At 41.6% G+C, this 72,089-nt stretch overlaps 1 protein-coding gene and 1 long non-coding RNA gene across 2 annotated transcripts in view; one reads left to right on the top strand and one right to left on the bottom strand.

Annotated features, from left to right (window-relative positions):
- Positions 1-11,261: 11,261 nt before the first annotated feature.
- On the bottom strand, positions 11,262-45,666 carry MED14 (mediator complex subunit 14). Its single transcript, XM_014876790.2, has 31 exons — positions 45,476-45,666; positions 44,137-44,163; positions 39,944-40,049; positions 39,170-39,343; positions 38,624-38,753; positions 36,813-36,941; positions 36,349-36,456; positions 35,351-35,483; positions 34,682-34,832; positions 31,989-32,100; positions 31,241-31,366; positions 30,352-30,430; positions 28,662-28,821; positions 28,087-28,281; positions 27,406-27,540; positions 26,894-26,970; positions 25,215-25,375; positions 24,792-24,938; positions 24,608-24,699; positions 23,223-23,375; positions 22,769-23,038; positions 21,392-21,547; positions 20,763-20,874; positions 20,008-20,139; positions 18,773-18,955; positions 17,873-18,108; positions 17,038-17,217; positions 16,735-16,842; positions 16,169-16,294; positions 15,362-15,551; positions 11,262-11,856 (listed from the first exon to the last, which is right to left on the bottom strand). Exons 1-31 carry the CDS (start codon positions 45,649-45,651, stop codon positions 11,783-11,785), a joined length of 4,338 nt encoding a protein of 1,445 aa, XP_014732276.1. The 5' UTR covers positions 45,652-45,666; the 3' UTR covers positions 11,262-11,782.
- Positions 45,667-68,934: 23,268 nt separating this feature from the next.
- The window catches only part of LOC148224970 (uncharacterized), a 19,329-nt gene continuing 16,174 nt past the window's right edge, over positions 68,935-72,089 (top strand). Inside the window, exons 1-2 of the long non-coding RNA XR_015801832.1 lie at positions 68,935-69,386; positions 72,079-72,089. The exon at positions 72,079-72,089 is cut by the window's right edge and continues 157 nt beyond it. This is a non-coding gene — a long non-coding RNA (uncharacterized LOC148224970). The remainder of the gene's footprint in view (positions 69,387-72,078) is intronic.

Genomic DNA, 72,089 nt, shown 5'->3' on the forward strand with positions numbered 1-72,089 from the left:
TGGTGAGGAGATAAATGCCAGATCAACCTGAGAACATCGCTCTGGAAAGCAGCCTCTGACATGTCACAACTGGAGTCATGATCTTGTCATGAGACCAGCTTCCTGTCTGGGACAGACTGTCCAGACTGCAACAGCACAAACAACCGGTCTGCAGTTTACTTCCTCCTCTGCTGCCTTGTTTTGTTTTGTTTTGTTTGCCTTTTTTGTTTTGTTTTGTTTGGGGTTTTTTTTGGTTGTTTCTTTTTTTTTGTTTTGTTTTCGTTGTTGTTTCTTTGTTTGCTTTTTTTTTTCTGTTAACCCAGAGGTCCCCAGTAATTCATCAGCACAGGAATCACCTTTATTTCTTCTTCCCACCCTGTGTTCGGCCACTTTCACACCACAGACCAGAGTCTTTAAAAATTCCACAGCTGCTGAAATATTCAGATTGGTGGAAGTGGTGAAACAAGTCCTACTTGCCATCATTTCCAGCACTGTGTAGGAGTAATTGGTTACTGTAGCTTGAATTAACTATTTGGCAGAGGAGAAACATATCTAAAAAGCGGAAGTCTCTAAATACTGACAAATTCCTTTACTAATTTCCCAGTAACAAGCAGCTTAATCTTAGCTGGAAAATAAACACATTGACATTCTTAACTCCATTTTTTTTCTCTTCAAGCTCTTCCTCGCTGTTCTCTGATAAAATTTGGTTTTAGTCATGTTTCTGTTTTTCAAAGCATTTTAGCCTCTGCACTCCAATCCTTCAGAAAGTCCTTTATAATCTGCATCTCTTGCAAGGGTTGGACTAGCACAAATGGACAAAACTATTCTGATGGAATTAAGTATTCCTACATAGGACATTATTCCTCAGGACATCCCTCACTCAGGAAGACTCGTGAATGAATTCTCCAGGGCTGACTTGTTCCTGCACAGCTCAGGTGATCCTCATTCATCAGCTTTCAGCTGCCCTCTGCCATTCCCTGAGCTAGGCTGAGCCTGCATTGGCAACATGGGACACCCTAGCAAAAATTTGGGATGGGATGGAGGAAGTTACTTCTATTTTTTTAATTTTTTTTTTTTTTAATTTGAATCTCTGTGCAATTCAGCTGAGGAGAAAAATTTGGAAAAGCAAAGAGAAGCAGAGTAAGTCTTTGCTCTCTTTCCTTAAAAAATGAAGGTATGGAAAGCACTGAAGGAAAACAACGATGCAGGAAGGATATTCTGGCTCCCTCTCAGTTGCAGGGAGATGCCCCAGCACCAGGGCTGGAAGAGAGGCCACGGGGAAGGAGGGAAGCAGCAGCCAGGGGCTGTTCCTCTCTCCAGCCCTCTGCAGGACACTGGGCACCTCTGGGCCAGTCCCTGCTGCTCTCCTCCCTCTGCTCCTCATCAACTTGAAGATCAGTTTTTGAAAGAGCTGTGGCTGTGTGTTGTTGTTGTTCTTTGTGCCAAAGGAAGAAGCCAGGTGCTTCCAAAATCACAACTTAAGAGCAGCTGCCTGACTCTGGTCCTAACTCTGCCCAAAGGGACTGAAACGAAAGAGGAAAAGGGCATTTTTTTTCTCACAAATATCACCTCATGCTCACAGCCTTCTCTGGCTGACTTAATCTCTGTAGTGCAAGACAAAGCCCAGAGCAGTGAGGATATCCAGGAGCCTCCCTCCCTGGGGACACAGGGAGGACTTGGGAATTTAGACAAAAGCCTGTATTTAAGACAGAGCCTGCCAAGTTTATAAACGGCATTTTACAGCACATTTTCCTGTAATGGATCTTCTGAGTTTGGAGACACAGGAGGGCACTGCAAGTCCTACATTTCTTATGGAATGCAAAACAGAATCCCTTGTTTTATTTTTCTTTTTACAGCTCTACAAGCAGTGGCTCCTCCTGCACTGCACACAGTGAGTCTCGTGTCTCCCTCCTAAATCCCTTTGGCCATGAGGAAGAAGAAACTCTCATTTCTGAGGAACACTGCAGTTCACTGAGGTCTCCAGTCCCCCGGGGAGGAGGGAAGAGCTGCAGCAGTGCCCCTGCAGGGCCATGACTGTGCTGAGCTCAGCTCTGGCACTGCTGCCCACAAACACCCTGCACAATGTGGGGCTGTACAGTGCTGGGTGTTGTGAAAGGAAAGAGAACTCTTGGGAAATACTTTGGTCAGGGTCATCTCTGGGACTTTCTGCTGATGTCTGTAGTCCTAAAGTTAAAAGGATGGAGGAGAGCTGCGTGCTCCACCCAACTGCCCCAAAAACTTTAATCTGCCCACAAGCCGAGTAAATCTGCACAAAACCCACACAGCTGATGGGTCACCTCGGGCCTCAGCAAACTGTCTGCAGTCACTACCTCACCATGAATGCCACTGGGGTTTGAAATAAATGATAAAACAGGGAATAAGCCTCTTCCAGGGTGCCCAGGATGTGGTATTTGCATGCTGCAAACAACAGTGTATTTGAATAAAAGGTTGATTCCTTCAACATTATCCCTGAAAATCTTCAGAAATCTTTCCCTGTTTGAGCAGCTGACTCTTGGGTAAGAGTTGCACATGGATGGTACCATGCTGTGCCAAGCTGTGCAGAAAGCAAGAGGCAGGAGGTGTGTAGGCAAACTCTGGGTTTTTTTAAGCCACCCATCTGCAACAAAACAAAGCAGAAAAACAAATGCAAAAGTGTGTCAAGAAAAGCAACTTACAAACCTGATTCCAAGTCTGTTTTCAAATCTAAAATGAATTCAAGTTAACTATGAATTCATCCAACTATGGATGGATCTGAGCACCTAGAGCACAGAAAAGAATTAATTTATTAATTAATCTCTGTCTGTGAGATACCATTAAAGGAAAGGCACTATCCAGCTTAACAATAGCTTCCAAGGAAAATTCCAGCCTACAGAAATCATAAAGAACTTATTGTTTCCAAGCATCCAGAGCTACCCTGAACGTGCATATTACACCCGTACATTCATCGTGGAGCTTTGTGAAATGGAGAGACTGTGAGAGGGACAGGACCCAGTGTGGGCCCTGGGGACAAGCATCCCTGACTGACTCTCACCCAAATGCTTCCACACCCACCCTGAGCCAATTCAGTTTGCAGAGATCTCACTGGATCAGTCCCACGTGGAACCAGGGATCTTCCTGTCCTGCAGCTTCTGCACAGTAAGCCCGAGTCCCCTACCTGGCCCACTTTATCTCACAGAGGAAAACACATTCAAATAGAGACCACCCTTTGGAGACTCCTGCCAAGCAGAAAATATCACAGTGGGACCACTGTGGGTGCCAAGAGTCACCTGGCAACAGCCAAGGTCTATTTGGGCTCCCAGCTGACTCCTGCCTGGCTGCTCTGTGAGGGTGGAGAACAAAGGATGATTCTCCACAGCAGCAGCTGCTGGGATGGTGCTGCTGGGAGAGCCCCTCAGCAGCTTCTGGTGTGATGTCCTGACACCTTAACTGAGAGCTGAACTGGAAAACTTGAACTCTGAGCACAGAGCAGGTGGAAAGGGTAGAGCTGGGTTCAAACAAGGGTTAGGTCTCAGCCTGGAGCTGGCAGCTCTCCTCTGGGCACTGAGGTGACAGCCAAGTGGGACTGAGTTAGACACAACCAGATGCTTCAGTGTGGGGGGAGGATGTCTCAGTAGTATTTGGAGTTAAGTTTCAGTTCTCACACAGTACTGTTATCAAAATAGCTATTTTCACATAGCTAAATCCCTAGGTATCAGTCAGCTTTACAGGCTGTCCAAGTAGTTAAAACATACATCCGTTTTTTCCTTTTTTTCCTTCAAGATCATTGATGGCACATGTACACAAACACCTCTTTTCTTTGCCTTGTCCTTGTCCTCCTTCAGATGGGACGACAGAGCACAGATGTAAATAAACAAGATGTATCTGTCCTGCTAGCTGATGTTTACACAGATCAACCAAAGTGTTGGCTCTCATTCCACAGCACCAGTGTGTGATAATCCCAGTGTCAGATTGTGGAGCAGCTTCTGTGGGGGCACATGCACAGTGAACAACGTGGTTTTCCAGCTGGGTGTGGAAACCATGACAGGTTCCTACAACATCTCAGCACTCCACAAGCAGAGGCCTTGTGAGTACAAGGGGGAGAGGAGAGGCTGGAGGCAGCCCTGCAGACAGGGATCACTGGGGAATCTCCAGCAGCCAGGAGGGCAGAGCCCATCCTGGGGTGCCAGATATGGCACAGGGAGGTGCCAGCAGGGATTATCCCACTGTACTCTGTGCTGGGCCCTTCTGTTTAACAAGGATGTTGAAATCCTTGAATGTGTCCAGAGGAGGGCAACAGAGCTGGTGAAAAGGCTGGAAGGAATGTCCTGTGAGGAGTGGTGGAGGGCTCTGGGCATGTCTCCTTTGGAGGAGGCTGAAAGTCAACATCATAGCTCCCTGCAGCTTCCTGAGTGTAACAGTGGTGGGAGTTTTGCACCACTTAATCAGTGGTTTGTTCAGTCTCTTTGCTCTTCACTCAGAGCCAGGATTAAAAAATACACGAAGGAAATGGATATTCTCATGTTTGGGCTTGGTTGTTTATTAAATCTTATCAAAAAGTACAGAGCATTCAGCAGCACTTCTAGCCACTTGCCAGAAGTGAGGAAAATGGAGGAAGATCCAGCTGCTACAAGGTCTCTTAAAGCTAAACAGTCCAATAGAGAATTAACACCTATATTATTTATACTTTTAACCCAGTAACTAACTTCCCATGACCCTCAGTGTGACACTGACTGACCAACGAGAAACTACTACCTGGAACTCATGAAGAAGAAGGAAGATGAACACCAAAAGAGACACCACCCAAATCCTCCATCTTGTCCCATATCTATTACTGTATTATAAAAACCTCAAATTTAAAACCCTTCACCATGTGAAATCACACGCTTCTATTTAACTACAAACCCCTGATTTTAACTTCATCACTCAGATTTGGAAGCCTTCTCCAAGGCTTCAGGCCAAAAGCAGTGTTCTCCAGGGGGTCAGTGCCAGAAAGCACAGAAAGTTCAAAAACCCCAGGTTTCTGGGATCCAACACCTGAGGAGGGGAAATGAGAGGGAGGTGTTGAGCTCTTCTCCCTGGGATCCAGGGACAGGATGCATGGGAATGGTTCAAATCTGCACCATCAGGAGACATTTAGACTGGACATCAGGAAGCATTTCTTTACTGAGAGGATGGTCAAACACTGGAACAGGCTCCCTGTGTTGGTTTGAAAGCAAAACCAGTGCAAGACTCCAAGTCAGTAATACAATTTAATAGGAAAAAAAATAAAATACATGCAATAATACAAAAGAAAAACCACTGACAGAGTCAGAATACAATCTGACACCCCGTCAGTCAGTCAGGGTGTTGGTAGCAGTCCCATTCAATGGTGGCTGCATCCTCCTGCAGTGACAGATGTGGTTCTGTTGAAGCAGTGCTCCTGTAGAAGGTGCAGTTTTCCTCCGAAGGTCCAGTGATGATGTGGAAAAGGTCCAACTTTCCTCTGGAATCCAGTGGAAAGGGCTGCTTTTGCGTCCCATACCCCAGTTTTTTATCTAGGTAGGAAAGGCTTGGCTCCTGCCCCTGGCTGGGGCATCTCCCAGTGGGGTGATGTAATCTTATCAGCCACACAATAGGACTTAATGGCCCATTAACAGAATATATCTTCTGGAGGAAGGATGGGTTGTGAAAAGATAACGATGATCATCCCCCTGATTTTATCAGATGGCACATCAGCAGAGGATATCTCCCAAGGATCACCACCCCTCCCACATTTCAACAGATGGTGATAGAATACACATTTTTGCATTGTACCCCAGGACACTTCCTGAAGAGGTGGTCGATGCCCCAAGCCTGCCAGTGTTTAAGAGGCATTTGGATTATGCCCTTAACAATGTGATTTAAGTTTTGGTCAGCACTGAAGTGATCAGGCAGTTGGACTAAAAGATCCTTGTAGGTCCCCTCCAACTGCAATAATCCTGTCCTGTCCTGTCCTGTCCTGTCCTGTCCTGTCCTGTCCTGTCCTCTCCTCTCCTCTCCTCTCCTCTCCTCTCCTCTCCTCTCCTCGGGCAGCAATGTGTGAGCTCACGTGCAGAGCAGCACCAGAGGCACCAGCACAGCTCCCAGCCCTGTGCCAGGCTGGCTCTGTCCCTGCCTTTTGGGATCGACATTGCAGGGGTCTATGCTGAAAGCACAGCAGGGCCCAGCCTGGCCTGCAGCCCCCAGCCACCCCCTCCCTCCTTCTGCTGCAAAATCAGCTCCAAAGGATAGGAGTGCTTTCCTCTGTCTCTTTCAAATGCTGTTTTACCAGCTTGCCAGCTGCTTTCAACAGTGAACTCCTCACAGAGGAAGCCTCAAAAATAAAGATGTGGAAAGGATTTTGTGCTGCAGGGTCAGCAGCACCAGGAGTGCCCTGGGCAGGCTGCTGGGGCTGGTCCTGGCCCGGGGTGTCCTGGGGCATTGCAGGTGAGGATGGGGTTCCTACACACACCAGGTGATGACAATGTGGAGATTTCGGTGTTTCCCGAGGTGGGTAGGACTCCTGGTCTGTTTTTTGATCAGCTGCAGTGACCCTGAGAGAGGTTAGACAGCCATGAGCGAGGCACATCTCCAGGTGTGGCAGAGGAGAGGGAAGGGGAACCCTTCTTACCTGAACCCCCTGAGCCCGGGGAGCTGCCTGCCCTAACACAGGGCAGGGATGTCAGCAAACCCCTTCCCACCCTGGAGCATTCACACTCTTTTTTGTAATTTCTGACAATCCCCTTCAGCAGCTGGTCTCCACGAGTCCAGGTGCAGATGTGTCTTGGGTTGCAATATGACCATGTGACCAAAAGTGTGTATTCTATCACCATCTGTTAAAACCAGGTGGGGCAGTCATCTTTATCTTTTCCACAACCCATCCTTCCTCCAGGGAGATCTCTCCTGTCAATGGGCCATTGAGTCCCAGTGCATGACTGATAAAATGACATCATCCCATTGGGAGATGCTCCAGCCAGGGGGAGGAGCCAAGCATTTCCTACCTAGATAAAAACGGAGATTTGGAACATCAGAGCAGCCTTTTTCCACTGGATTGCAGAGGAAAACTGGATCTTTCCACATCATCACTGGACCTTCAGAGGAAAACTGCACCTTCTACAGGAGCACTGCTTCAACTGAACCACATCTGTCACTGCAGGAGGATGCAGCCACCATTGAATGGGACTGCTACCAACACCCTGACTGACTGACAGGGTGTCAGGTTGTATTCTGACTCTGTCAGTGTTTTGGGTTTGCTCTTTGTAATACTGTATTTCTATTTTAATTTTTCTGGTAAAGAACTGTTATTCCTATTTCATATATTTTTGCCTGATAGCCCCTTAATTTCAAAATTATAATAATTTGGAGGGAGGAGGTTTACATTCTCCATTTCAAGGAGAGACTCCTGCCTTTCTTAGCAGACGCCTGCCTTTCAAAGCAAGACAAGGAGGAACTCCCGGTGCTCTGATGGTTGGAGGCTCATTGCTACTCCAAGGGCACATGTGGAGGTGGGGCACCACAGGAGGAGTAAAACCAGTCCTTGACAAGGACCGTGATGTGGGAGCCCTGTCCCGCAGAGCAGGGACAGATTTTCGTGAGCAGGAGCTCTCCAGCTGAATTATGATTTTAAAGAGTTAAGATTTTGGCTAAGGGTAGAAGCAATTTCCATGACCAAGATGTAAGGCAAGCAAATGGTAGGTTAATGATTACTAGATGCTTAAGCTAGAGCTAATTGCTACATTGTTTGCTGTTATGAGCTTGTGTATAGAAGAACATGGAGTAAGTGAACCATTATAAGAACAGACTGAAACTAGTAAGAACAATGGCCAGCACCTGGACTGTATATTAATTAATTATGAAGCACGGGGCCTTGAATCATGCCAGAGGGTCACTAAAACCTGACAAAGACTCTCCTGACTTCATCCTTTGAGACCACAGACCCAATTCGAGATCACGACCCAATTCAAGAGAAGAATTGCACACGCGTGAAGGACTAATAGACTAATAGCCTCATTTTAATATTGGATGGAGATGGGAGGTGCTGGGGTTATGCATATGCATTATATGTAAGATCTTGGGGAATAAATAGAGGGCAAAGAAACTTGTTTGGTGCAGTCACGCCTTTTGGAGATGACCCCCGTACCGCCCACCAGTGAATAAAACACACCACTTTCTAACTTCAATTAGTTAGAGGGTCTTTGTCCGTGATCATATCAGTTTTTAACGATTCACAGCTAAGTGAGAGGGAACAGCCCTGCTACAGGGGTTCTGCCCCAGCCCCTCCGGAGGCCCCTCTGAGCTCCTTTGCCAGGCCAGGGATTGAAGCTGCCCAGGCTGGAGCTGCCAGAGCTTCCCGCATCCGTGCTGCTCTGCACAGCCTCCACCCAGCCCTTCCCCGCTCAGCATCCCTTATCTCCCGGAGCAGTGGCCGCACGCTTCCTGCCAGACCCTCCAGCAGGGTCATTTCCCAAAGAATTGTTTAATTAATAAATTAATTACTGCTCTGGAGGGACGTGAGGAGCTGGGAGTACGCGGGAGAGCGGCACGCAGCTCAGCACCTGCTTCCCGGGCGTGCGATGCTCCCGGAGCCAAAGTTCAGCCTTAAAAACATTCCCCAAAATAATGATCCACCCGCGGAGCAGCAAACCCCCAGCGGCTGCTGGAGCACCTCCGGAAAAGCGTCGCATATTTGAAGTCAGCATGATTTAATCTAAATGGGAAAGTCTCAATTACATCGCTATTATGGGGTTACACAGAGTCACAGCTCGGTAATTACAACCTCGATGCTACATATGGTTAATACATTTCAATTACACGTTAATTTATTGAAATACATTCTTACCTTAAAAACCTCTGAAATTCTGTGGTAGATGGAAAATTTGGGCCAGGGGAACAACTATAACCACTTGAGCTGAAATGGCCAGTGTAGCACAACTTCTGAAGTGACACCTTTGACAGACTAATCACAGATCTGATTAAAATGATCCAAATATTCTCCTAGTAGTCTATTCTTCATACAGAAGATTTTGCTTTAAAATGCCTGTGAAACAGAGTAACTTTCAAGCGACAGATGAAACTGAGCACATGCCTAAAGACAAACTGCAACTCGTAAAGGAAAACAGCTTCTGTTTTTATGGAGCTTTGTTTTGTCTCAGCAGTTTATCATCAGAGCTTGTTTCCCTGCAGCCTTTGTAAACTCAGTTAAAAAAACATCTGCAGACTCAAGGGCGACCTGTGGAACACTCAAACATGGAAAGATAACAAAGAATTAAAACTTAGTTTCAAACCGAAACTCCCCAGAACCTCACCTTGATTCCGATTCTTGTCTGAGCATTTGCAGGGCTCAAAAAATCCTCTTCCCTACTTTTTATCTTGAGGAAACCTTTAACAGAATCAGTATTTGTTATCTGGAAAGCCACAAAATCTATGGCTACCATTGGGAATGGCTTTTTGGACACCTAAAACGTGTTTCAACCTGACACTGGCTAACATTTCCAAGCCAGAGATGTGGATCAGCTCAGAACTATTTTTCCTCTCTATAATTCAATGCCCTCATCCTTCTCCTACGGATGGGTTGATCAGAAACTTAAAAACCTCTAAAAATACTGAAGGATGTAGAGTCACTGCAGCCCTTTAAGCGAAATAAATGGACAAAGAAATCCACCATAAGGAAGAAATCTACAAATAGTCCCAATGCAGCAGGTGGTCACATCATCTAGCTGCCAGAAAAAGGAACTGAACACATGGAAAATGAAACTTAAAACTGAAGTTGTAAATACACATGAAAAACAAAACTTAAAACTGCAGTTGTAAATACACTATCATTGCTTTGAAAGGAACAAGTGTCTCTGGTGAGTGGGAAATGCTTCCTTTTACTAGCAATGTTTTCCTTAAGCATTTAATTATTTAGGAGAAATGTTTAAAATGTGGCATATGTTATGAGTGCTGTGTATAATATAAAACAAAATTCAACCTTCCTAACATCTGGGATTTGGGTGTCAGTGCATAACCCTCTGTCAGTAGTTATATATTTTGTTTTCTCTGCCCTATAGGGAGGCCTCTCCCCTCCTTTTATTTCCAAATGCTGAAACTCTTCCTCCACCACACTCAGCATTCCCTGCCCCTTCCCACAACAGGCACCAGGTATTGGTAACATGACAGGAAGATGATTTTAGGCATGGGAACACTCCCACCTCAAAACCAGACCAGTGACCAGCACAACAGCCAGTCTTTTTCAGACATCCTTGTGTCACCTCTCAATTTTAAAACATCAGTTCAGCTGTAAAAAGGCAGAAATATGGGCCCTTTCCAACTGAGCAGCAGCAGCATTTAAAAACTGCAGGTTTTCACTCCAGGGAATGGATTTTGTTTTTCAGAAGCAGAAGCTGTAAAACCATCTCTTATGGATGAGAGCAGCAGTGACACAGAACCCACTCTCAAACCACAGCTCCAAAGCTGAAATCTGAGACGGGCAGCAACCAAAAGGTGATTTCTAGCATCAGAAGGCTCAGAGAAAGAATCACTGTGACTGGCATAGGGGCAGTAGGAAGCCTTGAAGACAGCAGGGCAGGCTAGAATAAATTCACTAAAATGTATTTAAAATTAGTTTAAAGCATCCTTCAGCTGAGCAGGGAGCTGCCAGAGCTCTGCAAAGGCAGAGAGGCAGCACAGCTGAAAGTCACTGTTGTAGGAAGTCAGAAAACCAACTTCAACTCCAAAAAAATTTGAGAATATTGATCCAGGAGAATAAATGGTTAAAGGACCGAGTAACTCCTAAGGATGGATATTTTATTAAATTACAAGAGCCTTGAGTCATTACTGACAAAGTTATCTACAAACATCCAATTCAGGAAGTGTGAGGTTGATTTTTTGGATCAGCCTCTCAAATTTTGTGGTATGCAGGTCCAGCTTCTACCTTACCTGCCTCTACAATAAGACACGAGTCTCTTATTACAGACTCCATGACAGATGACAAAAGGTTCTTTCTTCCAGTAAGCTTTGCTTTTGGGACAGAAAAGATGTAGTTTCTGGTATAAGAAATGAAGCACCATTTTAAGTAGTTATTGGTTATTTTTACCAGGAAAATGAAACCAGGAAAATGAACAAATTGTTCTACTCTGATTTGGAACAAACTGAACCCAGACGATTATAACTAAAGAAAATTTGTTTGGGTTTTTAAGTTGGCATCACGTGTGTGTATGTGTATAACCAAGATCACATATATAGATAGTGCAGGAAGTGTGGACATAAGAGATCTGACCAGTGGCTACAGGGGGGAAGAATAAAGTTTAAGATGATACAACATCCAGTTTAAGATTTTTTAATCCAGTTTATTAAATATTGCTTTTTGGGGACATGTTTACAACAAGCCCAAATAAATTGTTTAAGGATTCAAAGCAGTCATATTAAAATACAGCTTCAATATAAAGTTTGTCACAGTTTTACAGTATTCAAAAATGACAGACCTGCCTTAAAAAAAGACTATTACACCAAAACATAAGAAAAACAGAAAAACAAACAAGTTTGGCATTTTCATAATCTTTATAGTATAAAACAGAATATTAAATCTATTACCAGCAAGCTGATACTTCAATCTATTACCTAGTCTGAAGTGTCTCCCATTAAAACACACTATACAACAGCACTATACAAAAGTCGTGGTGATACTCATGTGATGAAAGTGCATCCCTGAAAGTTTGCCAGTTTATAGTTAGCTCTTAGAAAAAAAGGTAAAATTAAAACGTCCTCTTTTAACCGAAGGCTTTATTTTAATTTTTTTTAATTTTTTTTTTGCTGTTTTGTCTCACTTTCAGCCTTCTTTTAAAAGTGTCTAGGGACGCCCCCCAGGGGGCAGCGTAAGATTAACCATCAAATCACGAACGGCTGCAAATATTGTGCATTCACCTGGAACAGGGAAAAGAGACAGGTTAGCACCGCGCCCCGGACAGCCCTTCCTCACTCTGGAGCAGGGAAAAGAGACAGGTTAACCCCACACCCCACAGCCCTTCCTCACGGAGCCCCCTGAGCCCCCAGGGCAGAGCCCAGGGTGACTCCCAAACCCCTGTGACCTCCAGGGACCTCGGGATTTGTGGGAGTTACAGCTGAAGTAGCTCCAGCTTTCCCAGCAGGACTGCTCCTGTCGGAGATGCAATTGCAAGCAGCTCTTAACTTTTAATTGCTTCTGAATGTCAGACTGAATCTATGCTAGAATTGATTGCACATGGACTGTGGTCCGATCTTTTCTGTATGTTATTAATTAAGAGCACCACATCTTACAAAGAAAATAACCCAACTTTTTAAAGTTTTATTTCTATTGATTAAGAGCAGAAACTAAACATTTTGAAAGACTCAAGTCTGAAACAGCTGGAAGATGTTTTCTGTCCTGAGCTTAGTTCTGGAAACATTTCTAATTCCAAGACTGGGAAACAGTCAAGAATCTGTTTCTTTCAACCTTGACATTTAAACTGCAAAATAAAATGCAGTGCAGGTGGACTTCTGTTTCCAACAGCTGAGATTCAATACTGAGAGGAAACACCAGCCACAGCTACCTCGAAGTTTGAAATACCATCACTTGTTGACAAAAACACACACAATCTGAATAGATTAAAGAAGTTAAAATTGACAGACGGGAAAGGGTTAAATAAGAACAACAAAAGATGAAGTAACAGGCAGCTGTGATTTTCATCTACTGTTTCCTGCTGAGAGAATACAATTAATAGCCACTGTTGTACCCTGGTCACTGTGGGCTGAAATTTTTCCTGCATATTTCAAGAAATATCTATTAGAATAGATTGAATTTTGCTGCTGAAGGAGCAACAGTGTGAGCAAAGAGATAAGAGCAGAGCCTGTTGGGATGCATTAATCTTAACTGCCAGACTAGGGATTCCCAAGATTATTTTGGGCAAGTCATTATCATATCAAAGCTACAAATCTGGGCTAAATACCATCCACTGCATCACTGAAAATCAGACACTGAAAAGTGTTTAGACGTGAAGTGCTTTAAGAATCACCACGAGTCCCTTGAGCTCCTCTCTAAGGCTCACCTCCAGAATCCATAGGGACTTTAATTTCCTTACCAGATTGATGTCCACTACATACTGTAGGTTTTGGACTTATAGTTTAAACTTATTATTCCAGGGAATTGATTTCCTCTCAGTTCATACAAGTATTTCCCCAAAGTAAAGTATTTTCTCCCATGGAGTCATAGGTAAAGTGGTCTCAGACAACACGTACTCACAATGAGCCAACATTTTACTGTTAAACACAAAAGAATGTGTTTGCCCACAGATCTGAAAAGAAAACTCTTTCAAAAGAACTTACTTTTCAGGCACTACCATTTTATTAAGAGGAAAATTAAGCTGAATACAAAATACTTCCTCACAAAGAGAGAAGGGTAAAAAAGATACAGCCAGAACAAGGCAACACTGATTCCAGGTTACAACGACAGTGCCAGTAACATCATCTGTGCACGATGGGAGGCCCTGGTCCTTCCTGACAAGCAGTGCAAAATTCCCTTAACCAAGCAGATTGCAATTAGTGCAGCAGAGAGCTAACAGGTAGACAAGTCAGAAAATCCTGGGTACAGCACAGGAGCAGCAGAAGAGAAAGGAGCATCAGACGAGGAAGGACACACATCTGGGATCTCCCATGTCCTGCTGTTTTAAGAGAAATCTCCCAGCTATCTACTTTCATCTGTTGGCTCTCCTATCACCTTTCAGTGGTGAAGAAAATAAAGTATACTTGTTCTCTTTGATCAGATATAAAAATGTATGTTTTGACAATAAGAACAGAGGAAATTGCATTTCAAGTGTTCTCAAGGAAGATCCTACTTTTGCTAGGTGATGGTGGAAATAAATAACATCATAAAGACTCATTCTTTCTTTTGGAAGTCAGAGGAAGGACTACTAGAAATTTCCTCTGCTCAGCCAGCTACATTCTCCTTTGCCTCGACAAGGTTCTGCTTGTGGCTCCAATGCTTTTCCTATGCTTTTTTTTTTCCCCTGTCTATACTTAGCTCCCTGTACTGGATTCCAAAATTGCTTCAAAACTTGCACAACAAACAAAAATTGTCCATTCTGATCTATCTAATTGTCTATTCTGATCTATCTGACCATCAGAACTCATCTCACATCTCCAGAGCAGCTTTGACAGTTACTTGCTCTGCCTGTGGTATTTTGTGGAGGGTTTACTTTAAAACACAACTCAGAGCAGTAACAAACAGCAAAGCAAGAACCTACCCTTCCCCACACCACAGGAACTCTGTGGGGAAGCACCTTCCAAAAGCAACACCTGAAGTTTAGACAACGTATTTTGAAATAAAATGCTATACAAACAGCTCTTTTCCACATACAGAACTCCTACAGGGAACTCCACATGCCCTCAAGGCTATGTTCTCTCCTATTTACCTACACTATTACTACATGTTAAACAGAAAGTGCATATTAATTTAAATCCCATCACAAGTTTCAGAAATGTATGCATATCCACACCCATTTAAGGTAAACATTGCTCATGTTTTACCAATTGAAATAATCCATCAAGCATAGTTAAAATTACTGCATAACAACGAGATGAATAATTATACAAAAGAGAAGTAAGAGTCAATCGCTGGATTCACAACTTCAATCTATTCACTGGGTTATTGGAAAAATTGTGCTCTTCATCAGAACTGAAAGTTATTGTTCTTATGAGCCATCTGTGTATTAGGACCCCAAACCACTGCTTACAGACAACATGCTGCCCAAAGAACCTGCTATTGTTCTTCCATGTTTTAAATACTAAAAAAAAAGCACGACAAACAAGAGGGAAAGCAAAGCACAACACTCTCACAGTGCACTACCTACAGACCAATGAACACTCAGAACAACCTAGCTCAAACACTGCACAGCACGTCTGGTGGACAGAACTGTATGCACCTCTGCTAGTGGACACACTGACAAAGGAGTATACAACCACTGCAATTACTTTTAAATCATTCACAGCACGTGGACAAGTTCTGATAACTATTTTAACATCCCTTTATATTCTACTGTTAAGCTGAGTAAATTCATAATTAACCATGGCAACTGACACCTGGCCATAGCATATTTCTTGTGACTCCTTCTAGGCCCATTTCTCAAAAAGGTGACTCTTACTGAGAAGCAAGAGCTGGGCCAAGAAGAGGTGGGTGCATTCTATCACTCGGGCAGAACAGCAAAACCCAGCCTGAATCATCAGTGCAACCTTCTGCTGTGTTGCCAATACTTCCTATTAAGTTACGTATTGCCTGTCACAACAGGAGTTTGTAATCACTAAAGAAGTAAGATAGAAACCAAGAAGAATTCAGACTTAAGAGAGGTTTAGTTTTACACTGGAGATTTGTCACAGATGTCTGGGTGAAGAGAATATATCTACTGGACATGTACAGTACCTGGTCGTGGTGAATTCAGTTCAGCAAACCTCTTTAGAATATTGCTAACCATCATTGGAGCAGCAACAGAAGAGTTCTGCTGCCTGGGAATGTCAGCCTGTTGCGTTGTACCCGAAGCCATATCATAAATAATTGGGACAATAATACTAACAGCTTCTTGTGGGACTGTTGTTTTCTGTGTTAGCTGAAGCTGTGGGGAAACAACCCAAAAAGGATGTTAAATTGAATGACCATGTACTTCAGTGCAACTTCTGATATAGTAAAAACACTCCAGGCCTACAGACAGCATATACTTCCACCCCCCTGTTTTCAGACATCAATTCTGTAACAGAGAAATCATCAATCAGGTGGAGACTATTGTCTTCTCAAAAGCACCCCACAGTGAGCACTGCCTCGGGCACAACACTAATGTAGATTTGTTCTGAACATCTCATCCCTGCTCTCCTCTCCCAGCACCACTAATGTGCACGTCACCCAATCCAGGTGGTTAGTGCCTCAAAGCAGAACTAAACACCCACAAGTTGAGCACTTGAAGATGCAGCCCAGAGGGAGCTGAACTTTGTATATTGTCAACATCTCTCCAAGAACACGAAACACGAGGCGTTGCTGTGCTTTAGTAGGAAGGAGAGTAGGAATATGAACTGAACTCATTACAAAAGAGATCCAAGCAAATCCAGGATTCCAAACAGCACAACGCTTTTAGCTATTACAGCTGTCAGATACAGTGGGCTTATGCTTTGCTATGAACTCGTGATGATCTCAAGAGACATGCAGGGTTAGAATTTTAAAACAGATAGCTCTACTTACGAAAAACAACATTTTGGATTTCAGCACAACAGCAGGTGTTCCTGGAGGTGCAATTGGTGGAGCGCTGGGAGGGATTGTTAAACAAAACTGCACGTTCCATTTCAGCTGACTTGCCTGGTCAGGGAACTGTTCAGAGAGAGCAGCATATAGAAAGAACAGCAAAGGTCTCATGTCAGTGACATACACAGCTATGAAACAGGGAAGCACCACAAAGTAGAATGTGCCTCTTTAGTTAAACCTGCAGATGTTGCGACATTTAGAGAAATCAGAGTAACTCTGAAAGAACTGAGCACAGTAACACAATCAGAAAGATTCAGGTCAGCCTATGCATGTGCCTGTTGTGCAGTAACACGTCTGCAGCTCCCTAAAATCATCAGTTTAAATGAGAAATTTTGAGCGTTTCCAAGAAAGCTAGCAGTAAAATGAAAACTTCTCCAATAACATTAAATAACTTATGTATAGATTTAGAGAAATTAATGTGTTTGTAGATTAAGATACAACAGCTTTTTTTCCAAAACATAATAACCAAAGTTGGGTGAACTAAATAAACAGAACAGTTGACTTACCAGCTCCAGTTTCATGATGTGTACGCAGTCCCTGAGGATGTGCGTGGGAGCCCCTAGTAACTTTGTGAAGGCTATCAGGGTGTTTGCTTTAAAAGGTGGTCCTGCAACCTAAAGAAAGACGTTACTTAGTAGTGTCTATTTAGATAATAAATATATCATTTAATATGAAACAAGCATGCACAGCTGTCAATTTTATATTTTGCAGCTATTACACATGCCAGTGAAAGTCAGCAGGACCACTCAAAACAACACCAGAGATTAAAAGCAATGCACAAAAATAACATTCTTGATTTCAGTACATACCCTTGTTTCAAAGAACTTCTCCAAAACCTGTAACTCCTCCGATTTCCACTGTCCTGTATTTTCAGGTGTTACTTTCAGCTGCAAGGTCTGGTTGGTTTTGGGATTGAGAGCAACCCTGCATTTCAGTGCCTCTGTCTTAAACATAATGACACCTGGTTCATTGGAGTTTATTAACTGTAGCTGCATAAAAAGGAGATTCACAGTCAATTAAGCATTCATTAGATGGCATGAACACACAGACACACACACTCTCTCATTCCCTCCCCAAAGCGTGGTGATCAACCCCTCTTTCCAGAAAGAAACACATGGTATTTTAATACAGGTAAAATTGCCTTGAGAATTAAGTTTAAGCCAGATTTGGCTTCTTTCTCTGTCACTGAATCCATGCCACAGAAGTGAAGAGACACATTTGTCTGTCCCAAACCCTAAAGTAACGTTTCTGACTGAGTAGTAAATATTAACTAGTAACTCACTTCTCTGGCAATCCTGTCAAGGACTGGTATCCACATTAACACTGTGGCTGTTCCAACGAACTCCCAATGGACATGCTAAACCCAAAGAACCCACAGCATCTGAAAGTCTGGTCATAGACTTGCTATCTTAACAGTTACCAAATTCCACCTGACCAAACAGGTTTTCCACATCTAATTTGTGTGGAAAAGAAGCGGAACGAAATGATTTCTCTAAATTTTGACACTTCAGATGGCAAAAATCAGAAGTACAGCACAAGTCTAACAGCAAACAGTTATTTTATTTGAAGCATTTCAGTTTGTTCCCAATTTGAGAGATACGGAGCAGACACACACCCACAGGTCCCTTCAGACTGAAACCGTACCGTTTCCTGTTGTATGATCCTCTGAAGATGCCTCCTCATAATCACTGACCCGAGGAATCGCTCAAGAGGGGAGCACAGATAGCTGCCAGCTAGTCCTGGCACAAGCCCAGGGGTAGGAGAGGGCAAGAGCAGAATATTCAAGGCACTGTGGGTGAGGATTGTAGGAATGGATGCAGCCCAAGAGCGCTGAGGTAGTTTCCGAGGTGGAGGCATGCTTGTGGGCATGACCTGGGAACCTGTGGGGACACAAGGACTTGCAGTGAGGGAAGATTTAAGCTGAAACGTAAGAGTGTTCACTTTAATTGTCACTATTCATCAATAAATCCTCTGAGCCAAAGCTCAATCTTTCTTATTTAAGAATTTAAAAATTTGCTGCCTAGTGATAGGCATCAGACAGACAAGGAATTAGTTTTGACCGGGAACCCATGCAGTCTCAGTAACATTACAATCCTCCTCCCTTTTCCTCCTTCTGCAGCATGCCAGCAGACAGCAGGTTTGCACAACAAACTCAATGGGACGTAAAGATGGCTAAATCAGTCGTGCAAGAGCAGCATTACAAATCTATGATGTGAAAAGTTAGTATTTGGGTTGGCAAATGTGCCTATCTTCACTCTGAAGATTTTTTCTTAGTCACGGAGTTCAATCGTTTCAGACAGATTTCTGCACTGCAACAAGAGCTATCATCAATCCTGCTGACATTTATGCTGTATGCTTTAGCTCACTTTTCCAATTTGTTACTGAAGATTTGAATGAGGACAGAATAGACTTAATTTCCTTAGACATTTTACTGCACAAGGACAGTAAGGACTGTTAGGCTGACACAAGAACTACCGAAAGGAACGCAACTAGAAACATGACACACGAGTGTTTCACAGTTATAACACTGACAAAGAAGCCTACTTGTTCCAGCTCGTGGGGAATGAGAGGCATCAGGGACAGGTGAATGAAGGGAAGGGTTGGCTGGTGACATTCCAGGCATCCGTGCTGCTGGTGATGGACCAGAGACCTGGGGAGATCCCGGCCAATTCCCTGCACGCTGACTGGGTGACATCATGGTGTATGGTGAGCTTGGGTCTATGGTACCTACAGATGTTACAAGACCATTATTATTTCTTTAAAAAGTAAAAAAAGCCTTTTTAATAGCGAAATCTAAAAGAGGCTTGCCAAAATCTGTAAAGCATGAAAGTACCTGCAAGTTTTTAGACTACTTTTTATAGCTATAAAAAACACAAAAGTGGGGACAGAGAATAAAAATCAAGATACAGATTTCAAGGGTTTCCAGGTTGTATGTTTAAAAAAGCAGAATTAAATGTTAAGGAAAATTGTCATGTTCAACAAGTAATAGGTTCTAAACAAAAAGGAGCTCTTGCTTCCAGACTTGAACTTCTACTGCTCCTTAGCAAACAGAAGCCTCAGGCAGGCAGCTCCTTATTTATTCAGTATCTTACAGTTATTTCTAAAAAGGTATCTCTGCTGTACAGACAGATCAGAACCTTAAACCTACTCTGTGGTACATCTCTCTCTCTCACTTTGTTCATCTCAACAGTCAAACTGATGCATGAAAATTACCATCTGAACTGTTCATTTGTTGTGACCTATAAAACAGTTTCCAATGCACTGTGATTACACAAAGGATTGTTTTGGCAGCTTTCCAAATAAACCAACCGAATTAATAAAGGAAACAACTAAAAGGCATGTTGCTCACATACAGACATGTCAAACTAGGCAGACTATGACATTTTCAAATTGCAAGTATTCGAATTTCTAACCTGTTCCAGTTATTTTTCCAGGAAATGTAAGCAGTGAAAATCCACTAACTAATCTAACAAAATAAAATGCTCATTAAAAGCTGCAGCCACTGCTCTGCTACAAGACCACACTGAATTTCCCCACATTAGTAAGCAGAAAAAAGTGACTGAGAGTCAATTTTTAACATGTTAGGAACGCCTCAACATGCCATGCAGCTACTTTTGACTACTGTTAGGAGTTAACACTCATATATATGAAAACAGCTACTTGAGCCAATTACAAACCATGAATTTTTCTCAATTTAGGTCTGCTCTGGAAGATTTAATTTCAAGAAGCAAATCTGCCCTCCTTGCCACTACATAAACACCTGCCAGTAGAGAACTCACCATGTGGGCTGGCAAAGTTAGCTGTTTGTCCCATTGTGATTCCAAGAGAGGAAGGTGAAGGAGTTGGACCAAAGGATGCTGGTGATGGTGCTCTTAAAGCTCCACTAGGCGAACTTGCAGCATGCAAATTTCCTGATCAAAGACATCAGATCACTTGACATACACATTTCCCATCTTTCTGTTCTAATTTTTTTCTATCAGCTGCTCCCTCCTTTTTAGGGAGACAGCAAACAAGATTCAAGAGAATTTTTTTTTGCACTCAATGACTTTATTTTGTACACGCATGACTGTTTATATTTCTCAGGTTGATTTACCACACAAAGAAAACTTCCCATGATATCTAGCTTGAAGAATGGCATTTCCCCTCTGCCCAGCCCTTCCCCAAATTTAAATATTTTCAGCTGTTGTTCTATAACAGCTGGGAGCAGAAAGCAGAGCTTTGGTGATGAAAAGCTTTTCGGAAGAAGCAGATACTGAAAATTAACACGTGTTTGTCTTAGGAAGTTATAAAATGTAACAATGAAACAGTCCCAAATATTACACAGCTAAAGATGACAGTTTTACTTAATGGGGTTTTTTAGCTTCAAAATGTACTTTATAAAACATGCATGGCAGGACCCTGCTTTTTTTCCTCACAGCGTAAGGTACATTCTCTTGGCTAATCTGAGGCTAAACACAGCTCAAATAACAGAAAAAAACCATGCATGCACAAAGACCTATTTTTCTAGTACAGGATCAGCTCCCAGCCATCCTACCTGGTGACTGTGTGTGCATCATGGACGGGGAGGGCGTCACTGTGTTGTGGTAAGAGGTGGGTGGTGAGGTGAGAGGATATGCTCCCGAGGCTCCTGCTTGTTTTGCAAATGGCTGAAATTGTCAATACACAACAATGAAAACTTCTGATCATTTTGTACCAAAACAAAAGTTAAGTATGTGCAGGAGAATACAAATGATGCTTGGGTCTTACAGGTTCAGTTGTTTGATTTTCTGTACTATCTTGTTCAGTGCTCACTGGTTTTTTCAGTTTCTTCTAAAGACATAATACCTCTCTCCTTTTATCTGCCACCCTGTAACAGCAAAGCCTCCTGACTCTCCCTCCCATCTTTTATCTTAAACAGTTGTTTTCTCTCCCTCAGTCCTTTGCTTCTAGGCAGCAAGTCTCATGTGACCTTCCAAAGCTGCTGTTCATATGCTATGGGCTGTTTACACTGGAATTAGAAATGGCAAAATAAATTAATACGTTTTGCCCGAAGGGGAAATCTGCAGCAGAGTGGGTTTATAGCCTCCCTTTCTATTTTGTTACTGCTAATCCCTTTAGAACATGAAGTTCTTAGAAATCTACTGTTGTGGAAGACAATAAACATTTATTTTGCCTGAAGGGTACCTGTTGTTGTGGTTGCTGTGGTGGCTGCTGGGGTTGGAGCTGTGATATCAAAGAATCCATCATGTCTCCTCCAATAGGAGAAGGTGGGTTATCATCTTCATTTACAGATCGTCTCCGTGCATCCTGATTGCTGTCAACAAACATGTTCAGGAATGTCTGTGGAAAAAGCAGTTTTGTTAGCAATATGCCCATTTAAATTTTACTATACAAACAAAGGCAGTATTTGCTAAGCTTTAACACTACCTTTATCAGTTACAGCACATAGGAGACAGGCAAGTCTCTGGAACTAAATACTAGTGGGCATTAATTAATTACAGTACAATTAGTCTGCAAAATATATCAATTAATAAACAGAAACACCTGGCTCTATCACAAGAAATATCTCCAGTAAATTGAAATACCAACATTTTTCTTCTCTCCTTAAAGATAAGGAAAAGTCTACACTTGGAAATACCTGTTTCAGAACAACTCATCAGTATCCAGAACCTACAGGGCTGTTGTATCACACCTACAACTGCCCTGTTTGGTTAAGAACATCTGTGTCACCTCCTCCACAGCATTCTCTTGTAACCCAGAGGAAGCTGCCAACTTTCTTGAATTAATTTCTCCTCTACCTTCCCATTTCCATTCCATTCCATTCCATTCTCTTACACTGGTATCTACAATCTCCTTTCCATTAGCCTTTCACTTGGCATTTGTTAAAGAGGCAGATGTTCAGGATCAGTTAAATGCAACGTCAGAGAATCAATATTCAGTTGCAACTGTCAGCAAAAAAATGTAGCAAATTAATCTGTTTCTTAAAGGGTGCCATTTTCCAGTAGTTCAGTATAACTAGCACTGGTACAAGCTGCCCTCAAGTATTCTCTCAGTGTGCAGAGATTCATTTTTCAGGAAGAGTGAATCAGCATTGCTTTTAGAAGCAAAGCCACAGGCTCCTGCCACACAGTGACAGGAAGTGTTCTAAAAGAGAAGTTTTTGTCTAGAATCATCTGACATGGAGTATTGTCCCATCTGCACTGTATGAGCACTGTACTGCCACACAACATAATTTGTGAGGAGCAGTTGCTGCTAATCCTGGAGCACACATCTAGCTGACACAAAGCTTCAGCAAGTTTCAACAAAAGGATGCCTGAATACAGATGAGAAAAAAAAAAGCCTAGCACTCGATGCTATTTTTTTAATGGAAATATTTAAATTCAAACTAATTAACAGATCTACCAATAAATCAAAATCTTCCTTCTACACTCAGAATTGTGGAAAGACCGCAGCTCTCCACAGAGAAAACCTTCACCAAGCTCTTCACCTCAGACTCACACTTCCAAGTTAGAAGCTCATTTACATTTACAACCTGCCAGAAAACACCGACAGGGTGGTCACCTTTAGCCCAGGCGCGGGGTAAAAGCCCTCCACGATTTTGCTGTTGTCGAAGAGGCTGTAGGCGCCGTCGCGAATGGCCACCACGCCGCGGCTGCGGCAGTAGATGTCGATGCAGTACATGTTCCTGAAGGCCAGCCTGATGTGCGTGGGGGACTGGGGCAGGATGGAGAAGCACTGGTAGGCAGTGTTGGTGCGTTGGGTCAGCCCCAGCATGGGCACGGTTGGGAGTTTGTTGATGGCGTTTAATGGAGCCTGAGTGTCAAACAAAACCTGGGAGACAGCAGAGATTGAGAGGTCAGGTAGCTTATCCAAAAGGAAAGGTCAGGGAAAATCAGATGTTTTCTGGCAATGAGATCCATAAACAATCATAACACCCTTGAAGAGAACAGTTTAATCAGAATTCAGCTCCCTAGTGTCATGCAATTTTCTTGAGAGAAGTTCTTTAGAATATTACCTGTAACAACTGCACCACATTTGGCGTTTTATTAAACATCTCCTGGAGCTGGTGCAGAATTGTGTTGTGACAGTTACTGCAACCTGAGTTTGGGCCAACTGTTCCCAGTGAAATGTGGAACTTCTGGAGGATGGAGTTCCACTGAATGCTGATCTGCAATGTCACAAACATAAAATGTCTTGGAAGCTAGAACAAGTAGGTTGTAATAACGAGGTTATAATAAGAGATTATAACAAGAAAGTTGGTCAGATTTAATATTTTCCCCCATTTTTCAAATCTCAAGAGATTCTTAATTCACCTTCCTCAAAAGCTGCTGAGATTGTGAAGAAAAAAAAGCCCTCTCAGCTTTAACTCACTCACTCTCAGCTTTAATACACATTTAGCTGCCTGGATTGTTGGCAACCACAGAACTGGGCACTTCTATCAGCAACTCAACCAAAAAAGAAAAAGGCATTTTTTCAGCTGAAGGTGAGAGAGAGTAAATTAAACTCAAGAGATTCATGGTATGGAAAACTGATCAGTGAGTTGCTGGAGGTGGACCGGTTTTCTTAAGTTACATTATACAAAAATAAGTACTGGATAATATGTAAGGAAGTGAAATGCAAAGTCCACACTGCTGCTCTGGTTACTTACATATAGATAATATGTATATGTGTGTATATATATATATATATATTTACACACACTTCCCAATAAAATGCACATAAAAATACTCTTAAAAATTCAGCTTAGAAAATGAACACAAAAAAGTCCCAGGAAGCAAATTGCAGTGTATCAAGCTACTTTTCATCAGTTGCATACAAAATCATATTCTTAATCTGAAATAAACATGCACTTACTTCCTCCTCTACCTTGCACTTAACACAAAGGTGTGAGCAAGAACTCAGTTATTTAAATAATTAATAAGTTGTAAATTCAAAAACAAATTCAAAGAGGAAGCTAGAGCTCTGAACATGAGAACAGCACTGCTACAAAATAATCGATGAATCTCATTGAAAGCACAGCACTACATTTAAAACTCTGTTAGAGTCCTCTCTTTTAAGGCAGAATTAGGCATTCAGCTTACACATATCCATCCATATATCCCAGTACAGCAGTAACTAGTAACACTTACATAAAGTTCTTCAGAAAAAGGCTGCCACAGCAGCTTTCATCAGAAGCACACAATTGTCCTTCCCACAATATAAAACATCTAACAGAAATTATCAAAAATCCTGAACTTCTAGCAACCCAACAAATCAGCAATGCAGCACCCTCTGTCTTTTCTACATTCATCTATATTAATTCCACTACAAAGAAAAATTGTGCAGCAAAATTCTGACAAGTCTAAGCCTACCCATTCTGTTTTCAATCATACATTTAAAGTCCATTTAGGAGTTACTCACTGAGCTCCCCTTGGTAGTTCCGTAACAAAGGATCAGTTTTCGGTAGTTGTAGATCCGAACATCTGAAAAAATGTTTAAGTGGCTGGGGATGTCTGTGAAGAGAAGAGGGAAGAGAGTTAAGAGTGAGAAAATCAAAGTCACCTGTAAACCCACCACTTCGACAAAAAGGAGGTGATTTCTGTACCTGGTAAGGATCGTGCAAACTCCAGGACACACTCGTACAGTCGAGCAATGCTGTTCCAGTCATTAAGGAACATCTCGACCACCTTGCGACCTCCAACTGGTTCAGACAACTGGTTTTCATACGTCAGGTAAACGTGACGGGTTGGTCCTGCAGTGTGAGGAGATGGGAAATACTCATCAACCCAGTGGTTCCTGAGCTGTGGTTTACAGATTGTGAGTGAACTGTGGCAAGTGACCAGGAAGTACACTGAAGTAACAAAAATGCATCAACTCAACAGTCAGAATTTTGATTAGGTACACTGTGGTTTATCAGAAATCTCAGGAGAAGACAGCTCTAAGTTACACCAAAACACTAAAACTACTGAAATAGACAATATGAACTACAAAGAAACAAAATTTACCAGTGTTCCTCTATGAAACTTGCCTTGCTCCCTGGAGGAAACGCTGTTCAGAGGGCAGTTTGCAAACACCAGCTCAGCCACCCACGTGCGATTATTTCTACCTTGTAGTCGGAAAGTGCAATCAAGAAGAGACCGGTCCAGAGCCTTCTGTGTTTCCTCGTTTACACCTTTACAGGGAGGAATTCTATACATGACAAAAACAAGATCTCCATTAGACACAGTACAGTTCCACAAGTAATAACACTACCTTCTAATATTTCCTGAAGGACTCCCAAGTCTGGACATGAAAGAATGTAGAAATCAACAGCAGAGGCAGCTGGACTGTGCAGTGAGATAGCCCGTTCCTCTTCAGGGCTGTAATAAGTGTGTCACAAAACACTCTGAGCTAAGACCAATTTTTATATGGATTCAACACCTGCAAATTACAGACTGTTAAAGCATCTGCTGAATTGTCCTTATCTCCTGGTGAACTAAGAGCTCACCAATATAAAGCTCTTATAGAGAGAAATAAGCCAAAAAAGACAAAAGCAGTAAGTTCTGTGGCAATCTGAATTCATTTGCCTTCTACAACAAGCTTGTTCTACATGCAGTGAACAACCTGGCAGCTCCCTTAGTACTCACTAATTTATTCGTATCCCAATGTGTGAATTGAGCTCAGGGGACAGACTAAATAAAGCTTAAGTAAAAAACATGCCAAAGTCTTTTTCAAATTCCTTGAGGATCTAGCCAGAAATTTCATGTTCCACCCTTAACTTCAGCTCACAACTTCTCTGCTCATATGTGAAGTTAAAAAGGCAGGGCCTGATGCATTTAGAGACTGGTGCCTTTATGTCACTGTACATTTCTGCAGCAGAAAAGGAGTTACAAAGGTTTTTCTCTTGGAGAGATCTTCGGGGTTTGTGGTTTTTTGCTTTAAACTTTATTTGCTGCAGGACCATTTAGTGACTGGTTGTGGCTGGCATTCCTCAGGGTTAACACAGAGGCAGATACTATTGGTTTCCTATAAAAAATTCAATATAACTATTTCAATAGTCTTCAATGATACAGAAGAATAGCAAATTTGCAGATGATGACAAATTGAAGACAGCACTTAACATGCTGGAGGTCAGGGCTGCCCTTCAGAGAGACTGCACATGGCTGGAAGAATAACAGGAACCTTATGAAGCTCCATGAAAACAAATAAGTCCTGCACTTGGACTTAAATAACCTATTAAATCACTGCATGATTCTCAGATATTTCCTCTACAACCCCTTTATCATGCAATTGTCTTTTCTGGGATTCCTGGCATTTTCCTCTGCAGTTTCACGTAATTGTCGAATAACATATGGAGTATGTAGGCCTCTGATCTGATCTAAAATTGAATATTCATGAATCATCATCACATCTTCCTGTAGCACTGCCTGGATTTAAGAATTGAGGATTGTCAAACTGTTTTCAGAGCCCCTCCGTTTAGGCTAATGAGAGAAAAAAATTGTAGCTGGCTCTAAGCCTGCTCTAATTTTCCCCTTTCTCTAGCACTGTTTCACATGCAAGTGCAAGACACACAGTATTAACACCCCTCCAAAAAATAAAGGAAAAATAACCCCAAAACAAAAATCCTGCCCCTGTCCTGATATTCTTATTGTTACTCTCCAAACAAGCCTTTTTTTTTCTCAAGTGTAGGTACAGTAATAAAATGAAACACAGAGAATATCCTCTTACTTTAACAAACGTATTGCATGGCTGAAGCCATCTCCTTCTACTTGTACTCCCTGATGAGGAATGTCCATATTGGATAACTATGAGGAGTGAACAAGAAAAATGTTATTCCAAGCAAAAAGTCAAGCAAAAAATTTGTAACATTTTCAAGGACTTTTTTACTTCTCCCTGAGGGTGACAGATGTTTCACATCCTCAAGCACTGGAAAGCCAAAAAAAAGTCTGTGCAAATCTGCCATAAAGTTGTCTCCCAACCTTTCCCACAAGTGCAGCTTTCAACCTCATTTTCCCTTTTCCCTCAAATTTTCAAGCTTTTTGCAGTGCTTTGTACTAAGAGAAGCAGCTCTAACAAGACTAGAGCAACACAGTGGAGAAGACTGAGTCACCCAGGCTCAGCTGGCAGGGGAACTCCAGAGTGAACACTTGACCACAAATTTGCCAAACCGTCACATCTAGACACCAGAATCAGGAGCAGGGGAGAGGAAGAAGGAAACAAAATATTTTTTTAATACTCACCTCTATCCGAAGCCCTATAAACGGCATATTTGTATCACACATGGCTACAATATGAGCTAGCACTTTATTGAAGGCACACATTTCTCCCGACCGTTTTGGTTTCTTGGGTTCTACGGAACATGGATCTCCAGATAACTAGAATTAAAATAAAGACAAATGTACTTGCACATTGAGAGCAAACACTTTGAAGAGATGTCAGAGAATTACCTCATTCATCTAAGTGTTAAATGAATCACACCCTGAGCACAAACTCCTGAACGGATCCACTTCAGGACTGAAGCAATTCAGTTAAAAAATTAAAATTAAAAACAGTACTTGTAGATCAGTAAGCCATGTCAGCCTAGGCCCAAGAAGTAACTGTTATCAGCCCCCCCAAGTCCTTCAAAATCTACACGTGGCCCAAAGTGTATCACACAGATACCAACACAATACACACCCCTCTGCACAGAGCTCTGCCTTGGCTCAGAGAGCAGTGGAGAAGGCCTGGCATGAATTGAAGGACAACTGTTACAAAACAGTTTCCCAGCATCTCCCCAGGGAAGCAGGCCAGAGAACCACTACAAGTAAGATGTCAGTCATACAAACACTGGAAACATGGCTACTAAAGCTGGAATAGATGCTCAGAACCTGTGCTGAGCTTTCATGCACTGTAACCACCCCAATGGCTGTTGGAACACGTACCTTGCGCTTGACACCACTTTTCATTTGTTTGCCACTTTTTGTGTCCAGTACCAACTCTTCAATGTTTGGTTTGAACTGCTGTAGTAAAAGTGCAGTGGCAGGGCTGTCATCTCCTTCAGCATAGCTCACAGAGAGAAAATGGTACTTGTACTCTAGTTCTGTGGGGTTGCCAGGAACATCAAACATTTCTACAACCTATATTTAAACAAAACAAATTGAAAAGATTCTGAAGCTAAGAGTAAGTCTAATTCAGTTCCTACCTTTCCTTTTCAAAGAACATACATTAGGTTTTTTGTCAATGTATTAATACTGTGGCTGGGAAAGGTATCCAAGAAGAGAAGAAAGACCAAACCTTTCAGGAAACACAGAAAATGGGGAAGGTTGGTGAATAATAAATCTGTATGTGCCTCCTTCTGTATGAGTCTGAGTGCTTAACAGTCCCACAGAAGAAGGGAGGGAAAGGAGAGAATCAAGCATTACATCAATCACATGGTTGCTAATGTTAACAGTACAACAAACTGCTTGGGATACCCCTGACACGGAGCAAAAGACAGAAGCATTTTTCAGTTACTTACAATGTAGTACTGGGGAAGGCGAGTGAGTTTGATGAACAGCTTGTGTTTGGAAAGGTTTCCCACTGGATGGCTGGCATAATTAGCTAGCTGAAGAGTTTCACTGCTCACTGTAGGCAGATGTTTTATAGACTGTTTGCAGCGCTGCTGTCCAAGCCAGAACCTTGCATGGAAAAAAAGGTATTAGTACGTTGAGACTGCTGTGTAGAGCATTAATGCCAAATTAAAAGTCAGTCATATTCTAAGCCAACATCTATCACTGCAGCACAAGTTAAATAAAGAAAAATTACATAGAAAATTTCATTACTGTATATTTTTTTATCACTATCTTTACATCTTGTCTTCATTAACAGACAGCTGTTAGTTCAAGGAGAAAAGCCCTGAAATTATTTGCTGAATATATTTTTATACACTATAACATGAAATTACAATATAAAACACAGAAGGAAAACATTTAAAAAAACATGCAGATTGCTGTTATTTGACAATCTGGAATCTTCAATTACATTTTGTGATTGAAAGGAAAATCTCTGCTCCCATATGGTGCTAAGCAATACAGTAAAATAAGTCACTGAAGGTGGGTGTCACTCTTGAGATGTATTACAAACAAACTCATTCACCTGATTAAGTTCGGAGATGGAGAGCTACATGCAAGACACCAAATTTATTTGCATGTTTGGAATTAAACTTTGTCCTGCTCCAATGGATTTTGGCTATAGTGGCAAGGCCAGAGACTAGCTAGGCTTGAACGTGGCTCAGAAATGCATGACTTGAGTATTCAGTCAAACTTCCACTGACAACAGCAGTGGAAAATGTGGGCCTCTCCATCACAACACACCACATTTATTCTCACAGATACATGTCAGATACAGCTGTCCTAAAAGACATTCTGGGGACTGCTGAGCTTCCTCAGAAACTGCAGCACTACCCAAGCCATTATCTCAAGTACATTATTTATAACAAAGGGAGGTTGATTAGTTCCTCCAGGGTGCCAGTGCTTCATGCATCATCAAGCTTCTTTTAGAAGCAGAATTCCTCAAATAGAGATTCCACCCTGCAATTAACTCAGAGCACTGGGAATTTCCAAAACGATGGAGCAGGTGGAACTCAGTTCTCATGCAGATGCAAACTGTGTTTGTATTATTTGCTACAACCTCTTATGGGAGCCAAATGTATCTTGTGCTTAAATCTCAGGGCTTTATGGAAGGAAGATTAGAGGCTTAAACCAGCAAGGGCTGAAGTGCTAGGAGATAAACAGGTATTATTTAAATCATCCTAGGCCATTTCCTTGTTTTTCCTCTGTATTGTGAGAAGTGAGATCATTATTGTTGAGAAACAAGCAGAATTCAGCTGCAGAAACAGAGTGGAATAAAGAACACAGAGGATGAAGATGAACAGAAAAAGAGATTCTCAGGAAGCTAGTGGTCTGCTACTTCAAAGTGAAAAGACTTTATGCAAAGTGTGCATATAGCAATGCATGAAGCTAATGTAAGGGAGAAAATTAAAGCAGGACTATGGAATCAATTCCAAATAAAACCAGACTTTCCTGCACTGCTTAGAGGAGATAGCAAATATTCAAGGTTACTTACAACCTTCAAAGTATAACCCCTATTGTGGTAAAACACAAAGCCATGCAAGTGTCGTCGTGATGATTCATTCCATGCAAACTAAGTGAATTGTTCAAATCACTTACTTGAGCTGCTGAAGCCAAGGAATGATTCGCTTCATATCATCATTAACAGACTTCTCTATGTCATCGAGTGTCAGTTGATCTGCAAGAACATCAGGTGGGTGAATGGCCTTAGCACCTTCAAACAAAACTTCAAACTTTCATTGAAAGCGTCTCATCTAATTCATCTTACAATTATGTAACAGCCCAGATTCGGGCTTCAAAGGGGATCTTGAAAGATCACCTGGTCCAACCTTTTGTGGGAAAGGGAACACAGATGAGATTTCTAACTGCATCTTGAACATCTCCCAGTGATGCAGACTCCACTAAAACTCTCAGGGGGTTGTTCTAAGGATTATTTGGTTTCTCTGTAAAGAATTGCTTTCTCATATTGAGATGAAACTTCTGGTGCAACTTGTATTTGTTGTCCCTTGTACCAACAGATGACCCATAATGCTTGTGAGACCACAGCAGGATGTTATTAACCAAATAAAGTAAAAGAACTTCCTTTCTTTTCTTAAGCAATGTGAAACCTGAAGTTAAGACTTGAACAGAAGTAACTCAAAATGCATAAGGTCACATAATACAATTCTCACTCAGGTCCATGTGAAATGACCCCATCCATTAACAGCACAAGCCAGGAATCACGAGTCATAAAGAACATGCACTGCATTGACCCCCAACAATAATTATTCTGTGGTCCTCCTAAAAAAATCTTAACTGAATTGTGACACTTAAGCACTAAGATCCTCTTTTCTATTCCTCAAACTCCAATACCTAGATGATGACCCAAGTGCGGGGTTCATTTGCTCAGAAAACTTTTCAGATCTGACAGAATTGTTCCTACACAATTACATCACAGTGCAGGATTCTTGCAAGATATGAAATACCTCCTGGTTTTGTGTCTACTTACCAACACCATACAGCATCAGCTGGAACATTCCAGAGTGGAGATCAACAAATACATGCAGGCACTCTGATCGACCACATGGTTCCAAAATTGGAATTACAAGAGTTGGGAGAGCCGTCTCAATGAAGGCTAAACAAAAAATGGTGTTAATAATTTCACTCAAAATCCCAGCTTGTATTAAAACTAGCCAATTATAATTTAAAAAACCGGTATGTTTTTAGAGAAACGAACTTCACTTGCACATTATTATTATAGTGTTGGCATAGAGAGGAATCTGAATATAATAATTTCTCAGTGAAAACAGTGACAAACCAATGAGAAAAGGCAGATCAAATACGAAGATTATTATTCCTCAATTATCTTTTAACTCACAGCTTCACAATTACCAATCTAAATACCAAAAGTTTCAACAGCAGTTTAAGGAAAGTCTCATCCAGAACTAGTTCAAAATAGTGAAAGATTTGCTTTCAATTCTGAACACAAACAAGTTTTATAGTAGGCGAATTTTAACCCTTCAAGCCAGACAGCAATGTTCTACCAGCTTCATTTATTACACTGCATTGAGATGTATGGGTATTTTACAATTATCAATGCAGAATAATTCAGAGCTAAGTTTTGTTAATTTGAACATATTTCCCTTAATTTTTTAAAATTTAAAATTTAATGACAACAAAAATCATCAAAAGAAAAGGAAACCATCCCTAGACACAAATGGAAATGAACTAGAAAAACGTCACCAGAAAACACATACAATTGTCATTAACATTATAGGTCTTAAGAATGGCTTTCAGCTCCTGGAGTTTTTGATGAGATCTTGCATGGACACTGTCTATTAGCAGTTTTTCTATTGATAGGTGGTCAATCTGTAAAAATGAAAAATACTTGAGTAAGCTCATATTTGATGTGTAGACTTTCTGCATTAGCACAGTGGAACAAAGGTATTTAATGAAACAATCACTTCAGAACTAATTTGCTTAGAACTGTGGTGAGCCACATTGAGTATTAACTTGAGTATCTGGAGCACTGTAAAATGCAACAAGCTACCATGAGAGGCTGTCTGTGCAGCAGGCAGTGGGAGGAGTTTTGAGCTAATTTTAGAAGAAGATGTAAAAGACATTTCACAAATTATGCTGTTTACCACTCCCTGTGCAGACCTACTTGTTCTGGATCAAGGTTGGTCCATTTTCAGCTTAGCTTTTTTTCCTCAGACATTGGTAACTAGCTTAAGCTAAAGAAAAAAGACCCCAAACACAAAATACCCCAAAGCAACACTTCATTAGGATATTGTTGCCTCTACACAAACACACATGCAGCTGTAACATGAAATCCAACAAGTTTAAGTCCTGCTAACAGGATAACAGTGCAGTAACAGACACTGAATATGGCCAACCCTACTGAACCCAGAAGCATCTAGAGGCTTGCATCTACATTCTGCTGCACTGTCAGTGCTGAAGCTCAGGCCACCACTTATATTTACTGTAACTTACTTGTACAATCTAAATTAAAGCATTTGCATTCACATTCATTCACATTCCAGTCACCTTATTTACATATTTTGCATAGGCAAAGCTCCAGACTACCACAAAAATCTCTTTTCTAGGTAACCTCACATTGCTTTGAAAACTGTTAAAGCTGAATTAAACTAAAATTTTATTCTAGCATAAGAGATAAATGCAGAAGAGGTTCATATACCACAGAATTATACTATATTCAGTGCAAGCTTTTGCATACCAGAATGACCTTCCCCAGAGAAAAACTTTCCAAGACAAGGCCTTAAAAATCAAGTTTTTATCCATCCACTACATCATTTCACCTCAGCAGCTGCAATGGGTTAATCTTCCTCACTAAGAAGTGACTACATGCTCTATAGATCCATCCAATTTTCAGTGGGTTAATGCAGAATAACTTGCTCAGTCAAACATGTTTGTTTATGCTACTGTTTTATACAGTATCTTAAACAAACAGAAACCCAGTGTGCCATCTACGTCATTACAGCCAAGATCATTATTCAAACACTACAACAGCACTGTATTTACCACACCTGATAATTTTTTTAAGCTCAGAGCAAGTCCTCATAAAGGGGGACAGCATTAACTTTGATACATCTCAAATTTACAGTGGCCTCATATCTTAACCTACAGGCTGCAGACTTAATTCAGTGAGCTCAGACTGTGTCAGCTCCAAAAGATCTTCAGCAGATGCTGTAAATAAAGAGAATTTCCTTGGATTTACACATAAATACAGCACCTTCACTGAATCAACTCTATATTCAGTAGCCGAAATATGCTAATTTAGGCTATTAAAGAAGTGAATGTAGTATATATTTACTATACTAACAGTACAATTACTACTCTACAAGTAGAGCAGAAGGCTCCCATGCTTCACTAGGTTTCCCATATCCCTCTGTAGCTGAAACCTTGGTAGTTCTTGACATTCACCATACAGACTTGACTGTCAGCACTGGTAACGTGATGGGCCAAGAGGCTGAAATACAAAGTCAGTACAGGAGGTGGAGGCTACCATCAGTAGAAAGTTCTGTGAAACTTTCTGAAACTGAAAAGTTCTGTGAAAGAACAGGCAAAAAATCTGAGCTGGGGAGCTTTTCCCTGCAGAAAAACTGTACTGAAAGTGTGAAGACTACACCATTCACTCCAATTTACTAACTCTCCTAAACCCAAACACAGAAAGAAATAATGACAAACAGGCATACTGATATATCACAGCCACATTTGCTGAGGGACTTACAGAGGATTTATTATAATACTCAGAATGCAGTTTTTCTTTTAAAATATCTTTTACCAAGATCTAGAATTATCCCCAGTGAAGCACGATCCAAGTAGGTAGTTGACTACAGTTACTCATTTTGGATCATTGCAAAATCCCACATTTAAAACACAGGAATTTGAACATTCAAATAGACCACACGATAAAACCTGGTTGATCATAATGTAAAACTAAGCTTCATGTAACACTTGTAAGAAACAAACAAACCACATGAGCTCTTCAGCACAAGATTTCCAAATCATAATGTATGATTTTCTGAAGTGGATAGCACTGCTAGGTAGCCAACTCTAGTGACAAGGGGAAACCGATTTTCAGAGGAGCTCCAAGACAGGAAAGAACTGTCTCTCTATAACGTGTTTCAAGCCAAACTCTAATAATAACTGATATGTTGCTGTTGTTCCCTCCAAGCCTCAGCATTCCATCCCACAAGTGGTATAATGCACTGTGAAGTAGGTGCAATTTTTAAGATTAAGTCAAGGCCAATAATTTGCAACAACAATTTGAGGTCCTCACGTAAACACTACACAACCTACAGTAGCTACTTACTAGAAATCTTAGAAACAGCTCTTTAAATAGAGTCAAAGTGGAACAAATTGACAGTGTAAAGCACTTGAGTTTTCAATTCACAAAATTAGATCCTTCAGCAAAGCAAACCTTTACCTTCATGGCTCTTTCCATCAGTTTGGAATCACAAGCTGGCAGTGGAGGCTCATGAGATATTTGTAAGGGTTTTGAGACATCAGTTTCATCAATTTTTATAGTGACCTTATGGACAGACGCAGTCCCTGTTTTCCTGCCAAGTACCTGTTGACTTAAAATAAATAGAATAATTAAACCATGCAACTGGAAAAACAGAAAATATGTTTTTCAGTAGCTAAACCTTGATTCTGTGTGTTCTGGCTAAAAACAACACTGTGTCAGCTGAACTGAAAAAGGCATGTGTTTTAGATGACATTTTAAAGCAGAATTGTTGATAAACTGTAACTACATGAAGAATTTTAGATGACTGCAAATTTAACACAATCATAAGTGTACTCAGATTGCTTTTTAAAATTTTATCTAGTGCAAGTCAAACAATAAACACAGTAGAACTCTGACAGAGACCTAATCAATTTTTAGGTATCTGTACATTAACGTGCAACCCTTACTTCTTTGCAAATCACACAACATGCGTAGGTACTTAATTACAAGAATTTAGAAGTATCACATCAAAAAGAAAGTACATTTCTGAAAATTATGGCTCAAGCTTGGTATATATAATTTATTTTTATTATTCCCTCCTGTTATTTCATTTATTGTTTGTTAAGAGTCCTTTTGAAATGAACTTACTTCCAAACAGAGAGGGAGAGACATTTCCCTGCATGGTACCGCTCCACTTGCACAAGGTCACCCCAGCGCTCTCGGATCAGCATTAGTGTTTGTGAATGCAAGACTTCCAGCTGAAGAGCCAGGCAGAAGGAGTCTAATGCATGGAGCTAAGAAAATATAAGATGTCCAGGAAGTCTGTACACTACATAAACCTGTTTCTGTACACAACATCACTCCTTTTGTCACCTAAGTCGCACAAGATGCTGTCTGAAAACACACTAATGTACTAATCCAGAGATAAAGACATATAAACAGCACCAAATATTTCTCAAAGGGGTTTCTTTGTGGTTTTTCTAAACTCTAAACTAGGACAGGTTGTTACACAAGAGAGTCACAGCCCTGTATTAGATTTCTAGTTGTCACCATCTTTTACTGAAAAGATGATTACTAACAAAGAAAGTTCACTCATCCTACAGTTACCACTAACCCCATCTCCCAGGGTCACTCTAAAAAACATGACTCTTTTTGCACAAAGAGCTTCCCTGAAATCCATTTAACATTGTCAAGTAATCTGCCCTTTGCAAGTGGAAAATCACTGCACATCCTGTGATGTCCTGATGATCTCCTCTCATTGTTCACACACATACAATAGAGTTAAAACACCCTCATCAACCGCACTTTACTGCAGTTCTTGGTAGCAAGAATTGCCAGCTCCCAGAACTTCCAAGACAGCTCTGTATTTCATCTCCAAAATTAGCTGCTGCTGCTGCATGGACTAACCACACAACCTGCTGCCTTGAATACTTCACCTTTGCTGATTTACTGTGTAGAATTAAATTTGACATGCAGACACCTGAGAATTACTGCTTCCAAGGCCATAATTTACTTCAAGGCCACCATAACTTCATGTCCAGACATCTCCCCCAAACTTAGCAGGGAAACCATCTTTCCTGACTTCCAGCATCTAAGAGCAAGGCTACAATAAACACCAAATTCAGAAGGCCCTTTCAGAAGGATACGCAAGCAGTTGTACATGTCCTGAAGGGGCTTTTCATCAGCAAACAGCCGGGACTGGACCAGCTGATGGATGAAGTTGATCTGCATGCTGTGAACCAAGGCTCGACCATCTTTAGCAAATGAAAAATAAGTCACATTAGCCATCAGGAAAGTAGGCATTTAAAATAATTCTGTAAATTGATAAATTAAAAATAAAAAGGGTACAACTGTACCAAGCAATTTCCATACCAGGTTTTATAAGAAAACAACATTCTTGTTTTACTCTGGAAACGGCAGCCATTTTACTACCCTGTCACTGTATAGCTTTGTTAAGGTATTAAAAGACTACAAAGCAAGGTCAAAACAGGACAAATACATACAACTTCATTCTCTTAAGTGGTGATATGCAGAAAATCCAGCACAAACAAGACTTACACAGACACAAACATCATGTCAAAAAGTGTAAAGGTTTGATTTTTTTCTTTACCACCAGTTTCCTTGTCTTCAACCAAAATTTCCAGCTTGAGAAGGCGCCAGGGGATGTCAGGGTCATCACCCATCACTGTCAAGGTGGCCTCAAACTCACCCTCAACTCGGAACTTCACACGGCCATTGGCTAAGGAAGAAAACAATGTTTTATTTCACTCAGTCTCCTAAGATGCCTAAAAAATAACAGTGTGGTAGCTCCTGGCACTTATAATGGATTACTTCCCTATCATTTCTGCTCTGTTGCTTATGTTTCCATGCAACTGTGAACATTTTACAGTCTGCAACAGACCCAATGTCAATAAGCAGCATAGAAAGATGCACAAACTGCCCTGAAGTTAACTTGTTAAATCTGATAACTTGTTAACACTTGTGCTTCTGTACTACAGAGTAACACTGAGCTGACTACCAGCCTGACAAACAAAACATCTGGCTGAAATATTCCTATTCTTTGCTACTATCAACAATGAATGCTTTCAGCAATATTCAAATGACATTCAGAACATGGATCTCAGCCCAGGCTGAAATCCAGCCCTGAAAACACATCTCGCTGCAAAGCATTTATTTAATATTAGAATATTACTCATGTGAAGAAGATAATCTTTTGCAGAATTTATATATACACAACAAGCAAAGTTTATGCATGTTACTTATCTAATTGACATGTACATCCTCACACCTGTGAACACTGCTATCTGTTTCACAAACTGGGAACAAGGACTTTAAAACTGTGTAAGCAAGGTCATAAAAAGAATGAGAGGCAGAGCAAACAAGTAAGTACAAGTCCTTACTCTGACATGCAGGTCAACCTTCTCAATCATTTAACAAACTACATTAAATACCTTTACAACTAAAGACATTTAGAAATATTCCTGCAAAAATTTGGAAGTTTCATTTTCAAGAGCAACCTAGACATGCTCTTAAAACAAACCACACTCCAAAACAGAAAATAATATTCATTGAAATGTTTAGCTAGTTGAAAACTCTCATAAACTCAGACATATTATCCATATCATTCACATATACTTCCATTAGACAAAAATATATCTAGTACTGATACTGCAAGCACTCACACAGGGACTAGAGAAAGCTAGCACTAAGATTCTTCAGAAATATCTTTGATCTAGGTCTGTGGGGAATGGTTTACAAATGGCTAACCTTGTCTTGGTTAAAAGCAGGGACTAGGTCCATTCCCCCCTATTCTCTGTGAATCTGCAATAACCAGTTCAGTTTATAGCCATCCTTCCTGTATTAAAGGTTGTCTTAATGTTTACCACTGCTTGGGCTAAATAATAACAGAGATCTCAAAATAGTTTAAGAGATCTGGTACTGTGGTGAGCCACTGAACAAAAGGCATGCATAAATATCAACAAATTCTGTGCCTGAACATGAATATCAAAACAGCTTAAAAAAGCAACATTGAGTGACTTGTTTAAACTCAAGTTCAAAGAGTTTCTGCAGAAAGACCTAACAGTTTTAACTGATTTTAAAACTAAATCAAGTAGTCCAAAGACTGTTTCACAAAACATTTGCTGAAAGAGCAAGACAATGTCTAAAACTTTTTGGCATTACCTGCACAGGATTTCTTCTTGAAAATAAATAATATTTCAGCAATTTATCAGTGCTCTCATTTTTCAAACTGGGAAAAAACCCCACATATTTTCATGTCAGAGACAGGATCCCAGTCTTAATAGATGGAGCATTCTTAATGGTCTCAATTAAGCTACCATTTAGCTTTGCTTTAGCATTAAAACAACAGTTTTGTATCACCCTGCAACGATGTATCCTTCAAAAAGTAATTCCAGCTCTTACCAACTGTAAGATTTGCCAGCTGTGGAGGGAGATCTGTAGTCACAAGTCGATGGCGAAGGATCTGATTCAGCTGATGAAGTGTGGTTTGCTTCTCACTCTTTGTTATTGGGTCAGGAGGGATTATTTTATCCTGTTACAACAAACACGAGCAAGTCTGCATATGTCAAACAGGTATAACAGATTGATAGCAGCAACTGTGGAAACCAACCAGACCAGAAGTCTGAAAATATAAATACTACAGGCCATTGCCCAGTGAAGTTTTATATCTTACACTCAGATTTGCTTTCTAGCTGATTACATTTTACCCAAGACTGACCACTGAATAAAATCACTAAATCTGGCGGAACTAAATTAATGGAGGGAATGCTTTACTGGGCGAGGGTAACTTGTTCAAACAGGAAGTACTCTGCATGAGAAACTGACACTGCAGAGACTTGGCACTAGGCCTGTATTGAGCTTCAGTTCCATCTGCACACAGACAATTAGTTTGATTACCGTGCATTTGATGCCGTACAGGGGATTCCCACACCCCCCAGGGGTATTTACCCTAATGCAGGTGGGCAGCCGAGGGTAGGATCCAGTTGTCAGAACATCAATTGCATATGGGATGGCAAAGCTGGGCAGCCGAGCATGAACCAAAGCATCTCGAGCCAGCGATGCCAGACGATCAGCAGTGTCCACAAACAGGATGGCTTGCTGATCTAAGAAACTTGATATCATCTGCAGAGGACAAGGAGTTAAAAAAAAAAAAAGGCAAATAAAAAAATGCACAAATCAATGGCCCTTTATATTCAGTTTATCCGTCACTTCCATTTCAAGTAACTGCATTTACAAAACAAAGAAAGAATGAATATTCTGGCCGCTTCTTACATTCACATGCAAGGACACTTAAAATCTACATGCCATTCCTGATGCTGTGGGGGATCTGCACAGCCTCACAGCTCTTTATCTGCTGATTGCTACTGGAATGCAACCATACTTGTTTGTAATCAGTAGGAGCTTGTTTTTCTTCAATATTCTGGACTTTATTCTTATTTATCCAAGATCACGAAGAATGTGATAATAAGAACTAACACACTCAGATCACCATCTTCCCTGTCCTGTTATCTTAACCAAAATCGTTCCTGAAACTATGTGCAGACAAGCCTTTCACTTTACACCACTGATGATATTTTGGGAACATGAACTGTTAAAAAACAAGATTATACAATTCCAAACAGGATTTTTTTTTTTAATTTCTGTAGTAAAAAGAAGTCAGGGTGCAGCAATATGCCATATCCCTCAGAGACTGTTTCATGCCAGACTGTGTCTCTAACTTACCGCACACTTTTCCACCTTCCCAGCATTATTAGCCCACTTGACCAAGGCTAACAAGCGAACAAACAGCTGACGAGTGCGACTTGCAAACTGCACTATCTCTATTTTTCTGGAAAAAAAAAAAGTACATTAAGCCAGCACTCAGATATATAATAAAGCTGTACTTTAACTGTGTGCCAATTAAAAGGAAAAAAAAGAGCTGTAATGATAACTTCTAATTGTGTTAATGCAGACATCAGTACTATGTGGCTTGTTTGATTAAGAACACGGGGAAAAACGTCTCTGTTACAAATACCTAACAACATACATGGATTCTAACAAATCATGACTGTCTGGGGAAACAAAATGCATATTCACAGGAACTAATCACTGACTGTAAGAGAAACAATTCCATAGTGAGCTCAACTAAATTATCTTTACACATTTTATAGGATTTCCCCAAGGCTTAAGATTAAGTTTAAAGTAGGCAACATACCCAAGGATTACAGGACCTGACAGTAACAATACACTTATATTCACTATAAATAAATTAATAAGTAAGATATTAAACTAAATATCAGTCTAGCATTTCTACAATATATTTACACAGTATGTTACAATATGGAAATAGGGTGGTGGTGGGGAAGACCACAAAAACCCCCTCCTTTAAATTGGCTTTCCATTCCTTGCAAAGAAATTGAGGAAAGAACTTACTGACTCTCAATATTCCTCTCACCATTTTTGTACAAGATAAGTCAAAATGAGTGCATGTCTGCATGTCTTCAGAGCTATTTTTTGTGAAAGAGAATGCAACAGGGGCCCAGGCAGATGCTCATGCTTTATTAGAGATCTACATTGCAGATGCATCAGGCAAGACACAAAGATCTACAGTGTAGATCAGTAATACCATACACTCTGAAATATCACTTCATCAACAGTTTATAGAGGTTTTCCTCCCTTTCTATGTGTTCAATTTACTAATTTCACTATGGTTTTCTACTTAGTTTGGAAAAAACTCCAAACCTAAGCTGTTTTCCTGATATGATTTTCTAAAGTAACAGAAGCGTTTGGACAAAAAAACCAATTAATTAGTGCATAAGATATTGGCCTCTACCAAACAGAAACTGCATCTCCTGATCCCAAGCTGTAAAACACAAACTCATGACACAAAAAAAGCCTGATTCTGCTGAGAGTGCTGCTGTAATGAGGTTAACTCTTTCGAGCAAGTAAAGCTTAATCTGCTTGTAGCAGATGAACATGTAAGGCCAGAAGAACAGTTAATACCATCTGGTCCTGTTTCTTCCATTACATACTGTGAACCTCATCCAAGAACTTGGGCACTAAGCCAGTAACTTCTCTGTGTTCTAGAGCACGTGTTTTGGAATGGCATTCAGCCTGATATTAAGATTTCAAGTGGTGGACAAGCTGCTATACGTGGTTACTGCTCTAACAGTAACCACACTATGAAAACAAAATGTTGAGAATTTTGAAAGATTCAGGAAAACTTTATGAGATTTGAAAGATGACTACAGTGATACTTTAGAAAGTCAGCAAACTCTCAGACAGACTCCACACAGAAGTTGCTAAAATCTAGTAGTTAGGTCAAGCATTTACGGTGAAAGCAGCATGATAGCAAGAAAAATTCAAACTGATGTTCTGTGACTGGAAATAAATTTTAAAAACAGCCCCCAAAAAGCACAATAATTTAATAATGAAAATGACTGACAAATCTAAACAGAGTATTCTGGTAATGTTCCATTAATACCACTTAAATGATGCTAGAGAAGACTTGTTACTTTGATTTGACAGAACCTTGCTTCCAGAACCACCATCATCATTCCTGAATGACAACTGCACTGGGAATCTACTTCTAATAAAACATAAAGACCTTCAAATTTGTTGCATTGTCTTTCATTATAGGTACATGACCTCATGCTGGGCTACACAAAAATAAATACTCAAGGAAGATGAAACTTCAGTAAAGGGATTATTTACAAACAAGAAACAAAAAAGTTGCTCTCTATCATTTTCAAAGCCCACAGTGGTCAAAGGTCTTGACAGCAAAAAGGCAAACACCACTGTCCTTCTTCAAGTAGGTTAAGGAGGATCTTGGGACCTATAGCTCACTTGGCCTAAGTTCAGTTAAGAAAAAATTTCACAGAACAAATCTTTCTCTAAGCTATGTCCTGATAAATACCAGGCATGAAATGAGCCTGGAAACAACCATTAGAAATTTGCCAAGGGCAACCCACTCCTGATCAACAAACTGCCTTCTACAGGACGAGCTGCTCTGTGATCAAGGGGAGATCAGAAGAAGGATTTACATTTGCAGGAAACGTGGAATACAAGCATGGGCTGAGGAAGCTGAATTTGCTCCTGCTTAAGAAGAAAAGGCTGTGGCAAGATCCTACTGACATCTTCAAGAATCTAAAGGGGAATTGTAGGGAGGATGGAACCAGACACTTTCTAGAAGTGCAGAAGGCCATGGTACAACAGCTACAAACTAAACCAGTGAGAAACCAGTTAGATGCAAGGAAAACAAAGAAACACAGTGATGAGGTCAAAGACTGAAATAGGTTACCCAGAAAAAGATAATGATACTGTCTAAAACCCAGTTTCCATTACCAAGAAGAAAGCCCCTGGATTTCCCCCACAATTCAGCATTATTAGTTTTCCCACCACTAATGTTTTTTTTTTAAATCCAACCACTTTATTGTAAGTTATTTATTCCTACAACTGATAACTAATAAATGACCTTGAAAAAAAGTGCTGTATTATACTATGATGCCTAATTTCTCATCAGTTTTTCTTATCCCAGCATCTTTTAAATAGGCATTGTAGTACAGAACTTCTATTTTATGTGAACTTTATTAGAGAACAACACCATCACATCTTCACCAAACTATATGTGCCATGTCACAAGGCTCTAGCTACAAGAAATAGAGCTTGAAGCTCAACTATTGAAGCTCAACTACTGAATGCACTACATTCTCAAAAGAGAAAATATGAACAATTAAGCCACATTCCTACAGATGAGCTCCTCCAAGAGCTGGAAATCCATTTCACCAAGAGGAGTTGTAAGTCAAAGCTAAAAAGGATGTGAACATTTAATTTCAATACAATTTCAGTCATAGGACATTCTTTGTACATTGAAGGCTGTCTTATTTTCTTTTCTCTAATCAATTAGGATTTAAGTTGTTGCCCCACACCCATGTGCCCAACAGAGCAGAATCCAACTTTACCAAGAAATGCTAAATATCTAGATGGGAAAAGCCTGCCCATGAGTACAAGATGGCTCTGGACCCCAGTGGGAAGTAATTTTAAGTAAATACTGTGATAATTAAAAACCCAAACTAAACCAAATCAAAACCCACACTGTTTCTCTTAATAAAATACTATGCAGAAGGAAAAGGGGTACAAGTAATCATTCCAGGTCATGATTCCATGAAAATGGGATTAATTCCACATATTATGAGAGTTTTGGAAATTAATGATCACTTTGGAACATAGAATTGTTTATTAAGATTCTTAGGAATATCATAGCTCCTATATCTCTCTAAAGAAATTTAGGTCAATTAATATGTCATCACAAATGAAGAGAACAATATTCTGACAAGTTTCATAACATTTATTAAGAGAAACAGAAAAGTAAATGGATTTTTTTTCATCTCAGCAGGGTGCTGGTCTGGTCTCTTACATTTGCACTCTAATAATTTTCACACTTCAAAACCACATTAGAACAGAAGCAGAAAACAGTGTTCATGATAAGACCAGATAACATGGAAAAATGCAGAATAGAAGTTTTTACCTTGTTGTCATTGTTGAACTGTTTCTCCTGAACAAAACATTTCTTTATCACACTAACTAGAATTTATTTAAATTCTCCAGTTACCTTTCACGTCAGCTTTACTGTCAATTCGCTGCTTCAAGATTCATGAAGAGAAAAACAACCTTAACAGAGTTCCCCTACTACAACAGCAATAAAAAAAGCCCAAAAAACTATAACCCCAAACACCAACAAAACCCAATATTGTCACTTATGCTGAGAAAAATCTTGAAACTGTGTAGGGACAGTAAGACAGACAAAGTTTATTTTCTTGCATGAAATCTAAAATTATGTGAAAAAGATTTTATTTTAAAAACATTTTATTAATATTAATATCTTAAACAAGTTCTATATTTTATCATGTATTACAGATTTTCTTATCATAACTCACCTTTCCATATCAGTCTTTCTTGGTAATCTATATGAAAGAAGAGGGGTAAAAAAAGATGTATTACATACAGTTCTATTACATTCCAGACAACTAGAAATTTTGTTACAGGAACTTCTACACAACTACAAAGTATATAGTACCATGGGTCACCTGCCACTACTCTGTACCAGGCAAACCCCAACTGGTCAAATTAACTGAAAAGTTTGATGAAGGTTGCTAAAATCACTCTACATAAGCCATGAACATATAGGAAGGACTTATTTACTGATACTTTGGAAGTTTTTTCAAAGCAAACTACAATTCCTTGTCCTTTCCAGAGTTTGAACATCCTTTAACTCATGTCAGGCAAACTTCTGTTTGCACCCTTACCAGACACGGTACTGTACAAGAGCTGTACCTATCTTTTCCCATTTGTTCTGTATGTCACGGCTTGAAACACACAGCTTCCCCACAAGAACCTCTATGGTTAAACAAAGTAAGAGGGAAACAGGTTTATTCAGAGTCCAAATGCTTTCAGGAAAGATTTTCTTGGCCCAAAATCATCCCTTTGTTTTGCCACTTCAAATGCAACAACATCAGCATAGCAAATCATTAAGTAAATGTAAATAACTTATTTCCCAAAAATAATCAAATGGTATTTTAAAAACTACAGAGGTAACTCCAGGAGTTGCAGCATCTGAAAATATCTCCGTTTCAGACATTCCAGTTTCACATATTTTAATATCAGTACCAGTACTACAGTTGGGGGTTTTTGGCAGTAACTTGGGGGCAAACTTAAGCATTTAAGCAGGCAATCTGCAGCTGCTCTCAGTTCTCACAGTCATTTTCTCTGTTTATGACAGATCACTCAGCAGCTTTCACTGTGCCCCTGGACACAGCCTGATGCAGAGACCAACCTGCCTGCACAGGCGTGTCCCCAGGTGGGAGAATGGACAAGGGCAGGACAACGGGGAACGGGTTCAAATGGAAAAAGTATAAGTTTAGGTTAAACATCTGGAAAAAATTCTTCCCTGCACGGCTAGTGAGGCACTGGCACAGGTTCCCCAGAGAAGCTGTGGATGCCCCATCCCTGGAGGTGTTTAAGGCCAGGTTGGATGGGACTCTGAGCAACCTGGTCGAGAGGAAGGTGTTCCTGCCCATGGCAGGGAGTTGGAACTGGGTGATCTTTACGGTCCCTTCCAACCCAAACCATCTTATGAATGGGAAAGCGCGACCACCTCCCCCCACTCCAGCTCCGGATGAGCTCCGGGACGGATCCCTGGCGAGGCCTCCGCATCCACCCGGGATGCTGCGAGGCGGCACCGCCAGCCGGGCACGGAGAGAGATCTGCGGCACTCACAGGTCGGCCAGCACGGTGAGCTCGGCGTAGGTGCGGTGCAGGAGGAACTCGATGAGGGTGCTGAGGCGGTAGCCGGGGCTGGCGGCGGCTGTCACGGCACCGGGGGCCGGCGGGGCCGGGGCTGACGCGGGGCCGGCCGGCACCAGCTGGGCGCTCTCCAGCTGCACCGGCGCCATGGCGGCGGCGGCGCCTCGGCCCCGGGCAGGAGCGGCGCGGCAGCCCGGGAACGGCTCCCGGTGGCGCCGGCACCGCGCCCGGCTCGCCCCGCACGGACGGAGCGGGGAAGGGGCGGCAGGAGCGGGGCGGCTCCGCAGCGCTCAGAGCCCGCCGGGCGCAGGGGCCGCCGCCATGATGGGGCACGGAACCGGAAGCGAACGGGGAACCTTTCCGGGAAGGGCGGGCGGGGCGGGGGCAGCGGGACACGGACGGGGCTGAGGGACAGAGACAGGCTATAGGGACACGGGCAGGGATACAGGGGCACAGACGGACACGGGGACACAGGCAGAGACACAGAGACACAGACGGGACAGGGGGACACAGGCAGGGACACACACGAGGCATGGAGATGGCGCTGCCATTGTGCCGTGGGACCGCTGGATCCCTGGATGAGTCAGGCTGGAAGGGACTACTGTGGGTCATCTGGTCCCACCTCCCTGCTCAAGCAGGGCCATCCCAGAGCACACATGGCACAGGATTGTGTACAGACGGTTCTGGAATATCTAGAGTGAGGGAGACTCCACACCCTCTCTGGACAATCAGTCCCAGTGCTTGGTCTCTGCACATGAAAGAAATTCTTCCTCACGTTCAGGTGGAACTTGGGTTCCATCAATCTGTCTGTTGCCTCTTGTCCCATGGCCCCAGGGAGCAGAGCCTGGTCCGTGCTCTGGCTCCTCCCTGCAGACACTGACAGACAGGGATGGGGGCCCCTCTCAGCCCTCTCTTCTCGAGGCTGAACAGCCCCAGCTCCCTCAGCCTTTCCTCACTGAGATGCTCCAGTCCCTCCATCATCTTTGTCACCCTCCACTGGACCCGCTCCAGCAGCTCCGTGTCTCTCCTGTCCTGAGGAGCCCAGGACTGGACTCAGCACTCCAGGTGATCCTCACAGGGCTGCGCAGAGGGGCAGGATCACCTCCCTGCCTCTGTACCTTCTCATGTTACTGAAATCCAGGGGGAAGGAAAACCAGGTTATAGACTTGGCACCTCAGAAGTGCCTTTGATGCGGCTCTTGGGGCTGTCAAGGAACCGCGGGCTCTGCTGGACACCAGGCTGGCCAATCCCTTCCTAAGGACTCAGGAAATCCAGGACATTCATGAGGGGTAACCAGGTGAGAAGCACTAGGGGAACATCATCCTTCGAGGTCATTGTTAAAGAGAGAAAAAGGAACCATGAGCAGCAGAGCATCCACTGGGATGTGGGGATAAACACAAAGCATTGGGAACTTTTTCATATTTCTGTCTTACAGATCAACTGACACCTCTGAAGGGAGGGAGAGGGAAGGTCTGTAAACAGCCGAAGATCGATGTATTGTTACTGGTTACCAAAGGAGGCTCTGTAAGGAAACCATAAATCCTGTGGTGTTTTGTGTCATGATTCAGTCAAGTGTTAAATCATAAATTCTGGCCTTATGATTATAAAGAAATCCCTGAAATAAACACAATAAATACCCAAACTCCTCCAAGTTTAATAAAAAGGAGAGGTCCTATTTATTTTGTATGAAGTGCAGACTTTAAAAAACCTCTCCTCCTACACATCTCTTTCCAGGAAAGTTAAATATTAAAGGAAACATTTTTCAACCTGAGAAGTGTATAATCAGTTAAATAATAACAACAACAATAGCCCATCGAGGTAGGAAGGGCAGTATTACTGCAGCTGTGAGCCGTGCCAGGTTTGTGGGCTGATTCAGTCACTGTAGGATGAACTTTTGAGCTGGGGGTGGATGATGATTGTCAACTGGAAAATTTTTACTCCTAAAATCACTAAAATGTGTTTATACCTCACTTTTGCTTTTCTTTTATTTTCCTTTTTTTTTTAAATTAGTTGAGAGGGTTTTTTTTCAATACAGATGGAAGAAATATTTTTTCTGTTTATATAAATTAATCTATAAAGGATAGAATGATAAGTACTGTCTGGATCATATTATGATATAAGTTATTGGCTTAATGTATTTTAAGTTCTTGTCTGCCCATTTCAAAGATGTTTTTTTCCAAATGTATGAAAATCTTTTTTTTTCACTCTACATGAATGAATAAATGCAATGTATTCATTTTATGGCCAACTAACTGCACTAATGAAGAAAATTGACTTAGGTACACAGAAATCTGATTCGGCTCTTTATAAGAACTATAACTTACTTAGAAATACAGGATTTTAAATTGTTTTTCCCCCTCTTCCCATCTCTTCACTTCCTGTTTAGTCTGTAATAAAGTTCCCATTGATTTCAGTGGCACAAGCTCAGACTTTGTTGACGAAAAAGCAGATGGCAAATTCTGATGCAGTTTTAACTTTGCCTCTGTTAGAATTCTTCTTCAGAAAAGCACCAAGACCAAGCTGTGATCTTGGTGAATTTTTCAGCATTGTTTGGGAGGGTGGATATCCTCACTGTGTCTGCCTTGCTCCACTCCTCTTGGAGAGAAGTTAATCAGTGCTGTGGCACAGATTGTGCTGAGCTCTCTTCTCACATGGCTGCATAGGAAAGAAGCTCTTGATATTGTTTTCAAAGAAAGGAGGAGTAGCTACAGAGAAATTTCAGAATCTCAAGGCTTATGGTTTTGCACCTGCAGCAATTGTGCTGTTGGGAAACTTGGCAAGATCTGTTGTTTTAACTGATGGAGACAAGCATTAAGAGTTAAAAAACAATTGACTGGCCTACATAATAGTTGTGAAAAATAAATATTTAAGTTTCCTGCTTCTTGCTGCCTTTCTGAGGTTGGCAGTGCTACCATATTTTGACACAAGTACTTCTAGGAAGGATGAGCATTGTGCCTAAATTGAAAACCTCAGCTTGAAGGAACTGGAAGTAGGTTCCAGAAATTTGTTAGGGTGGCAAAATGAGGGAGAAAGCTGGGCCAGTGGGGTTGTTGGGAAGAGTAACAAGACTTCTTGGGTAGAGAGTGCTCCTTGCAAAAGCCACAGTATTTTCATTTGTGTTTATTCTCTTCATTCAGCAGGTTTCAACTTCTGCCATTTAAACGTAGTGACAAATTTTCTCATAGCAATGGGAAGAGGACAGACCTGGTAAGTCTCATGCAAGCATTGGCTCTGACCTCAGGCTTTCCTGCAGACAATCCCTGACCACTCAGTGTGGCACTGGGGCTCTGTCCAGCTGAGTGCCCTGATGTGCAGGATTGGCTGGCCCATACATACAATCATAGAATGGCTTGGGTTGGAAGGGACCTGAAAGATAAACTTGTTCCAATCCCCCCTTCCATGGGCAGGGACACCTTTCACTAGAGCAGGTTGCTCAGAATTCCATCCACCCTGGTTTTAAAGTATCCCTGCTTCCAGGGATGGGGCATCCACAGCTTCTCTGGTCACCCTGTGCCAGGGTCTCACACTCTCACAGTAATGCATTAGTCTTGATGAGCAGCTCTGCCTGGCTGATCTTGTCATGGAGCATGGACAGGGCCTTAGAGCCATAGGGGAAGCAGAGGATTGCCTGGAAGGAGGATGTGGTAGGAACACACGGGATGGGGGTGATGGCCCAGCATTGCAACCAGTCTCTGGATCAGCCTGGCCAGTTCCTGCTGTGTGCAGTGTGTGCCCCACTGTGTGACAGGAGGATGGAGAAGGGCCTTGAGGGGGGAAGCCATGAGAGCAGGGGCTGAGGGCACTGTGTCTGCTCAGCCTGGAGAAAAGGAGACTGAGGGGAGACGTCACTGCAGTCACAACTTCTTCGTGAGGGGAAGAGGAGGGGCAGGCACTGATCTCTGCTCTGTGGTGACAGTGACAGGACTGAGGGAATGGCCTGAAGCTGTGTCAGGGGAGGTTTAAGTTGAATGTTAGGAAAAGGTTCTTCTCCCAGAGCGTGTTTGGGCACTGAACAGGCTCCCCAGGGCAGTGGTCACAGCACCAGCCTGACAGAGCTCAGGAGGTGTTTGCACAATGCTCTCAGGCACATGGTGTGACTCTTGGGGTGTCCTGTGCTGGGCTAGGAGTTCGACTTGATGATGCTGATGGGTCTCTTCCAACTCAGTATATTCTATGATTCCATGGTTCTATACACTGCACCCCTCTGTATGTAAAAAGCCCTACTGGGGACCCCAGGCCTGACTTGAGGTAGGGATTTGTTGGTTGATCAAAACCTGTTGCTATTAACTGGAGCTGGCAGGGTTATAGAGCTAAAAGGAAGGACAGCAGGTGACTTTCTGCTTCCAGGGAAGTTAAACATTTACTGTTCTTGGAACCCTGGGGCAAATGTTCAGTGGGAGGGAGCCCAGACCCTATTGTGCTCTACAAGGCAGGCTCTGAGCTGTCCTTGTGTGGCTCAGAGCTTGGTCATTCTATTTCGCTGTCAGGCTTTTAAATCAGAGAAATGTTTAATCACACAGGCACCTCCTGGACTTGACATTTAAGTATTTTTTTAATGATAAAAAATAATAGCATGCAAATATAGTGCAAAGGTTTCTCGTTAATCATTTAATTCATACAGTGTTGCGACGTTTAGCAATCTTATATCCAAAAGCCTATATAAATGATAAGTAATAAGAGTTTGATATCTTTCATTCTTTTCAGAAGATATGAGAGAATCCGATACAGTGTGGGAGAGTTCCCACATATAGTATCAGTAATTGCAGTGCTACATATTATAGACTTACAGAGCTTGCAATTCAATAGAAGTTAAGATATGTATTTAAATTCTAATGAGATTTCATGTGTCACTATTAGATCAAACACATACTGATACTGAAAAAAGATTAGACTTTTCCATTATAATACTTGCATGAATGTAAGACTTTTCCTATAATGTTATGCTGAAAGTCTAGTAGAAAAATATCAATGACCTTTTAATCACAAATGATTTTATGTCCTGTATCTTTATTAGCTATTATTTTTAAATTAAAAGTGCTTCTAAAATTAATTAATTTGTTGACAGTCCAGTACTTCAAGCCACAAGTCGCTAGTTTGTGAATTGTAAAGGGCTTACTGCACCTAAAATAAAGCATTCTTTGCAAAACTGTGTGTGTGTGTTAAAGGAAGAGGGTTTGTAGCTGGTTACTGCACATGCTCTGCTTTTTTTCTGTTTATTAAAAGGGTCACAAAGGGAACCAATTAAAAAAGAAAAAGCCTCCAACTTGTAAGCTTTAAAATTATAATTTTAAATCCTTTTTGTCTGCTTTGTCTGTGGGATTAAGTTTGTCAGCTGTTTTTTTGAATGATAGGACACGTATAGTAACAGATTGAGAGTTCTCCATCCATCACTCTAGTTAGTGAGACAGAGAATCTCTTGTGTGGTGTGTAGTAAAGTACACCCCAGTTCTAATTATGTCTTGTGAACAACTTAAGAAAAGCAACATTCTCCGAGTCATAAAATAGAATCTTTGATTTTACTTGAATTTACAAAAGTCCCCTTTCTTAATATAAGGCAAAATGGATTATTATTTTTTTAATACTAAACATAGCTATATTACTCTGAGCTTCTTCTGGGGCTTCTTTGCTAACAGTGTTCATATCCAGTGTAAATTTTAAATTGATTTATCTCTGTCAGACTTGAACTAAAGCCAGCTAAAGGCCTTGCTATCCTCAAGAGACTGTATTTTCATTATTATTGCAATTAAGTTAATTACAGCTCAATTTATTATTTTAACTATAGAAGCTGCATTTTTTTCTGTTTGTAAAAAAATGCTTTGTTCATAAGTAATTCTGAAATGGGAGCAAAACAGTGACATCCTTTCTGAACCCCACATCTTTGAAAAGCTAACAAAGGAGAAAGAGCCCCTGATCTGGTAATCTGGCAAAAGGGGGTAAAGTGATGAATTGCACTGTTCAGTCATGGACTTGAACAATTTGACAATACCTTCCAAACTCTATGATTTCTCCCTCTCTAACCATCCCTGGGTGTTACTCAGAATTTGAAAAAAAATACATGTGTGCTGAAAAAATACAAAGTGAGCCCTTATTTCAACATGAAAGCACTTTCAGGCAAAAAGAATTTATCTGTGCAAACACCTAAAAGAGATGGAGAGAATATCAGGGAAGTAGATGTGATTAGTCATACCCAGTGGGAGAAGGACTGCAGCTGTGAAGTATTCTGTCCTGACCTTAGAAGTAGACAGCTCGATTGTGTTTAACTGCTGCTGGCTAATACATTCAGACAGTGCAAACTCTCAGGCTCCTCTAAAGACAAAGGTGGGTACCAGAACATGCTTAATTGCAAATTCTTTGTAGGTCTCAGCTGTGGCCAGATGAGGTGTAAATGCTGACCATCTCTCTCAGAAGTAAGGACACACAGAATTGTGTCCGAGCTGACATCCTCCACTCAGACTTTGGATATGAAGGGAGTTTCTGGGCTAAGATGCCATCCAACAAACTTCCCCCTTGCACAGCTTCTAGGTATTTTTTTTTCCCCAGAAGGGTTAAGCCAGCATTTTTTGTAGCAGTTAGAATATTATCTAAGCTCCAAGATGCCAGCTCTGACAACGGGGAATGCCAGAACAGGTTTGGGGGCTCCAGGCTGAAGAGCTGATTACATGTTTAACTGTGTGACTGCAAACTTGGTTGACTTAGTGAACTCCAGCAATTATTCACTGTTTCTTAAAATTGAAGTGTATGGTAAAAAGGCAAACTCATATCTGTAGCAGTGCAGGAATACTGGTCCTCTAGTAGAATATAAGGTATTTTGCTAATGGGCAAGAGGTGCAGGCAGCTTTCAGATGCTATAGGGGCTTCCAGGCATGCAGCAATTTTGGCCACTGTCGGTTTTGGAAGATCAGAAATTGTAGGCTGAGGGTGGAATCACCTCTCTTCAAGGATTGTAGTTCAGCTGGAAGCACCAGCTTCTTACACTTAGCTAAATACAGCCTGTTGTGGCAGAGGGACATGAAATCCTTTGAGTGGGGCCAGACAACACCTGACTAAGAGTTATTTAGAGATTTTTGTGGGGCACAAGCCACATCCTGAGAACTGCATGTAGCCCACAATTCATGCAGCTTAGAGTTAAGTGTAGAAGGTTCCCTGCCCTACTGATTGCAGTAGTAATTAATAGCCTGTGGCTAGTTGCAGCACTGTGCAAAATGCTAAAAATTGTTACCTTTCTGCACAGCTGTAGAATGCAGAAGACACAGTAGAATCTCAGTAAATCCTAGCAACATTTTATTTTCAGTTGGGGTTCAGCCAGGAGAGCTGTAGCCCCTTTTATCTTTTGTTTGGTTGGTTTGTAGGAAACGATTTGATTCTGAAAGTGGGCACTTTTTGTGAAAATATGCTTTCACCAGAAAACACAGCACTGCCCAATGTCACTGTAGTGCAAACAAAATAAATTGTGCGGGGAAATGACTGTGCTTCACCTCAGAATGTCACTTACTGGAACTGATTCCTTCAGGCTTGAGAGCAAGATTGGAAAGAAGAGCAACAGAGCGATCTCTCTCCCTCTAGTGCCTACAGACCCAGACTTCTCAGAGTATGACAGCTCAAAGGAAGACTGAGAGAGAAGAAAAAACTCCTGTGTTTCTGCAATGCATTTAGGACAAGCAAAAGCACATTCACAGCTAATTTTAAGCAGCCTTCAGAGTGCAGTACAGCACCTTATTAACACATTGCATTCTGGTGTTTTGAGAAGGCATCATGAAATTCAGCAGTAGCTTCAGCCCATATCTCCTTTGTAATAGATGACACCACTCTATTTCTCATTTTAGTTAAGAATTAGCTTTTTGACAATAAGCCTTGCTCATATAACACATACTGATTTAACTAAATTAATTTAGAAATTATATTAGATTTACATGGACACTCTTCTTTCTCCCCTCCTCTAAGGTGGCCTTCTTAATTTAGCTTAAGTGACCTCTAAGACTAGTCTAGGTGGAACTGGTTAAGACCTGCCTTCATCACTGGCCCATCTCATCCTCTGCAGCAGAAGAGTTTGTTTTAATTTCCTATCTGAAACGGTAGGAGGGTAAAGTCACCTTCATAAACTAAGGGTGCTTTTCTTGGTCAGCTTTATAGTGCAAGAACCCCCACAAGTACTGGACTGCAGCTATTTGTGTGCATGGATTTTGAGGCTTTTGAAGATAGTGCCTCTTCCTTTGGTGGCTTATTATTTTTTGGTCGTGTGGGAACTCAGGGTACAGCTGTATCAAGTGTAAACAGTGCTATTTTGTCTGTGCCTGGTTTTATCCTGATCCAGTATCTCTCAGCCAGGAGGCTTAGGTTAGCTCTGGGCTGCCTCTAATGAGCTGCAAATGAAAACAAAGTCCTCTGGCCCATGGTTTCTCTCTGTTATGTGTTATCTAATCAGGGCTCTCTGGAACAGGCCTTTGGAAACCTGTTCCCTGCACAAGCATATGAACTAGACTTGTCAGTAGTTTGGGTTAAGGCTGCTCCGGAGCAGAGAGAAATATAGAACAGTCTTCTTGATTTTTTTTTTTCATAAATGTGTAATATATTTTCTTACAAAGACATACATAAAAAATCCTCCTTCTCTTTAGCATCTTGTAGAGTGCTAGTCAGAGGTACAGTACATAAAATACCAGTACATCAAGAGATAAGAACTGAACGTTTTCTGGAATAAAACAAGGAATAAAAAACTCAAACCAATTCCTGTTCCTTTGACTTGCTAGAACATAGATATGTAGATAAAAAGGCTAACATGTCTAGGGATGGGTTTGTGTACATGGGAAAGCTGCTGAAAATCAGTGAAATATGTACTTAAAAGCTGATTATTCTGCACTATTCCCTGGATAGAGCCTTTCATACTGTACAAATAGTGTCTTTCTGCAGTGTAGCCTAATCTGTTTCTAAAAGGTAAAGAGACCATGTAGTCCTGTAGTGCAAAATGACTGCCAGAATAGCTTGTCAGACCCTTTTCTCCATGCAAAGATGTTCTATCTTATTTGCAGTTAATCCAGTCAGAAAAGAGCAACAGAGCTCTATGCACAAGAGGTATTTATCAGTCTTAAATGTGACAGGAAAACAATGAAGCCTTGCCCAGAGAGTGCTGAATCTGAGCTCTTATCTGGAGCTGTCCATTTCACCCCAAACTTTCTCTGTTGAAGAGGTTCCCAACTTAGGTTTGTATCATTTCACTTCCTTGTTTGTAACATTACATTGCATTTAATTTGGAAATTATGTCCAGGGCTTCACTGTGCTGGCAAATTGTATCCCCACATCTTGGAGAGGGGTGAGAAAGGACAAGTGAATGACAGGGCAGGTGTTTATCAGCTCTGGGTATTTTACACGGGAGGACTCGGACTCTTCCCATGCTCTGAGCTGCATCCAGCCCTGGTGCCCGAAGGGACAGATGTGACTGGAGCCCCTGTGCACACACATGGGCAGTGGAGGTGTCCATCTGTGTTCACAGCACACAGCAGCAGGCAGGGATCAACCTGGCCAGGGCATTAATCTCTCCTGTGATAAGAGCCATAAATCACAATATTCAGAACATGCAGGAGAAGCAGTAAAGAGCACTGAAGATGGGGGAAGTCATCCTGCCTGCCCACCCTGAAGTAGAAATGTCTGTCTTGTAGCCCACAACAATTTCACCCATTAGTCTCTTTAGTCCTTCCCTTCAGAGCATGGTTTCATTTTCAAACACAAAAACTTTCAAATTATCTTGAAACAATAATTATTTTAATTTCTCTAAGCAGAGCAATCCACAAATGGTATTTCTCCCATCTGCCTCCCGTATCTCAGTATGTCACAAGGCTTTCCCTACTCTCCTAATTTTTTAAGGGCTCACCTGAGCCCTTTGTCTCAAGGACTGATAATCTTCTACAGCCTAAAAATAACTGTTCTTAAAATGGGTCCATCTCTGAACAGATGTGGTTTCCTTTGTGTGGGTGATGTCGCAACAGGAAACCAACTTGCTACAGAACGAGAGTCACTATTTACACTAGTCCTGGACCATGGGTAGAAACTTGTCACAAATTTTAACTCAGAAAAAAAATAAATGCTAGTCATAGGAAAAAGAGAGAAAGAGAAATTTAAAAAAACTGTAGGAAGCCAGACTATTTTAAATTGAGGCAGGAGAAATGCAATCCATAACTTATCCTGACTGATGATGAAAGCTAACTAGGACACTGGTTAGACCACTGGAGGACTCTGATTCAAGGAGTTTTACAAAAAGCCTCCTCAAAAAAAGACTTGCAGACTATTGTCAGGACAGGCGCCCACCACTTTAATATCTGTAGTTCAGACTGGATTTGTCTGCATGCATTTTGAATATAAAACGTGATAATGAAGATAGGAAATGAAAATATTTCTCCTCAACCCATGAAGAGAGGCAGAGAGTGTTGTTGAAATGAAATATTCCACAGATTTTGCAATCAGAATAGAGATGACATTTTGAGGGCCTTGAAGATCTCCACGTGGTATGTAACCCTTTGATGCACATTCTCCTTGTGCTTCCATCACAGCCTGAGCAGGAAAGTCTAGGGCAGAGCACATAATGTCTTACACCATGGGAGAAGCAGAAGTGACAAAAGCATTTCCAAAACATTGCTAGGAGAATGCTGAGATGTTGTATGTGCAATCAAAAATTACTGTTCTAAAAACAGAGAGGGCACCTGCAATTTCTGTAATTGCTGGTTTGGTGCTCATGTCCACAGATCAAAAGAAAAGGAGCTCTCCTCCTGATAGATAAGGATTACTAATCCAAAGTGAGGGACATAGGGTGAAGTCCTCTTTGTTGTGGAAAAACAATGGGAATGGTTCTGCTCATTAAAAAGTCTTGTTTTGGTATATTTTTTTTCTCTTTGTTCAGTCAGTGCTTTACAGATTTATGGAATATGAGATGATTTTCTTTGACCTCCAATATATCACAGAACCTTCAGTTTCATTGAACTAACAATGCTGCTGAGTATAACATGTTATGTACCCTGTGCTTGGCACAGTGTGTGGTGAAGAAAGTGCCCAGTCTTGGTCTGAAGGTATCAAAAAATGGAGCAGCCAAGGTTTCATTTCACTGTCACAATCTGACTTTCACAGTCTGACAACTGTGATGCTCTTAGCTCCCCTTATGTGCTTCTCCACTAGACTCCATAATAGGGCAGGTCATAGTTGATACCTAATGGTTTTCAATGCTTCTTGTATTTGTGAAACATCTGAGAGACAGATTTTGTTAGCAGTGTAGAGATGCTGTGCTTGAAGGGGGTGTCTACAACACTCCCAGGACATGAATTGCAGTAGAACATGCCAGCTGAGCATAGAGGGGAAAGAAAATGAAATATAAATTCATTACTGCAGAGCCAGGACTTATCAAGGATAAATTCTGTCTGTTTCCAGGCATCTACTTTATATTCCCACCTAAGGATACCATTAGTGGAGACAAACTGAGCTCTTTTGATCACTTTCTACTGTGAAAAGGGTCAATCTTCCTTGCTCTTCACACTCCCTCCTACATGATCCTGACTCACCCTTGGGCTGACTTTCATATTCATTGAGCTGATACAGCTCATTAACCCATTAAAAAACTGTCCTTTTTTTTTTTACTTCTCTGGATTTATTTTCTGTCACTTCAATAAGCTGAATCGGTTCAGTGAGGGGTCAGGTAAGTGTCAAAATTAAGGAAGCATGGGTGGGAAACAGGTAGAATTAGGGGAAGAAAGAGGGAGAAGACAGAAAAAGCACACAAGGTGAAAGAACAAGACTGCTTCTTTCAGTGACAGAAAGCCTTAAGATCAGCTTACAATGTCTGATTATATCCTTAGGAAGGTGATTTCCCTGGAGTTCCTGTGGGTTCAGTGTAGAAAAGGGAGTTTTTTTAGAGGGTGGATAAAAAGGAAATAAAAAGAAGTAATCTGATTTAGACACATAGGTTAGACAATATAAATAGGCCTGTTCTTTACTGCAAAGACCCCTGTGACCAAAGTTTAAAACACAGTTAATGTCTAAATGCCTGGAAAACCAAAACAGAGGCCTTCAGGGAGCTCCAAAAGGCCTCAAGTGCAATCAGAAATTCCATGTAAGCCCAGGGAGCAGGGCATGAGCACCAGGTGGATTTGACTGTGTGAAGTCAGAGTCGAGCAAAGGATGGGGAAGCTGATTTCACTTGGAATTTGCTCAGGCTCTGCCTGAGGAGAAAATCAGGAACAGTCCTCTGGCATACATCTTGTTTTCAGCAGAGCAGAGTTCCCCCCTGCCATTCCCTGCATGCCACCAGCTCTCTCCTTAACTTTGTTTCTGTCTTGCTCTTTTTTCGCTTCTGCCATTATTTGTAAAACTACTACTGAAAATGACCTACATAAATAAATAAATTGAATGAATAAATCATGAGGGAGAGAATGAATGTGTGAGTGTGTAGGTGGATGACACAGAGAATCAGGCTGGTGGGAGCAGCAGGAGCTATCAGTTCATTTGCTGGCAGCAGCAGAGCCCCAGGGAGGGTAAGGACATTAAGTACCTGATTTTGCAAGGTGCTGAGTGCCTTCATCTTCTGTCATTTTTGGAGATAATCAAAAGCATTTCCAGATCTTGCCAGTAGAGGCTTCAAGGAAGGATGAAGAAGACTAAACCTGTGACTTTTATTCTTTGTTTTTTCAGTTTTCAGATCCCTAAGGATTTTTTCCCCATAATGAATCTTTTGATAATTACCTTTCATGAAGCCTTTTAAAAAAATCAATGGACCCTCAAGGACCTGTGCAACTGAGTTTCTGGCCTTCAGATAATGCAAGGCAGGAGAAACTTCCCTTTTGCAAGAGCAAGTCTGGAAGTGTAATTTCAGAGTTTATATTGCTATACTCCTGTATCCTCTCAGGTATGACTTTTTCTCCATGGAAGACACTTGCTGAGCCACTGGCTCCTTGCCACACCACTGAACCCTGGGGCTTTTCTGCATGGGAGCATGGAGTGAGCTCTGCAGTTCAGGAAAGATTTTGATGCTCCTTTGAGATTTGCCACATCTCACCCCAGAGATGAAATGTGCCCATTATGCTGACAGCTTTTCTCTTCAGAATGAGGCATATACAACTGGAATTAAATTGATTACAGAAAGGCATATGTATTATTAAATGGACAAATTCTGACAAAAAAAAAAAAAAGGTTTAATTATCAGTGGTGTTTGCAGTAAGTACTTAGTGCTTCTGACCTTGCAGCAGTCCTCCCTTTTTGTTTTGGAGGTAATTCAAACCTTTGTGTGATATGACCAGAGGATAAGGCTGTATTATGGTATGAGGTTGATAGAGCAGCTTCTTAAAGAATGCTTGGAAATGTGTGTCCATACTTGTGGGTTTTGTATATGTACAGTTTTCTCTCACCTTTTTAAAATACGTGGCTCTTTAGCACTCATCCCAGGAGTCTAGGTATCCCTCACAAATGGTAAGTAGCTGGATTAGAACTAGAGAAATTGTCTCGAATTTCCCTTCAAATCGACTGTGGCTTGTTCCTATTCTCTTCTAAAAGTTTGCTCTGGTACAAACTTTAGAGTTGACCATTAGAGGTGTTGCAGGTGATCCAAATGTCATGCAGTGCAGGCAGCCCTTATGGGATATTATGCACTCCCCTGAAGAGCACTGGAAAGGAAAATAGGATTTTTCAATTTCTTTTTCAGTATTCAGGGTAGCAGCAGAGTTGAGAATAGGATATAGAGGATGAGGTATTGTTGGTTGCAGGCTGTGCTTTTGAGAAGATGTGATGTCCTAAATCGATTTTCTCTTAAGACTTGGCAGTTGTATATGCAGGAATAGGGAATTACAATAACAAAGTTTGGAATTCATAAATACATTTATAACTTTGGTCAAGTGCAAATCCCTCAAGGGGTGAAGAAGGGGAACAGTGTGCCTATCAGTCACAGGTAGAACAGTCTCCACAGATTGCTCTACAGAGATTGCTCATAATCAACCATTTATTCAGCTGTGAGATGCTGTTCACATATAAAGTAGGCCAGGATGTCACCTGACTGTGGCTGACAGGCAGTCCACTGACTGAGTCTAGAGCTTATTGCATATGTGTAAGTCCAAGGTTACCTAAGTTAACTCAAGAAGGAGAAAATTAAAAGGAAAATTTGGGCAGTTGCACCAGAAACCTCATTATTGTGAATCTGAGAGCCTCCAGAATGGCTTGTGAACATCCCCATCAGGTCAAACATTATTGCCCCCATTCCTCCAGATAATGCTGCTCTCTGCAGGACCTGATGGGTCAACATCACTGGCAAACTGCATGAGCTTGCTTTGTGCCAGGGTTGTGCAGGATATGTCCAGCCCTTCCAAGTGGTTTCGAGCCTGTGACAGTGAGCCATGGCCAGCACTGATACAGGAGCTGTACTCCTTGTCACCCTGGAAATGCCACCACCTTTCTGGATCCTTCCTTGCCTGGGACATCTTCTATCCATCCTCACAGCGTAAAGTCTTGAAGCAATGGATGAAGAAGGGAGTTGTGGCCATAGGCTGATGTGGGCAAACAGACAAATTCTGCCCAGTCAGAGATTCTACACCTTATCTTCTACTTGATCTCTTTTTCAGCTGGCTGAAAGCAATAGAAATTAAAAGGTATTTACATGATGCAGGAGACTCCATTCCATCTTTAGAGGGTACTGAGCCATACAAGTACATAAGGCCTCAGTGACAGTCTGTGGGCTGGATCTTATAGAATGGAAAGTGGAAGACAGAACACCATGTTTGCTGGGACTTCCAGGAGGATTTAGTTACTTAAGGTTCACACTGATTTAAGAGCAGGTGCCTAACTACATAAGCACTTATTATAAGCCTATCAAGTGTGCATTTTTATGCATAGATGTCTAAATATTTACTTTTGTACAGCACTTAGTGACTCTGAAATAAGTTTTCCTGTCCAGCTCCAGTGCAGAAGCCTGTACAGTCATGCAAACATGGCCCTCCCTCTCAGCAGGGGATATTAAATCTGGCACTACATGGATTTAACTCAGACGTTTGGCTTCTCAACCAGAACTGCACTTGAATGCTTTTTAAAATCCTCCCTTATTCAGCTAGAGCAAAAGGAGTGGAGTTACCACACCACCCTGTCAGTGCCCTCCACCCCTTTGGGTAAGGATTGTCCCTGTGTTGAAGACAGCATCCGTGGAAACCACAGAGGTGGCTGCTCTCCACTCTTTTCTGGGTATACCACTGTCAGCTTCCTTGTATGTTTCTTAACATTTGAATCTAAAAAAGCTATTAAAAATCTTAAAAGGATCAGAGATAACATTTACTTGCTATTTACACACTTATTCCAAGCCAAATAACTCACAGTGCCTCAGCCACCTTGCCTGATAATCAGGACAGCATATGGAATAGTATGTGCTTCTCCCTTTCACCTCCACTCCCTCCATCACTGCTGCAATACAGTACCCAGAGCACTGTCCTGAATACAGATTTCCTTCTTCCTGCTCTGCTTATTTCCTTTAAGGCATTTTTCCCCCTCTTGTGGATTGACAGATTTATCAACACCAGCTAAGATGCATTTAATATGCCCAACATAAGCCAAACAGGATCCTGGCCTGTCGCTCCATATTCTTTTCTCACAGAGAAATGGTTTTAGCTGCAATTATTTGCATTGTCTGCTTAAATATTTAGCAAATGCAATAGTTTGGTAGTCAGGTGTTGCTGTAACCTATCCTGAATGTTAAGTCTATAATCCAATTCTGCAGATGCCTGACTTGGATTTTTGTTTTGTTTTTCTTCCTGGCTGTGATGAGACAGTATCCCCAGGAAGCAGGGACACAGCAGCACCTTGGGCTGGATGCTGCACTCCTGGTCTCTCTGTTGGAGATGTGGAGGGGCATCCACACACAGCAAGCCTGCAGAATTAATCCCAGATGCCAAATGTGGAGATCAGTATCACGCGGCAAAGCTTTGAATTTTTCATTTTTCATTCATTAAAAGCCAGTCAAAAAGAAAAAAGCTCCATTCTCATCCTCCTGAGTGCTGTCGCACTCACTCATATGCACACATACACTGCTGCCTTTCCAGTTAATACCAAGGGATATAATGTCACAGTAAGCAGAGAGCTGTACCAGATTTCCATGGATTATGGCGTATATTTTTATGGATCCAGTTGCAAAAGGATAATTTTTTTGTTTGTTTGTTTGTTTTGAGGTTTTAGTATCTTGCAAAAATATTTCTCTTTTTTTGCCTCTCTGTCCAATTTAAAATCTCCTCTGGCAGTAAGCAAAACATTTCTCTTATTAATCCCCATCAGTATAGTCCTAGTTTGCTGCATGTTGCTCTGCTGGATGTTCTGACTTTCCCCCCCCAAAATCATCACGCCCTCTTATTCTGAATGTGCTTATCTACCTGTAGGAATTCTCTCCTCAGCTACCACAACCTTTCTGCAGGCATGGAGCAGCTATCCGTGGGCAGCAGCATCACAGGCACTCAGAGTCATCCCTTTAATCTGAGGTTACAGGCCACTGTCAAGTGCTGGTGGACAGAGAGCAGGCGAGACTGTCAGAGGTGCCAGCTAAATGCAGAGCAGTCACATGGATATCACCTCTTGGTGATAACAGCAGAAGCAAAAATGCCTTTATTCACTGTAAAGAACATGGCAAGGCATGCCCATCTCACCCACAGTCCTGAAATCAAATGGAGAAAAGACTTGCATCTCTCCGTCCTTGTTTATAACCTGTCTGTAACACACTCCAGGGCTCCATGTTCCATTTCTGATAGATGTGCAACAGCCTGCACATGGTAACTTTGTCCAGCTCCCAGGCTAACACAGGGCCATATCTGGGACATCCTGGGGGTTATGCTCTTGATGTTGGCACAGCAGAGTATGTGACATCAGAGGATATCCTGCCTGCAGCTTCCCAAAATTACTGGAAAGGTTTTTATGGAAGATTGTACCTTTTTACTAAGTGTGTTATTCTTCTCTTAGGGAAGTGACAGTATTCCTGCCTCAACAGCATGTTCACCTGGTGCATGTGTTCTAATTTAAGAGTTTAAAAAAAGTCTTAAAAGATTCCCTCAGTGTAACTGATATCGATACATCAAGGACACAATTATCAGTCTGCTCACATGGAAGAGAAATGTTAAGAAATAACCCTTCAGCCCATTCCTTGTATTTTCTATTTATCATTCACCAAATGTACACTTCTAAAATTCTAATACTCGCCTGAGATTTTTCTGAAGTGTTGAGTTTTGGGGTCTTTTTCTCCATTAGCCGTCCCTCTGTCATCAGGCAAATGGTTTGGGAAAGTCCCCACCAGTCACTTGGGAGCACTTGTTGAAGATTTGGAGTTACAGAGCAGCATTCACCTTTGGCAAGAGCTCTGATCTTCAGGACAGCATGGGAAAGTGCATACAGGTCATTCTAGTCCTTGCAGGCAGATATTTGTCCTTGTATAAAAAAAGCATCCTCATGGCATGGGAAATTTCTCCCAGGAATCTTAGAACAGGCAAGTCCTTGAGCTCTAGGCTTCTAGAAACAGGGAAATGAGGGAAAATACTTGCCCTCTACTTCTAAACTTTTCTAGGCATCTGGGTTTGGCCATTATTGGGTAAAGAGTTGTTGAGCTAGATAGACTACAGGTCTAACTGAGTGGGATATTTTTTGTTGGAAATGGTGATATTTGTTATTTTGGGATATTTTTTATTAAAGTGGTTAATACCTGAAAGAACCAGTTGATCAGGAAACCATTTTTCATGCATTTTTTGCACCTCCATTGGCTTCAGCCACAATGATGGGTCCCAGATCAGAATCATGCCATTGGCTGAGAAGTTTTTTTGGGGACAAGCAAGAATTTTCTGTTCTGTTCAAGTTGGTTGGGTGCACTGAATAGCCTCTGTAATCTATTTCAGCACTAAGAAGCAAGTGTAAGCCACATCTGGGGATGACATGTTCTGTCATGGTCAAAGGGCAGCAGATGGAAATGGAAGCTGGTGAAGTAAACAATTAGGAGAAGGTGCTTGTCATATAACAAACAGAAGTGACTCATGCAATATCCCCTTCCCCCTCCAGTCGTTACATGAATCACCTCACCTGTGTCCAAGGAAAGGTCAAACCAATTTCTCAGTTCTTGGAAGAGTTTTCAATTTAAAAGTACTGTGGGATCATGACATTATTTAGTGTGAAGAGTTGTATGAGCTCTGATTCAGTTTAATATGGGATTACAGCACAATTCTATTAGAACTGTCTTGATTACACAATGTGATTAATGTACATCTTGACTAGATCTCACTGCCAACGCAGATTTTCCTTTTCCAAACTCCTTTGGTGCTCTCTCTTGTTCTTCCTTGTTATTTTCAATTGTTTGGCTTGGAAATAAAAAGTGATGAGATGGAAGAAACTACATTTTTGCTGGAGGAAGAAGCATAGACTCATTTTAAGAGGGTGAGAAATTTGGATTAAAAAATAATTACTCTTCAATGTTTCAACTACAAACCCACCCCAGTTAGGCTAGGGGGGACATTCGCTCTTTTTTGCTTCTCCCTCACATTTGGGCTCTACTGGCCTCTTCCCTGTATTACTCAAAACCTAAAGGAAGACTACGTGCTGCCCTGGAAAATTTCAACTTGTCAGAAGTGATGCAGTGTTGGTAGCAGGAAGGGTTCTTTCATCCCATCACCTGGCTTTTCCATGACTCTGCTCCTGCTCCCAACCCCATATTTCCATATTACATGCTTCTTACCAGGAAGAATACAGGAAGAAATTAATCCAAGTATGGGTTTCTTTCAAGGCACATTTCTCTCATTTCCTTTTTGGCTTGATCTTCTGTTAACTGTCATAAGATAAAATCAGGCAACTTGACATTTTTATTTTGTTCTCCACACAACAGGTTGGGTTAACCTCTGTGGGATTCCCATATGTAATTTACCCAGCTAATTTATGTGGAAAATACCAGCTCTCTTGCCCTAGCTTGGATTTGAGTTTGACTGAGTTTTCTCAGCATAAAAGCAAAGCTCATTTCCAAATGAAGACGTGCTTTTCCCCCTTCTGAAGTAGTTTGTCTTTCTGCATCGATGCAAGATAAAGGAACATATATAACCTTCTGTTGTTTCATTTCCCTCTTTTCAATTGTACACTCAAAAAGCAGGGGGTGCATGGAAAGGAGATGTCCTGGCAAATCTGGTCACTGCCATTACCATACCTGTCAAATGAATTAGGGGCCAGTGAACCTTTTAAAAGATGTTTAGATTCTATGCATAGGATCAGGCTTGGTTTTTATAACAAAATCCACCTATTTCTGTCTGCATCTCATGCAAGACTGCACCCACCCTGCAAAAATCAATTGAAGGGTTTCAGTGTTATGAAACTAAGGCACTTATTTTTTAATTACTGCTCTCAGCTTAAGGCTATGCTTCTCTGTGACTGGCTAACTTGGATCTGTTATAACTCCATTACAACTCAAAATTCAACAGTATTAGCAGTTTTCATCACACTAAATTGTTATGGGAAATGCTTGTGCTGAGTCTGACTCCAAATATAACTAAAGCAACTAAAATGTTAATTCTTTCTATGGATTATTTAGCCTGAATATAAATTAATAAGGATGCAATCATCCATCTTTATGATTTGAAAGAATTTATTTGCTTGTTTGTAGGAGCCAGAAAGAAAGTTGAGGTGAATGAAGTGGAAAGAGCACTTTTGTTCAGTGAACTATAGGCTTGAGATTGAACAAAATCATTGACAGTTTTACCAGAGAGGATTTGCAGATGCCCATCAAAATGTCTGTGCACAGACTGGCCCTGCAGCATGGGAGCAGCAGAATGCACTGCCACGAGGGAGATCTGTCTGGGTATTTATACCATGCTCATTGCCATGGTAACAGAAAGTCTTATGAAATGCAGACATTACGTACAGAGGTGTTTGTGCTTTCCTGCCTCTCTCACACTCACTCTTTCCTTCCCCCCAACCCTGGGGCTTTTATGGATGGTTTAATAGTGAGGAGGCTCAGTGCCAGCCAACAACTTGAACAGACTCTCCAAACCTTGGGATCCCTGGGCCAGGCTGGTCCAGTGCCTGCTGGAGTGTGCCTTCAGCACTGGATCCTCCAGTCCTGCAGTGCCCCACCTGTCACAGGTGTTCCCAAAACCCTCCAGAGTGCCTGGCCACTTCAGGGAGTGGTGGGAATCCTTCAGCAATATCTGAGGGTCACAGCAGTGGAGAAGGATCACCAAGACTTAACTCACAGCGTGCCTCCTGCCTCCCCAGGGATGCAGGGAGTTACAGCATGGGGTGGGAGGTCCCGAGCTCCGTTAGGTGGTGGGCTGTCTGCCAGGAGCTGAGGGGGGTTTCCAAGCCCTGGACCAGCACACACCATGGATCCCCTGCTTCTTTACACAAAACATTTCCTCTTTAAGCAGCCACATGCCAGGATCATTCAAGATGGGAGCTCTTCCTCCTGTGGTCACATCTGGCTCTGACTGTGTGAGTTTAGGTAGGTATTAATCATGCTTTTGCACCTCCATACCTCACTGGCTTGTCGTGCCACCTTTTTTCATCAATATCACTGTAATGTACCTGGGAGCTTATCAAATGAAGCCAATAGCAATAAAAGTATCCTAGCTGACTTCAAAAATAAATTAGTCTTTTTCTGCTTCTGTCCATAAAAGAGATCTACCCTAAAAGCTGGGTAATTGGTAAGCTCTGGTCCTCTTAGCTCACATCTATATAATTTGCAAAGCTGGGTTTACCATGATGCTTCAAGTTAATATGCTGACACAATCTAATTTTCTAAAGAAAAAGGCTGACTACAGGTCTTCAGAAATTCTTTAAAATGTTCTGCTTAGTCTTATGGCAGTATGTTGTACTAGCCAAGAAAAATGCAAGACCAGGTTTTGAGTGTTTTGGAGCAGTTAAGAGTCAGGAGTGCTGTGGAAGGAAAGGGAGGTTACCTCTTGTTTCCTGTGAACATCTTCTCTATCCTATAAGATCTTGCTCACTCCCCTTGGCCAGATAAGGAATTTATAGTGGCAGGGAAGTCAAGAATCCAGGAGACTCTGAAACTGGGAATTTTGATGTCTAAAGCAAATGAAACAATGCATTTTAATTACAGTGTATTGTTGTTTTTATGAATTTGTTAGTCTTTCGATTTAGAAATGGTTGTATTGTTAACATAGTACTTTTTTTGCTGTAGTTACACACTTAAGTAGGTATGGTACAACACTCAAAAATTGCTACCTAGAGATACAGTATTTTGTTCACAGTATGATTTCTAATTGCTTGAATAATACTACACAATGGAATAATTTCTTACTCAGTGAGAGCTGTTTCTCACTGCTTGAGATGTAATAACCTCTTGGGAAGTCACAGAGCTGCAAACTGTAATGGTCTATGTAGAGCATTTTTGCTCAGTCTCTACTCTTAAAATGTTCAGCATTCACTAAAAAATGAATCAGGAGAAAGTGGTAAAATAAGTTGCAGAAACAGAATGAGATGGCTCTTCAGATTTATATATAGAAGGCTTTTTAGACGCCCACATCCCGTATATTAAAAACAGTGATTCAGAAAATCAGCCGGATTCCTGAACCAAAGTATTGTGAGTGATTTTTGCAGTCCTCATTTAAAGAGATGCATTGTTTACAAGAATGAAATGGGTATTACAAGGCACTTTTGCAGTACAGCTGTCTTTTAGGGTAGTCTCTTTACTTGGATGACATAATGCTAGTTTTAATTTACCAGTTTAATTTGCTTTATGCATCTATGCATTTATAAAAACAAATTTTCCTCTCAGAAATATATATGAAACAATTCACTTGGAAAGGTACATGGTAATATTAAATAACTAAAACAGAGTGAGCCTGAAAAAAGAAGCAAAGTCACATATCTGATGCCTACAGCAAGAACTGGAGTTGGGAAGGCATTGTGGTTAACCCTACTGCAAGTCAAATATTTGCCATCCAAATCCAGAATCCCCTTTTTGAAAGGACAGAAGGGGCTGACTGCAGACCAAATTCCCTGCATCACTTTTCCAATCCTCCTTAAAGGTGAGGGGCCATGGAAACACTTCGGTTTGTTGGTCAAACCACAGTGGCAAATGTTAGTTAAACTCCCTGTCACAACCTGTGGGATTGAGGTAAGGGGGAGGTTCCCAAAATGATGCCACCTACTCCCCTGGCATGGCATGTCCCAAGGCCAGGGAGGTGCCAAGGACCCAGCTGGCATCAGGACCTTGTACAAGGGGCTGCAGCTGCCCTGGAACCTCCCAGCAAGGTTTAGGATGCAGTCCAGAATAGGAGCTGCAGCATTATTTAGAAAGCTGCAGCTTTTCTTATGAAGGCACTCTCACTTCTTGCCAAGCAGTGAGACAGATCAGTGCAAGTCTCCTGCTGCAATATGCAGAAAACCATAATGGTCAGAAGCCTCATCAGGGGAAGTCCACAGACCCAGACTCTTTGCACAAGCAGCAGAGGGGATTGGGTGACCTTTCCCTTTTCTTTCTCCTCATTCACAGCAAGGTGAGAGCTGCTGGTCCTGTACAAGTAACACTGATGGTGTTTCAAAGGCACTTCCATAGGCTGGAGGCTAAGGCAGTTCCAATTGCAAGCTGATACATTGTGAACGGTCATGTACCCTGAAATTTAATTTTGGTGTTAACTGATGAGCCTGGGTCTATTTTTTAATAAAGTTCTTAGCGTTATTGAGCCTACCCAGGAGTGCGAACCCAGACTGCAAAACTCCAAGCAGACTGACAGCTTGGCACCGAGGGTGGGGACTCTGCTTTCCCAGATGGAGAAGCTGCTGTGCAAGAGCTGCCAGCCCTGACAGCAGCTGCCCAGGGGGAGGCGAGAATGCCCCAGATGGACGGCTCCTTGCTCAAACCCTGCTCAAAAAACACAAAAGAGAGGAACCACATACTGCAGAAACACTCCTTCCCCACCAGAGAAAACAGCCTAGGACCTTCTTGAATGCCCTTGCCCAGCTGAGTGCTTGATTTTTGTCCTGAATTACATTCTAGGCTCCGTATGGAGCAGCACTGATGGTGGCTGTGCATGTTATATAGGCATGTGAGTAGACTGAAAGCTGAGTAATAATTCTAAAAAAGATACATCCTAAGGACTTTTTAGGCATTAGGGGTACCTAATGTGACTGAAGAACTTTAGCTATATATTCTCTTCCTGGCTCCTCTGCTAGAAGAGCAGTGGAGAAACTTTTAAAAATATCAGTCAGTGTTTCACCCACTGCCACCTGTGATCTTTTTCTGGACAGAATAAATGTTGGAAGGGCTTTTCTGGATGGAAATTAAGAGTAGGTCTAGTACTTCAGAAAACAAGAAGCCTTTGTTTCCCTTCCAGTGTTAGCAAGGAAGAGAGGTTGCTGTATACAGTATGACATAACTAAAAGTAGCTGTCATAGAGGATGAAAGTTAATAATAAGGTACACATTCACAATACCTTTGTGTGCTCTTTCAGACTAGAAATCAGTGCTGTGCCATCTTCTGAGCTAATGTGGAGATCAGGCTTTGCTGGACACTATAAAACAAAGGGAGAAACTGTAGCACAAGGGCAATTACTGGCAGAGTTCCCATGGACGTTAAGGAAAGGCAGGACTCACACCGAAGGAATTTGAAGCAGTCGATTTCATTTCGAGTGTGGCCTCTTGTGTGCTATTTCTCCTCTGCTTTTCAAAACTGAGCTGGTGATCGCAGAAAGGATTGTCCTGCATTGCCTTCTTTCCAGAGGAATTTATTCCAGAATAAAGTCACCCCTCCATGCACTAGCAAGACAAGGCTTCCTGCTCAATCCCCTTCTAGCCTGTCAGGTCTGTGCTGGAGGTCTCTGCTTTTAAAGGAAGTGTGACACCCGGCCAGGGATTGACCTCTGCACGGAGCTGCCAGCAAATGGAACAGTGGGGCCCAGTGGAAACAGCTCAGGTAGGATCTGAGATGGTCATTTGTGTATGGACAGTCCAGGGCAATTTCAGGAAGCAATGGGCTAAGTCCACACTGGTGACAAAGATGGTGAGTTTTATTCTCTTGCTGTCACTTGGGGAATTAGAGCCCTTGGAGGTGGCACCAGGAAGAAATGAAGTGTCAACCCTCAAAGAAAGCTGTGTTTGAGGCAAAGGAGATTCCCCTAATAAATCTCTCACCCTCTCTCTGTCTCTCTCTCAGATTGTGACAGCCTGTCGCAAGTCTGCAGCACTTTTCTCTAAAACTCCACGGAACCCAGAGCTAGGAAAACAGCACTTCCTCAAAATGCACACAGTCCTGCAAGTGATGGTTGCCTCATCTATCCCATGGGGAATACACCAGAGGGATCCTGGTGTGTGGGATTTATAGGAAGGGTTGCCTTTAACACTGGGCTCTGGCTGTGGGAGCTGCCCGGTGTGGGGCATTGTGCTGGGTTGTATAATCTGAATCAAAGACCTTATTGTGATGGGTGCTGCTTATGGCATAGGAATTGTTGTGAGATTTTCAGGCTGAAGTCTCCTGTTAACTCTATCCCAGCACTGTGCTATTTGTGCAGAGATTGTGCTGTGCTCTCATAAAGAGCTTTTGGAAGTGAAAGATGAGTATACTGGAAAGGAAAAATGAAAAGAAAAACAGCGAATGGGTTGCAAAAGTAGAGGCATGCTGGAAATCCCACCATCTTCTACTCCAGCCTTTCTAGAGCGAAGTATTACATCCATTGAGCATAGCATTTTTCTTTCTTCTTACCCTGCAATTTTGTATTTAATGAAGAATATTAATGCATAGTTAAATTAGGATGAAACCACAAAGTTGATAAAGCCCAGTGTGGACAGACTAGAGCATTAAAGAATCCCGGAGACTAAACATAAAAGATCAAGACATAAATAGGACTAAAAATTGTTTAAACCTATGTCTGGACAACCAAAATATCAACTGTCACGTTAGATCACTTTTCAGATATTTGGAAGCGATACAAAGTTTCCTCTGTTAGTTAATTACTCCCTTAACTGTCCACTACAGAGTTTCTTTCATTTCCTCTCCCAAACATCTGGCAGTAGATATTGCAGAAGCCCACAGTCAGCAGGATACGCAAGCAGGAGCCTAACTTTAGTTCATGAGTCATCTCCGTGGCTCCAGTGGGACAGTTCAGGTGGTTAAAGTTAAGCATGTACTTAAGTACTTTGCAAAAATGAAATGGATCTGTGCCAGAGGGAGGTTGCTGCCTAGGTAGGAACTGGTCGTTCTGCTGTCCTTAACCATTTATAAGAGGAATTTGTATAAAATATATTTAAAAGATACCCCTCTGCTATGAGAGCAATGATTCCTGATTTTTAAAAGTGGACTCCGTCAGCCTTTACAGTCTCTCTCAGCCCCCCTGTTATTATGAAGCCATTAGTTGGAAATAGTTTGATCAGGTTCAGCAGAGCAGGGAGTGATTGCTCACCCTCACCTTACCCAGCTCAGTGAGTCTGCAGAGCATGGAGAGGACCCCTGCTCCAGGGTACCTGTTTTGTTACAAATGCTCTGCTTTCCTGGTAGCCAGAGCTCAGCTGCTGACCTAGAGCTGTGTTTGCAGGTAAAACTTTCAGTCTGTGGAGTCACCATGAGCGAGCAGCCCTTCCCTGCAGAGGCACAGAACCAGAGCCCTTCCTCTCTTTCATCCAGATATTCGTGGACCTTGAAAAAATCCTTATTTTTAAAAATTCCTTTTGGAGCTGCTCTTATCCGGGCCATGGTGAGCACATTCTCTGGAGTCTTGATCACCACAAGGTCTGCAATTAATTCTGCTCAGGCTGTGGTCCTGTCTCCACCACAACCCAAGTGTTTGCCTTGCCCTGGCTGCAGTGCCACAAACCCAACCACAGATAAACAGGTGGTGGATCAGGTGAGCTTTGGGCTTCATGGTAGTAGAGCTCATGCAGAATACAAGACTTGTATTATTGTACCTATACAGGAGCTGCATGATGCATCCGAATAATCCCTTCAATAAAATCAGATAGTGATAGTATAGTTTCAAAACTCCTTAAGAGTATCTGTGTCACCAGTAATTCCTTTTTTTCCTGAACATAAAAAATGAAAACCAACTTTTGCCAAATAGAGAGCAATTTTTCCTAAGCCCTAATATCAGTGAAGTATTTCTCCTTGCACAATTTTCCCAGCCTGTCAGAATCGTAAGACTGAAAATTATAAAGCCAGCAGCTTTGCTAGAAAATGTCAGGCAGCCACACATTTTTCAGAAGAACAGAGTCCACTTTATGCTGGGTACCATTGTTTGAAATTGAGTTTTCAAAGTGCACAATTTTTCATTTCCAAGTCAAGGCTAATGGAAAAATTTCACTTCCAAAGGTAAGATATGGAACAACTGAAAACAGGGATTTGGAAAAGAACTGCCATCTCAGCAATCATTTTGAACATTAGGATCATTTGACATTTTAAAACTGCTGGCAATGATTCACTTATCAGAAGGACTTAACTAGGATTTGTTTATATGTCTTTCAAATACTAAGTGTAAATCATCAGTCTTCTGTGTCTCTGTTTTCTCCTACACAAGGTTCATCTAAGCTCCCAGAGTTTCTTTCACCCACTGAATCATGTGAAATGGACTTTAATATTTACTCCCCATCCAGCATTAAGCAACTTTTCCTTCCTTCAGTAGTTTTAGTC

This window comes from Sturnus vulgaris, chromosome 2 (genome assembly GCF_052056855.1).
Source record: "Sturnus vulgaris isolate bStuVul1 chromosome 2, bStuVul1.hap1, whole genome shotgun sequence".
Classification (NCBI taxonomy): domain Eukaryota; kingdom Metazoa; phylum Chordata; class Aves; order Passeriformes; family Sturnidae; genus Sturnus; species Sturnus vulgaris.

Bases quoted from the DNA above. Each gene is read 5' to 3' on its own strand.
- MED14 (XM_014876790.2), bottom strand. From the start codon at position 45,651: ATGGCGCCGGTGCAGCTGGAGAGCGCCCAGCTGGTGCCGGCCGGCCCC. The intron at 34,833-35,350 runs GTAAGTTCATTT...ATTTATTTTAAG, and splicing joins CTCTCCCTCTCTGTTTGGAA to TCAACAGGTACTTGGCAGGA. The intron at 28,282-28,661 runs GTAAGTAACTGA...GTTTAAATATAG, and splicing joins GCCTTCCCCAGTACTACATT to GTTGTAGAAATGTTTGATGT.